Source organism: Anolis sagrei, chromosome 2 (assembly GCF_037176765.1).
Source record: "Anolis sagrei isolate rAnoSag1 chromosome 2, rAnoSag1.mat, whole genome shotgun sequence".
Classification (NCBI taxonomy): Eukaryota; Metazoa; Chordata; class Lepidosauria; order Squamata; family Dactyloidae; genus Anolis; species Anolis sagrei.
Window position 1 is genome coordinate 62,630,947 of NC_090022.1, and position 72,089 is coordinate 62,703,035.

Here is a 72,089-nt window from a genome sequence, read left to right on the forward strand (position 1 = left end):
TCGCCAAACTCCAGCTCTCAGGAATCTAGAGAAGGCCTGGGCCAACTTGGGTCCTCCAGATGTTTGGACTTCAACTCCCACCATTCCTAACAGCCTCAGGTCCTTCTCTTTCCCCCCTCAGCCGCTTAAGCGACTGAAAAGGAAAGGGGAAAAGGAGAGGGGAAAAACACCCAGAAGGCCCAAGTTGGCCCAGGCCAGCTCTAGAATGAATGCCATTTTGACATCCCAGCAATGGGCCACTGCTAGGCCCTGTGGCTGCGGAACCATGGGAGCTGGAGTTGTCTCCCCATGACTCTTTGGCAGAGAAGGCCCAAGACTTTGTAAAACTCCAGCTCCCAGGTCTCCATAGCTGCTCAAGGGTTGCCCAAGGGCATTCATGCCACCGTTTTCTTGCCACCTGGGGCTGCTATTACCCAAGTGGTCGCCTCTATCAGACAGGGAAATCAAAGGGGAGTCCGAAACTCCTGTGTGTGTTTAGGGGGAGAGCTGGCTGGAGGACTCACGACTTGGGAAACTGCAAGTCGCTTCTGGTGTGAGATGATTGGCCATCTGCAAGGATGTTCCTTGCCCAGGGGACGCCCGGATGTTTTACCATCCTGTGGGAGGCTTTTCTCATGTCCCCGCATGAGAAGCTGGGGCTGACAGATGGGAACTCACTCCGCTCCCGGGACCTTTGAGTCAGCAGTCCTGCCGGCACAAGGATTTAACCCATTCAACCCACAGGATTTAACCCACACAGGATATTTTACCATTCTGTGGGAGGCTTCTCTCCTGCCCCCGCATGCGAAGCTGGGGCTGGCAAGTGGGAGCTCACTCTGCTCCCACTTGCCCACAGTCAGCAGTCTTGCCCGCACGAGGGTATAACCCATTGCTCGGGGGGGGGGGGGGGCTCCACAGAGCAAGGGGAAGGAGAGGGAAAACAAGGCCGGAGTCCAAGAGAGAAAGGACTAATGTATTGTCGAAAGCTTTCATGGCCGGAATCACTGGGTTGATAGGTTTCTCGGGCTGTATGGCGATGAAGCATTCTCTCCTGACGTTTCGCCTGCATCTATGGCAGACATCCTCAGAGGTTGTGTGAGAGAGGATTTAGTGTCAGGAGCGACTTGAGAAACTGCAAGTCGCTTCTGGTGGGAGATAATTCGCTCTCAAGGACATTCCTTGCTCAGGGGACGCCCGGATGTTTTATCATCCTATGGGAGGCTTTTCTCATGTCCCGGCATTGGAAGCTGGGGCTGACAGATGGGAGCTCACTCCGCTCACAGGACCTTTGAGTCAGCAGTCCTTCCCGCACGAGGATTTAACCCATTGCTCAGGGGGGAGGGGGGCCTCCACAAGGAAAGGTGAAGGTGACGGAAAACAGAGCCAGAGTCCAAGAGAGAGAGGACGAAGGCTCTGTTTTTGTCGAAGGCTTTCATGGTTGGAATCACTGGGTTGTTGTAGGTTTTTCGGGCTGTATGGCGATGTCCTAGAAGCATTCTCTCCTGACGTTTCGCCTGCATCTATGGCAGGCATCCCCAGAGGTTGTGAGAGAGAGGACTCCTTGCAAAGACGATTCTCCTCCTCCTCCTTGAAGTGGGAATGGATCTGCAATGGATCCCTTGCTCGGGATGGAGTGGCACTCCGGTAGGGGAGGGGGGCGTGGGTGAGGAGTCGGGCGGGCGCGCGCCTCGCCTCCGGGGCTGGGCTGTCCTCCACGCAGGTGACCGGTGCATCCCCCTGTCCCCACTCCAGGTCCCCTCCCTCCTCTGGAGAGAAAACACGCCCAAGAAGGAGCCAGAGAGAGAGAGAGAGAGAGAGAGAGAGAGAGAAGGAAGGAGGGAAGAAGAGACGGAGAGTAACACTGAACCTGAGGAAAGGAGGGAGGGAGGGAGCGTGCGCGCCAGCCAGATTATTGGAGAGGAGACTGAGCCCCAAACATCCCCCCTCAGCAGCGCTTTCTCTCTCTCTTTCTCTCTCTCTCTCTCGCAAGGCTGGCGTGTGACAGGCATACAAATCCGGAATAGAGAGGCAGAGGCAGACTCCTGGGATTGTCTCTCGGGATTTACAAACCCAGCGAGAGGGAGGGAGGGACGGAGAGGTGTCGGGCGCCCGCTCCGGGGCCACGCATCGTCGCCTTTGGTGCTCACCCCCCCCCAAGACCCCCGTGGCACCCCTTGACCGGCGCACAAAGGACCAGGACCAGGAGGAGGAGGAGGAGGACGGGGACACGCTCAGAAATAACCAGCCCTCCTCTATTCCTGGGAGTGGATTTTGCATTGATTTCCCCCCCTTTTAAAACAAAACAAAAAACAAAGACAACCATTTCTCATGTGGATCTGAAACCCCCCAACCAGCGAGGAATATGAACAGGAAAACCAGGCGCTGGATATTCCACATCTTTCTGAGCCTAGGGATTGTCTATATCAAAATTGGGTAAGTCGCCTTCACTCCTCTCTCTCTCTCTCTCTCGTTCTCTCTCTCTCTCTCTCTCTCGCGGCGCCCAACCTGTCCGGACCTGTGCGCGCTCATCAACTTTGGGGGAAAAGTCTGACAGAGGCTTTTTTTAAAAAACCAGCCTGATGCAGGTTAGCCCCCTCCACGGGTCCCTGGCTGCTGGTTTCCCACTAAATCTTAAACGGGGGGGGGGGGGGGGGTGGCGAGGAGGAGAGGGGAAAGCCTTGTCCGGGGTTCCACGGGAGGCCGGACTCGAGTGGCGGCGGGCGAGGCGGGGAATCTCTCTCGCCCTCCAAAGTCTTTCCCAGTCCAGCCGGACAAGCAGCGCTGGGATGGATGGGGTGGCGGGTGGGAGGGGGGCAAGCAGGGGTCAGAAGCAGGCTGTTCTCTTCCTTTCCAAGGGGGGTTTGCAAAGGTGATGGAGTTTAGGAGAAGGCACCGAAGCCCTGGCTGCGGGTTCGGGAGAAGGTGGGAGTGGCAAGCGCGCTCTGCACATGCTCGCAGTCAGGCTGGGCTCCAGACCCTGGCGGAGAGGGGGAAAGAAGGGCAGACACTGACTCGATGGATCCCAGCCCCCGGTGGCGCAATGGGTTAAATCCTTGTGCCGGCAGACCGAAAGGTCTGCGGTTCGAATCCGGGGAGCGGGGTGAGCTCCCTCTGTCAGCTATAGCTCCCCATGCGGGGACATGAGAGGAGCCTCCCACAGGATGATATCAAACATCCAGAAAGGTGTGCGGTTCAATTGGGGGGAGGGGGCAGAGTGACTTCCCTCTGTCAGCTCCAGCTCCCCATGCCGGGACATGAGAGAAGCCTCCCACAGGATCATATCAAACATCCCGGTGTCCCCTGGGCAACGTCCTTGCAGACGGCCAATTCTCTCACACCAGAGAGAATTGTGTCAAGTCGCTCCTGACACACACACACACAAAGCCCCAGAACTCTTCACCGGTCCGGTTGCAATGGAGCCAAGCAGACCCGCACGCCACCTCCCCCGCCCCCACCTTCGACCTTGCCTTGCATTTATTCCTCCCTCCCTCCGCAGCAAAGGAGTCTCCTCTCCGGTTGTTCGCACGCCTTTCCTAGGATGCTCACTCCGATCAGACCTTCAGGTTGTGCGCCTCTCTCTCTCTCTCATTCTTAATGTATGAGGATGTCAACCCAAAAACACTCAGGGAAAGAAATCGACACAGCCCAGGCTTGGTCGCGCCACTCGGTGGGGTGGCTTGATTGTCAGCCTCTTTGGAAACTGGTGTTGTACTCCAGATCCCATTGGGCTTGTGAAGACTCTCTCTCTCTCTTTCTCTTTCTCTAAGTCTCAGCCCCAAACGCATGGCGGGATGGATGCCCGGAGGCATGTGCAAGGTGTGTTTGGATGCTGGCACGGGCGCCTCGTTTGCCAGGGAGGGAGAAGGGCCCAGTGCCTGCCTGCTTCTCTCTCTCTCTCTCTCTCTCTCTCGGGGAAGGTGGGGTCTTACTTCCTCACAATGCTACAGGTGCGATCTGATCCTGTGGACCCTCGACCTCCCCCCCCTTTCCTCCCCGCCCCGAGGCCAAAGCCATTCCGGATCCCCTGGGCGGCCATGCACCCAGGCAGAGGCACCCAGGCCGGGTCTGTTGGGGGCCGGCTGGAGAGAAAGGGAGGAAGAAAGGAAGGAAGGGGCGGGCCTAACCCGGCCCGGGGGGCTCTTCTTTCTCCTCTCCTCCTCCCCACCGGGTTCCCGGAGGAGCTGCCGGCGGGCAGAAGAGGCAGCCTAGCAGGACCGCGTCTCCTGGGTCTCTCTCTCTCTCTGCTGGGGAAACAAAATGATGTGGTTGGTTCTGCTCGAGTATGTGCCGCAACCTGCCGGCTGACATTAGCCAACTGCGCCTCCAGGAGAGGGGGCCAGGAGCGGAATAATGTTGGGGGGTGCGGGGGGGGGGGGGGGAGAGAAAGAGGGGGGGGGGGGAGAAGAGAAGGCAGAGCCAGGGAAGCTGTTCTCGTTGGCTAGCTACACCTCCTTCAGGACCACATTGGGTTGGGGAAATCAGGGAGTCGAAGTCTTCAGAAGGAACTTTCCAAAGTTCTCCTGGGCCCATTCCTTTCAGATTCGACATCTTTTGGCTTTACTCGTGGGAGGATGGAAGCAAGGAGAGGGAGAAGTTTCCAGTTAGACTTCCAGGGAGACCTTTCCCCCTTGATGAAAGGTTAGACTCGAAAATAAGCTTCTGTCCTCCTTGATGGGTAGAACAAAGCCCAGAGGCATCTCTGAAGTCCACAGTCACCTGCCATTTCCGGCTCTCTCCGAAGTAACTCAAAATGTAGAAACTTTTCTCAGGAGATATACTAGATACCCAACTTGCTGGGTGTTGTTTCATGGTTTTTGTCCGATGGGCTGTGAGAGCCTGGTCTCTTTCAAGGGTTATTTGTTGTTGTTCTTGCCCTCCAACGTTCTTCCTTCCTTCTTCCTTCTGGCAGGGGCTTCTCCTCCGTGGTGGCTCTGGGAGCCAGCATCATCTGCAACAAGATCCCAGGCTTGGCTCCTCGGCAGAGGGCGATCTGTCAGAGCAGACCTGATGCCATCATCGTGATCGGAGAAGGCTCCCAAATGGGCCTCAATGAGTGCCAGTTCCAGTTCCGCAATGGGCGCTGGAACTGCTCTGCCTTGGGAGAAAGGACAGTCTTTGGAAAAGAGCTGAAAGTGGGTACGTTACCTCTTGACTCTTCCTTGTTGCTGCTGCTGCTGCTGCCAAGGGTTGGGAGCCTAATCTCCAAGAAGAGAGAGGACTCAAGGAGCAAAGGGATGCCAGGGCATCTAGAAGATACTCCCGAGGAACCATCTATTTGCCCTGTTTTTATAGCCCAAGCTGTGGCACTTGGCCTTCTTTCCCATGTTTATCATTACCACTACCTTCCAAGCAAGGCTGAGAGACAGTGAGGTCACCCAGTGAAGTCATCCAGTGAGCTTTGTGATGGGAGGGGTTTAAGCTGGGCCTATCCAGTTCTGGCACAACTGTCTAATCCAGGAATGGGCAAATTGTGTTCCTGGGTCACCCTGCTCCAACCTTTCTAGACCATTCTTTCTCTGGCCAAGAAGAAGAGTGCATTGCCTCTTCCATAAGCTTTGCACCATTCAATATTTTTAAAAACCATGGTTTTCAAAACCAAAAGTGGACTTGCAAGCATCACTTTCTGCTTTTTTATGACCATTATTGATGTTGGGAGTTGCCATTGGATTCACCACACCTGTCCATCCCAGGCTTCACCACTCTTGCAGGCTTAGTGGAAGTCCAAGGCACTCTTTTATGCTAATATCTATTTCCCTTCAGAATACAGAAAGCTATATGGCTTTGTCTTTAATGTGGCTTTAAAATTGTTGTTATAGTGTGCCTTCATAATGTGACCTTAAAGAAAACCTCTCACAGGATCTTTTTGGCAAGAATTGTTCAGAGCAGGTTTGCCATTGCCTTCTGAGAGAGTGTGACCTGCTCAAGCCCACCCAGTGGATTTCACGGCCAAGTGGGATTCGGACCCTAGTCACAGTCATAATGCTTAAGCCACGATGTACTATGATGGTTGAGCTTTAAATATAAGTAAACTTGAATCCTTGAATCTTTAAATATAGGTGGATTTGAATCTGCTGTAAATATAGTTGTGTCTAGAGCAGGGATGGACAAACCTGGGCCCTCCAGGTGTTTCGGATTTCAACTCCCATGATTCCTACCAGCCTCAGGCCCTTTCCTTTTCCCCCTCAGTGGCTTAAGGGGGAAAAGGAAGGGGCCCGGGGTTGTTAGGAATTGTGGGAGTTGAAGTCCTAAACACCTGGAGGGCCCAAGTTTGCCCATGCCTGCTCTAGAGTTTGCTGTTGCTTTCTATCAGACAAACAAACAAAAAACTCAAGTTCTTGGCACAACTATTTTTCTATAGTAGCGATTCAAGGCAATGCTCAACACACTGCCTGGTAGATGTCTCATTAGACTCTGTGGGATTTCTGATTGGACTTCTGATTGGCTAATAACAAAGCTGCACTCAAAAGTCAAATTGCTAAGAAGTTAGTTTGATTGAACTCCACAAGATTAATATTTGAGTAACTCCACCCATCCCGCTAGTTGAGCATTTTAATAACCCATACATAGGATAGACATCTATTTTCAACAATAAAGACAATATGTTGCAGTGATCTGAAGTGTTGAAGTAGGACTTTGAGAGATGAGACATGGAATCCTTATTCAGCCATGGAAACCCACTGCATGACCTTGAGCAAGTCACACTCTCTCCTCCCCAGAGGAAAACTATGGCAAACTTCTGAATTAATCTTGCTCAGAAAACCCTGAGAGAAGATCATCATAAACTGGAGTTGACTTGGAGGCCCACCACCACTATGACAACAAAATATAACAAGTAGTGAGACACTCTGATAACAAGTGTGGTGTAATTGGTTGACTGTTGGAAGAGGATATGGAATCCTCCTTTGAGCATGGAAAACCTCTTGTCTGACCTTTGGCAAGTTGTAGTCCCTGAGACTAAGAGAAAGGCAAGAACAAACATCTTCTTAGTCAATCTTGACAAGGAAACCCTGGGAGGCACAAAATAACAACAAGAAATCCAGTCAGTAAAGCTTCTATAAGCATATTATGGGCCAGCTTTAGGTTGTGTCCAGTAGAGGTGGGCAAAGTATGGCTCCAGAGTTGCTTGTAACCTTCAAGGTTGTTTTTGTGGCCAACTTTCCCAGATTCCATAGACTTCCCCTTTTTCCCATCCATAAAAGGGTCAATTACCTGTCTTAATGAAATGACTTCCAGCCACTTCCAGATTTTTTAAAAAGTGGAGACAGGATTCTGAGCATTCCCAGGATCCCAGGAACACAAAACTGGTCCTTAGTCCTACAAAAATTCTTCAGTGCGGTACTGCGGACGTGTGATGCCCATAGGAGAACACTGTGGCAATATTTAGTGTTTATTTTAAGTGGATTGCAGTGAGGCTAGTGTAACTTGAGCTTGCAGTAGAAACAGGAGAAATTACTCTGGAAAGTCTTCTCAGGTTAAAAATAAAGACATGCAATTATTATCTCAGGAAATCCATCTTCAGATAATAAAGGAGGTAGAAAAGAGAAATTGAGCTGTCCTTGGTAACAAGAGGCCCTAAAACAGTGGTTGCCAACCTTTTTTTTTTGACAAGGGACCATTTTGACTAGAGGCCACTTGACCAAGGACTACTTTGACCAGGGACCACTCTTCAACATTAGTACCAAAAGGGTTACAAATTATTTTTTGCTCAACTTTAGATTTGGTTTGGTTATATGGGGGTGCTGATTCAGAAAATTGCATTGGATAGACCACATCAGCTCTAGTTTCTGATACCAAACATAGGCCATCTAGTAGTCGCCATCTGCTTGCCCACAGAAAACCATATTTAATTATCTAGAGCTGATGTGGTCTATCCAAGGGGTTTGCATCCTCATGACCCACAGGTGGTTTACAACCCACAGGTTAAGAACCACTGCCCTAAAAGCCGGCTCTCCTGTGTAGATATAGGCTAGTGTTCATTGTTGGGTTTTGAGCCTCATGGATGCTTCTTCTCAGGCAAAGAAAAACAAAGGGACTAAGTCATTTCTTGAGAATAGAGGAAAGTGAAATCTTCAGGTAAGAAGGAAGCAAACAGCTTAAGTAGATAGATTAAAGAAAGATAGGGAAAGCATCTATACTGTAGATTAATACAATTTGAAATTCCTTTAATTGCCTTGACTCAGTGCTGTGGAATCATGGGAATTGTAGTGTTCCAAGGTATCTGGCCTTCTCTGCCAAAGAGTGCAGGGACCTCACCAAACTACAACTCCCAGGATTCCATAGCATTGAGCCAGGGCAATTAAAGTGCAGCCAAAGTGCATTAATTCTACAGTGTAGACGCACCCTAAGACAACTGAAGTGGTTAGTAATGTGATTACTTTGAAGACAATCACAAAATAATGAATTAAATGTAACGAAGTTCCTCAAAGAATAAAATTAACACATCAAGCAATGTGTAAAATACATAAGATTCTACGGAGTGATTGCACAGATGACTATGTTGTCTCCTGACACACCCTGCCCTCCAGCAGCACACTAATTTAAGAGCAAAAACTGTGGAAATATGTGAGTATGTAAAGGACTGCAGACAGGCCCCTCAAAAAAAGTGTAAAATATGAATGTCAGGAGCAGGCAATTTATTATTATTTTCTACTGCCTCCACAAAAGTTCATTAGAAAGTAACAACCAGTCAGTCTGAAAGGTGTTGCCACATTTCTTTTTCCCTTCATCTCCCTTTCTTCTGCCTTTTTTGTCCTTCATGCTATCATCACACATGGAATACTGTATAGAGTTCTGGTCACAGTTCCTAGAAAAAGATATTGTAGATCCAAAAAATGTGCCAGAAATGGTGATGAAAACAATCAAGGGAATGGGGGCTATGAGGACAGGTTGCAGGGTACAGGACTGTTTAACTTAGGGAAAAGAGAGAAGGGTAAAAGAAGAAAATAAGAGAACTATACAAAAGTGTGCCTCTTTCATCGTATTAGAACCAGAGTCATCCACTGAAACTGCATTTTAGGAAGTGCAGGGCAGGCAAAATGAATTCTTCTTCGTTCAGTAATGCTAAACAGCCATACTTGCTGACATACAATGTAGCGATGGCTGTAGTGGAAGTTAGAGTGATCATTGGTTACTAGGATGTCTAATTGTGATTACCAGAATCAAAGCCAGTAAGCCTCTATGTCTCAATTGCTAAGGAATGTGAGATAGATGGTCCAACTCATTTATGTTCTGCTTGAGAGATTCCCATAGACATCTGGTTGGCTACTGTGTTAAGAGAATGCTGTATGAGATGGGAATTTGAACTGATTCAGCTGAGCTGTTCTTAAATCAGTTCACAGATAGAAAAATCAATAAATGTTGTAATGTTTGCCTTAGGGTTGCCATAATTTGGAAATGACTTGAAGGCACAAAGCACCACAGTGATTTCACACTTCTAGAATAATGTGCATGGTTTCATGATCCCTAGATCTCTCAATGAGACAAGATAATAGATATTACAAGAATAGGACATTGGAAGGAAGGAAAAGAGGCCCAATGCTGATGAAATCATGATGCCTTCAGGGTCAGAATCATAAGAAAGAATGTGGGAAAGGATTGCAGACAGTCAAACAGGGCTGTACCAGGTGCAGTAATGCTATCAGGTTACTCCTTAGACTTGCCCTGTGGATACTGGGAAAAAGAAAATAAAGAATGGGTGATCCCCTATTTTTTTTTAAAACAAAAACAAAATTCAGCTGGTACTTGGGATTCTATCTTTAGGCCAGACCTAGTATTTTTGGTAAGTATTTTTGGTAGGTACAAAATGGAAGAAGAAACATAGTGAAGGGGTGAGTTTGCTTGGCAATATTGATTTTGGATTAATTGTCATGTATACCGTAATATGACCTTTTTTGCTTGATATAAGAAAGGATCAATACATCAACTTGTTCAGCATGTTGCTACTGTTTTGGAGATGCTTCGTCCATCCCTGTTCTTTCAGAGGAGGTTTTCTCAATTGACATGGGCATGTTTAAGAGAAGGCTGAGAGGAGACATGATATGCCATGCATAAATATGTGAGGGGAAGTCATAGGGAGGAGGGAGCAAGTTTGGGACTAGGATGCAGAACAATGGCTTCAAACTACAGGAAAGGAGATTCCACCTGAACATTAGAAAGAACTTCCTGACTGTGAGAGCTGTTCAGCAGTGGAACTCTCTGCCCTGAGTGTGGTGGAGGCTCCTTCTTTGGAGGCTTTTAAACAGAGGCTGGATGGCCATCTGTTGAGGGTTTTTTGAATGCGATTTTCCTGCTTCTTGGCAGGGGATTGGACTGGATGGTCTCTTCCAACTCAATGATTCTATGATTCTATGAATATAAAGAAGAAAAGATCATATCTTGCTATGCAATGATATGATCTTTTCTGCTTGATATAAGAAAGGATCAATACATCAACTCATTCAGCATGTTGCTACTGTTTTGGAGATGTTTCGTCTATCCCTGTTCTTCCACAAGAGGTTTTTTTCAAGTGACTTAAGATGATGGCTGTTGCCTTGTACTTAAGAAGCTCTTTGTTCCTAAAGTTCCAAACCAAGGGTTTGTTTACATTATACAGTTATAGCATCCTGAAGCCATTTTAAATTGCCATGGCTCCATTCCACGGAATCTTGGGACCTGTGGTTTGGTGAAGTAGTTTCTCTGCTACAGTGTTCTAGTGACTTGTTTAAAGGAGTAGACTAGAGCTTGGCCACATAACATCCTAACCAGAGTATGCCTCACCAAGCTACAAATCCCAGGATTCCTTAGGATGGAGCCATGGCAGGCATTCAGTTGCTATAACCGTTTCATGTCTGAACATGCTCAAAAGACAGTAGCATGGGTTCACTAAAGGGCTGCAGAAGCTTTGTGTGTAAATACATTGTATGCTTCACGAGCATACAAAAAGAGACTTGAGGTTCCATGCAGCACAAAATATAAAAGTTTAATTTTCTAGTTGGGATTTTGAAATGAGCCCAAAGATCCGGGGGGGGGGGGGGGGGGGATACCACCATTGTCTGGCATTTTAAAAAACCCAGAAAGACTCTATTGTTTTTCACCAATTGATGTTAACATTACATTATTAATTACCATATATACTTGTGAATAAGTTGACCTCATGTACAAAGTTAAGGATAGGTTTTTGGACCAAAATTATGGATTTCAATGAGATGCATGGATAAGTTGAGGGTTATTCCATGGTGAAGGGAAAGGATCAGTGTTGCCTCAGGGAGGCAGTTGCCTTTGGCTGCTGCCACCATTTTCCTGCCAAGGCAGCCAAAGAGGTCAGAAGTGACATTGCAGTGGAGAAAGAGTTAAGGTACAGTGCTCACATTGACCTGTAGATAAGTCAACCTAGGTTTTTTGAGTGGATTTTAAAATTAAAATTTATAGACTTATACATGAAGGTATAGTACAGTGTTTCTCAACCTTCCTAATACTGCAATCCCTTAATACAGTTCCTCATTTTGTGATGACCACCAACCATAAAATTATCTTCATTGCTACCTCATAATTGTAATTTTGCTACTGTTATGAATCATAATGTGAATATCTGATATGCAGGATGTACTGTATCTTCATTCACTGGACCAAATTTGGCACAAATACACAATATGCCCAAATTTGAATACTGGTAGGGTTGGGAGGGGGGGGGGTATTGATTTTGTCATTTGAGAGTTGTAGTTGCTGGATTTATAGTTAACCTACAATCAAAGAGCATTCGGAACACCAACAACAATGGAATTGAACCAAACTTGGCACACAGAACTTCCATGACCAACAGAAAATACTGGAAGGGTTTGGTGGGCATTGACCTTAAGTTTTAGAGTTGTAGTTCACCTACATCCAGAGAGCACTGTGGACTCAAACAATGATGGATCTAGATCAAGCTTGGCGCGAATACTCAATATGCCCAAATTTGAACACTGATGGAGTTTAGAGAAAATAGATCTTGACATTTGGGAATTGTAGTTGCTGTGATTTATAGTTCACCTACAATCAAAGAGCCCCTTGAACCCCACCAATAATAGAATTGGGCCAGACTTCCCACAAAGGACCCCCATGACCAACAGAAAATACTGGAGGAATTTGGGAGGAATTGACAGTGATTTAGGGGAGAGCATGCCTGCTTTCCCCTCCCTTCTTGGAAACAGCCCTCCCTTTGGCTGAGAGGCCAGCTGAGAGGCTGGCCAATCACAGTAGGAGGAGGGCTTTTGGTGGGAGAATTCACTGTTTCCATAAAGAAAGAGAAGGACAGACAGACAGATCTTCAGCCTCCTATTCCAAAGGGGCTCCTAAGACCATCAGAAATATGTGTTTTCTGATGGTCTTTGGCGACCCCTCTTAAACCCCCCTCACGACTCCCCCCCAAGGATCCCTACCCTCAACTTGAGAAACAGTGATATAAGGTATATAGATATGTTGACATTTGTTGTATCTTAATCTATCTTCACCTCCCAGTTTGGTTTGTAAGTAACATGATTTTATAATGCCATTACACTGAGTAATGGCATTATAAAATCTTAATGCCCAGTCATTGCATGGTGTGCACTCTCAAAAGATTTTCTGTAGAGGTATTTGTTGCCATTTCTCAACACAACAAGACATGTTAAGGGCAGTGTTCCAGGTCATATGGTACTTTTTAATCCACTCTCAAAACTGTGGTGTATAATGGCACAAATTCCACTTTCAGAGGTGTGGAATGCATTGCATCTTTAACTCCAGACCTGAGGATTCTTTGGACGGGAGCCAAGCCAAGTTCAAAGCCTCTTCAGGAGAGAAGGGGCCTTGTCAGAGTCCTCTGGTAGCCTCAGGGACTGAATGAGAAAATGACACTGAGAGACAGGTGTGCCCAAGGCACATCTGGGCAGGGCGCCTTGATTTGTTGAAAGTAGTTACCCAGAGAGCCATCTTGTTTTAAACTGTCTGTACTTAAATGTGAATCAAAGTCAGTAGATGGCGGATCTAAAATAATTATGGACTCAGTGCACTTGAGAATAGTTTTGAGCTGTTAAAAAGAAAAGAAAGAAAAAAATATTGGCTGTTTCAGCTTCTTATTTTTTTTTTGAAAGTATAACAAGCAGATAGTATTAATAAAAATAGAACGAGAAAAGCAAAAGTATGGGATCTTCAGAATTTCTGAAAACTCCACATTATCTTTCAAGCAGTTTATTCTACAGTTTACTACCCCATTATACAGGCTCGTTTCCCTGTTGTATTCTGCTTCCTCTTCCCTTTCTCGATGGAACCTATTGATGCATGTGTACTTCTGGCTGGGCTCTGTTGGGAAAGGGAAGAGGAAATGGAAGCAGTGTATGTTGTTGATGTGGCAACATGGGAGGTTTCCTCCATTGCCTTCAGGACAATGGCAGGAAGCCAGAAGGTATCACTTCCCCATGTGATGGGGTCCCAGATTAGTCACACAATGTAGGGCATGGAGTGGTAGGTTCTCCACATCCCCACCAGGACTCCATGTGTGGCGAAGCCATGGACTTTTGCAATGAGATCTTTTTAAAGGATTTGGATTGTCTTGTGAGTTAGTGACTGTGAAGATAGCTTGGCTTTTTCCTAAACAGAACTGTCCACACCTATCTTGAGCTTGAGAAGTACAGCATGGCTATCTCCTCCTCCTGTGTTTGGACTGTCAAAATTGAGATAGGTCTGTCATTCATAATTCACGCACACAAATACTATATGTACATGCTACCTCTAAATTGCTTATTTACAATGAATTTCTTATACCCACATTAAACAATTATAAGACTTTGAAACCACTTCAACTTCCCTGGCCTCATTCTGTGGAAATCTGAGATGTGTTGTTTCATGAAGTGCTTATAATTATTTGCCAGAAAATTCTAATTCTGTAGTTCAAGGAGTATCTTATTAAACTACAACTCCCAGGAGTGCACAGGATGGAGCCATGGGAGTGGTGTGAGATTGCCAGAATTGGATGCACTCTTAATGCCCTTTGTAATTTGCATAGGATCCAGATTTCTTTTATTGTATACAAAAAGTAGAAATAATTGACAATGTTAATTTCCTAGTTGCTCATAGAGATCAGTGGAAGTTCCAGACAGAGCTCGTGTGTTATCCCCACAGTCTGAAAAAGAGGAAAAGGTACCTCCCTTGGGCATGCTCTCCAGGTGAGGACTGGTGCTTGTTTAGGAGCCTGGAAAGAGGGAAGCCAAGGGAAAGTAGAATAAAATGGAGTGATTGGACCCTCAAACAGAAATAATTCACATTATAGCATTTTCTCATTGGTTCTTCTTTCTCTCAGTCTTCCTCTTTTATATTGAAATATCTCTGTAATTTCATTTAAATGGTTTTAGAAGAGGTAAACATTATGAATTAAGATTTCATTCCTCTTGGAGAGCTATTTCTCCTGTACAACTTGTACATCTCCATGTATCAGTGGTTACATAGGGATTATTAGCAAATGTATAGAAGGAGGTTGTAGCTTTATGCAAACAAGGGCATTTACATGGGTGAGTTTCTCTAGTCCCCTTAAGCTTTTTTTAATGCTGGGCTGTGAAATGTGTTTAAAAATTGAATGCTGGAATAACCATTGAAAAAGTAGAAGGCCTGAATTTGTCAATGTTTGAGGAAAATCCCAGTGTGATTTTGAAAATGAATCTAAAATAGATGCGTGGCTGAAAGCTATTGCTCTTTAGGACTCTTCTATATCACTTTGTTTCTGTCTCCAGTTTTAAGTTCTTCAGCAGGATCTTTTGAGATCTTCAATGTGATTAAGTTGAATTTGGGTAAAATGAAAACAATGTAGTGCATGTGGAAGGAGGTGTTTCACAGGGGTTGGGAATGATTTTTTCTTTATCTGATTTGTCATTTCTAGTCTCACAGGTTTGAAACAACACAAAGCATGCAAAATCTTTTGGCCAGAAGCAAAGATGGAATGAGGATGCATAGTGTGTGCAGAGATTTCTTTTCTGAATTTCTTTAAACCAAGGCTGCCCCCTCCCCAGATGGTTTAAGCTACAGCTTCCATAATCTCTTAGTATTGGCTGTGCTGTATGGGACTTTGGTACTTGAACTCCAATCACTTGGATGACCATTTCAATTTTAAACTCTTTAGAACCTTCCTAAATCTCTGTTGTGTTTCCATCTTAATTGTTGATCATAATTTATTTTTGGGCAGGAGGTTAGGTTTTGGGCATCCAGGACCTATAGATGGTGGCATCACAATTTACTGTACCAGTTCAGCTTCTCAAATGTGACATCAATCACAAGCCTTACCCTGAGACTGAATAACTGGATGGACAGTTTTGAAAAGTGTTTGGAAGCAGAACCACTGTAGATAGAGCTCGTTTGGTGAAGTTGATCCTCTGGGCATTCTCTATGGTTGTCTTCATCTCTGTTTTTCTATGAATAGAAAGTGTGAGGAACTCTGCCAAGATACCCAAACTTCAATATTTGTTGTTTATAAACTATCTTCCTTCTGGTAAAAACCATCACATGTGTTATATTGTAATTTACTGCTGCAGATTTATTGCTACGGTAGTTGGCAATCTCTCTTGAGAGTCTCTTTAGGCCTATAACTGAGTGAGATAGAAGCACTGCATCATCTGCATAAAGGATAATTGATGTGAGTTGATTAGGTAATTAAGTGGTTATGAAAGCTGGTGTCCATTAACCTTTTAATCAGTGAACTGATATAAAACTTAACTAGAGTGGGAACTAGAAAGCAGACCAGGTTAGCTCCTTTGCAAGCAGAGACAAGTTGCCCCAAATGATTGCATCTTACCTGAATCTGAGGGTTTTTTTTTAAATATAAGTGACATATAAGCATTAGCAATCATTGGTCAATTGTGGTGCCCTCACAATTTTTGATAGCCTGTCCCTAGGAATTAAATCAAATGTTTCTGACTTACAACCAGTGAAAGCCATTTAGAGAGTATCCCCAAATATGCATTTTTCAACCAAACGCTGAAAGGTATGGCCCTGATCTATAGTTGAACATCCACATCTAATAACAGCTTATTCATCAGCCAACATGCTTTCCTATTTTAGTTAAACCAGAAGGAAATAACTGGGAAATGGAAAATTAGTTAGTTCCTGCCATGACAGAATCAGTGGGCATATATGAATCCATCAGAACTGTTGTAGCAAATTTTGAAAAACGGGTATTAATGACAGCAGTCCTCACATCTATGTCCCCAAAGGAAGGTAAAAAATGTAGGCCACTGTATTGACTCATATCAACCAACCAGTTGTAGGTGTTTTACTTTCCATCAGACACAGGTCTTGTTTGTTTGTTCAAGACCAAGGCAAAATATTTTGCATTATAACAGAGACAGCTCGCAACAAAATGCTGTTGCTGGGAAAACAGTTCCATTAGCTACAGTGAAGATTGCAGCTATACTTAGAGACGACAGGGTCTCCATCTAAAGTGACCACTTAGGTTGGTATAGATCAGCCCCAAGATAGCCTTGCCCCCACATTATGATGAATTAGCCCCATGTGGCATGTAGCCACCTTGGAGCTGATCTATACCAACCTAAGTGGTCACTTTAGATGGGGACCCTGTCCTCTCTAAGTTTAGCTGCAATGCTCACTGTAGCTAATGGAACTGTTTTCCCAGCAACAGCATTTTGTTGTGAGCATTTTGTTGTGAGCATTTTGTTGTGAGCATTTTGTTGTGAGCTGTCTCATGTTATCAAAAGACGAAGGAATGATGGAATCATAGAGACCGTATGGACACAGTAAAAAAATCCAAGCCTGTAAAGACTGTATGGGCACAATAAAAACCCCAAGCTCAACTGAGTTCTTTATAAGACACTCTATCTACCAAGAATTAATGGTAACATAGAAGTGCATTCTTGGTGGTAGTTTCTATTAGAATAGCACATGTTTTGCCTCTCTGCTTGAAAGCAATTAAAATCTAAAAGATCTTGCAATTCTGGATTTCTTCCAGAGGCAAGAGAAACCATGAGGGTGGGAGCTAAGATAATTCTCGAAGTATAATAGTGAGTTTAATAGTGTGGAGGAAGAATATACTTACTGATGTTTATTTTTTGCTCAAATTTTATCTTATTTTAGAGCGTGTAAGAGATATAATCTCCCAGACACTAAATTTTAGGAAAAATAGATTTGGACAACAACCAACCAAATAATATGATAAAAAAACAAGTCTGAGTATTACATAATATTTGTTGGTAAAATTAAGTATTTTGAATTTCTTTCAATTGTAAAATGCAGCAGAATGCAATGATGCAATACAATTTGCATTTCACAAAGATTACTACTAAATAAACAAAGTTCAAGTTTTTCAGTAGGTACATTTCATACATATCAATGTGACAGATTCAGTGCACATAGTTAGGATTAGCCCTTATATCCAAAGACACGCAACACATGGCTCAGGGGCTGCATATACTGCACCATCTAGGGGTACCCATATGCCCAGCTGGAGTATTTGCAATAAATGAAAGCTCTCTAATTTCTTTTCTAGATCAATATGCAGGTATCTCTTTCCCTGCTGTTGCTAGAAGTGAGGGAAAAAAATCCAGTCTATGGGTCCCTTCCCACTTCTCTATTCTAGCACTTTGATACCAACTTTGTCTGCCATCACTCCATTCTATGTCATCCAGGGATTTGCAGTCTAAGCAAGAATATTTAAAATTTGTAGTCATACAGTTCTTTCATGTCACCAAACTGCAAACCCCAGGATTCAATAAGATAGTGCCATGGCAACTGAGATAGAATCAAGATGCTATAAATGTGTGGTGTAAAAGGGCTCCATGTCAGGATTGCTTGGGTGTTATTTTGTATTTGTGGGCCCTTGTATATCTTTCCCTTGTGTTTCTGTAAAACTGCCCATATAATTGCAAGCTGCCAACAAGCAATATGTTGGTGTAAGGATAGAGTTTACTAGAAAGTTATCTCGTTGAACTCTCATTGAAATGGAAGAAAACTGTTGATATAGTCACTTTTGTACATCCATTGATTTCATTAGGACTACGTGAGAAGAACTTCCTACTCGGGAGTTTCTCTCTATCTCTTGAATATTAATAGCAATATCTAACAATATCTCCTTACTTGGATCTTTTCAGAAATAGAAGGAAATCTCTTATCTTGTCCGGGAACAAAGTATTTTCAGAGAAGTTGTTTTTGGGATTTAATTTTTCTCATTCAGAGGGTTCACAAGCTTCTCTGCTACATACAACTGAAAATAGAAACAAAAAGTTTGTAAATACATTTACACAAATCATATTCTAGCATATAAATACATTTAAGACTAAGAGTGAAGATACACTTCAGTGCTTAGCATTTGTCAGTGTAACCTCCAATCTGAATATGTGTCTTAGGACCTCATCATACTAGAGAATGAGTCCAGTTTAAATGTGGTCACAAATATGACTAGCATATGGTTAATAATTTCAGAGAGAGTTTTAGGCCACTTTAATGTACTATCCCACTGAAGCGAGGATATTGTAAAAATATTACTATCCTGAAATGGGTCATTATTATTCTGCAACAATATGATGAAGGTATGCTAATTACATTGAAGGGTATTTTGCTCTTGGTTTGTGAAAATTCACCTACGTAACCTATATGCTAATGGAAGTTATATGTAGAAATTCTCTCATTCTCTCTCTCTTTGTATCTTCAAGGAAGGTCACCTTGAATTCTAATGGTACATGACTCTTAAGCATATTTCCTTGAAGGCAGATCCTATTGGTTTCAACACAATTTATTTTATCATAAATGTAAGAACAGGTACAAGAAAGAAAAGAGAAAAATGTCCCCCCTTTTATAATAACTGAGGTTCTCCCATGCTGCTGCTGGGCAGTAAGTTCAAAACAGATGGAAATAAAGGACAACAAGTGGGATGTAAGATCAGTATTACAGCACTAAGGGTTCTTGCCTCGCACTATCTTTTGGGGTGGTCCTCTGCAATCTCCTCCCATCTATTTTTCCATTAGTTCCCCTTCCCTGCCATTTTGCATTTCACACCTTGAATACTTTGAGTATATTTGGACTAATTTAGAGCAACACCCATTTAGTTTTTTTATTTTCTAATGCTTTTCATATATTTGGAAATATTGGGGTTGCATATTTTTTTAATACATAGACAGTGTGATTTGGGCTACACCTAGAGAAGTTAGAGAATTGCTATAGTCCAAAAAGTGTAGTCCACATTTAACTATTCCCCTACAGTACTTTTAATCTGCAGGCAGTTTTTAAAATACTGCAGCGGGAATAGTTAAATCAAGGAATTAACCAGAAATGTTGGTATCCCGTAACATATAGCAATGTTTTTAACAGGGTCCTTCTGCACTGCCCAACTATAGCACCAGGCATGTAGCCGGGGTGGGGGAGGGGGGGTTGAGGGGCTTCAGCTCCCCCCGAAATTCTCAGGGTGGTCCGCAAGAAGGCCTTACTGGTACATTATTTAAACTGTTATGTTTATTCATATCATGATCTCATCACCATGCTCAATATATCCCATATGCATGGGGGTATTGGGATAATGATACAAAAGGTTTGCTAGGGTAGATCCTCAGCCCCCTTTGAATCAAAATCCTGGCTATGGGCCTGTATAGCACTACATTGTAACTGCCATGTCAACATTCAATGGGATCTTGGGATTTGCAGTTAAGAGGGCGGGATACCTAGACATTTCAGCCAAAGAGCTCTAGTTCACCAAAGTACAAAGGACAGGATCCCACAGGGTGGAGCCGTGATAGGTAAACTGGAATCATTGTACTATGTTTATAGCATATGGAGTGGCTTCATTGGTTGGATTCAGGACAAGAAATCTGACAATGACTACCTATCACAATCACTAAGGAGCTAGTTTATGTTCTTAAAAACTTAGCAACACAATGGGATGGACATAGGTTTTAAGCCCTATCCTGCAAGAGGCATCTGGAAATTGCAACCCCAAAAGGGGAAATAGGTGGAGGTAGGAACTGGTGAGGGAATCTTGCAGTAAGGCTTAAACAGTAGAAAAAGAAGAAGAGAGGAAAGAACAGAATCAACATAACTTGGGTTGGCATTATGGATTTTAATTTACTATATTTATGATTTACAAATACAAATAGGGGGTTGGACTGAATGGCCCATGAGGTCTCTTCCAACTCTATGATTCTATGATTCTATGTTTCTATGTCCTGCTAATGACGGTCAGTGTGTATTACATACAATCAGTGTTTCATATTCATAGCTTTTGCATCCATGGATTCAACTAATTCTGAGTTTAAAATATAAGGAAAAAAAGATCAAAAGGCAAACCTTGATTCTGATGCAGTACTGTGGTTGCCTCCCACCATTTCATTGATCCCCAGGCCCCGTCTAGCACTCATTTCAGTTAGTCATTACTTCATATAAAGAATGTATAAGTAATGGTATTTTACTATTCCCTTATATATAATGGGACTTGAGCATTCATGGTTTTTGGGATCCACTGAGGTGGGTGATGGGGCGGGGGGCTTGGAATCAAACCCCAGCAGATACTGAGGGATCTTGAATCTAACAATTTTATATTAGACTATCTGCCCTCATTAAGGAAGGAATCATAGCTGAGTGATTGAGCACATGGTTTAATATAAGCAATCCCCAAGTTACGAACAAAATAGGTTCTGTAGCTTTGTTCTTAAGTTGAATTTGATTGTAAGTCTAAACAGGCACATTTTAAAAGTGTAACTCCAGCTTTGGACAGCATAGGGAAAGGGTTACACGCCTGTGATGTTTATTTTGCCATCTGTGCCCCTGTTCAGAAGATTTCACCTCACTTTCTGTTCCTGTGAAAATTGGATTTTGAAAAATTTGGCTTGCTGTGGAAACAAGGATTGGTGACAAAACTTGAGTGGAGACACCTTTGCCCCTCGATAACTCTTTCAGGAGTGAATTTCCCTTCTGAGGGGTAAATTTCTCTCATTGCCTGTTGGATCACTCCCATTCTTAACTATGAGTTGTTTGTAAGTTGGATGTTTGTAACTCTCAAGTGCCTGTACTGAGAAGGCCAAATGTCACATTTCAACAACCTCCAGTTTTAAAAAGGAATTGGGTGAAACATAGGCATATGAAACTAGGCATGACAAATACTACTACAAGTCTTGACCTATGTAGCAGGGATTGTTATATATATCTATATATATCTATAGATCTATCTATCTATATTATAATTTTAATGTGCTTGCATATTTGAAACGTTGCAGTATCATCTTCAGTCACTAGGTGGTACACTACATTATGTAGTATACACATTTGCAATCAACAGTTTTAAGCCAGGGGAAGTAGACAGAAGGACAAGTTCTAGGGATGCCCCTTCCCTTGATACTGAAATAGATATGGACATAGCTGTGGAGACTGGTCACTGTTCTGGGTTTTACCCTGAACTTCAAAGGAAGTATTCCATGTGTTTTGCCTATTTGGAGAGATGGTATTTGGTACTTTGGGTAGCAGAATTACCACCCTAATTATGTGAGAGCCTTACTTACTTACTTACTTACTTACTTACTTACTTGGGCGATCCCTTGTTGGACGAGTAGGATAGTCTTCCAGGATCAGTATTCTTGTGGATCCGTAGGTGATTGTGGAGCCCTCTTCTTGACCTGCATCTTCTCCCACAGTGAGGGCATTTGTTTCCAAGTGGAAGGCGGTCTTGGTCAGGGTTGGCTTGACGCGCCTTCCTCTTGGCACGTTTCTCTCTTTCACCCTCCATTCATGCCTCTTCAAATTCTGCAGCAGTGCAGGTCACAGCTGACCTCCAGCTGGAGTGCTCAAGGGCCAGGGCTTCCCAGTTCTCAGTGTCTATGCCAGAGTTTTTAAGGTTGGCTTTGCACCCATATTTAAATCTCTTTTCCTGTCCACCAACATTCTGTTTTCCGTTCTTGAGTTCGGAGTAGAGCAACTGCTTTGAGAGATGGTGATTCTGCAGATATTATCACTGGAAATTAATTTACAGAATGGGATTTTTTCAGCAGAATACTATATGATGATCCCATTACAATTTGCATGGGCATGGGGAACTAATTTTATTAGAAGTGTTGACCAATAATGTGGTTGGATGAGTCATTTATTAAGGGAATTATAACTATCAGTCATCACCCCAGGATTGTACTCTACTTTGGGATGATTCATAAAGTAACTAACTGAAAGAAGATTGGCATGGAAATAATTATCCTGTATCTTATATTACATACACAGTCACTGGCCTCATGGCTCCTAATACAATTAATATGCATTAGGAAAGGAACGAGGAAAGGTGTGAACTGCAAGCATGAATCTAAACTTACACTAAACAAGGTGAAATAGAGTTCTTGGGGCCAAGCCATCCTTATAGCAGGTAAATGCCACCAGAGAAAAGGAGTACAATATTACATTACAAAAATGAGATAGTTTCTGGGAATTAGTGTGATAGCTTCCATGTCAGTGGGCACCCGTAATTTTGCTCTGGGATTTCGACCTTTCTTTAGAGGAGTTGTTGAAGGTTCTGAACTCTACCTCCAAAATAGTTTCAGCACTTTGGATAGCTCAAAGGGCATTTCAATGTCTTCTGTTCCTTGTTTGACAATACAGTAGAAAATAAGCACTGTTTATTTAATGTAACTTTATGTAAACTTGGTTAAGTAACAGAACTGCTGAGAAGCCATGTTATTGAATTATAAAGATGTGTATTGGGACATGTGTAGTGTGTGATATGCATTGGTGCATATTGGTGCATACACAATGGGTATCATGCACTGTGCTGTCTCAGCTACACAGTAACAACAGTTTTCCATTGAATACAGATGTTATAAAACTACCCAGTTCTAATTCCTATATATTTGAGAGATGCAATTACAATATAGGACTCTGGTCAAAAATTTTAATATTCAGTTCCCATGAATTTTGAATACACTTTATATATTTTTTAAATGAAAGAAAAATATTTTAGTCATTTGGGAAAGAAAATGTCACTATCTATAATTTTCAGAATGCACTCTAAAATTACAAACTTTTAAAAAGAACCATATTGCTTTAGGAGACTTCCCCCTGAACCCGATCATACAATAGCATCAGACATGAAATGGGAAGCTGGTTCTTCATTTAAATAAAATGTTATGCACAAGGACATGCACTTTGTCTCTTGGGCCATCTGCTTTGTCTTTCTGTCTTATATCTGCTAAAAGCATGACCACTGAGATGCAATCATGTTCCATCATTAGCTTTTCTTGATCATTGTGACTTTTATACAATTGGTTTTCAAAGAAGATAACACCTCGCTGTGCTTCACTCATACAGAATAAGTTAGAAGCACATGAATTGCCCTGAATTTGTGTTATTTCTGTGTTACATTATGGAGAGGGGGTGAGCTTTTTTCAAAACCCTACTGTTTTCAATAGTTTTAGGAAGGCCTCCCAGCAGGCTGTGCTGTGGATGAATTTTCTGTGAGGCACATACATTTCTGGAGCATGGAGAAATTGCTTTTTAAAGACTACGATTAGAATATTGTAGCTGGGGTATTCTTAGACTTTTTGCTCAAGAAAAGTAAATTATGTGAATTTCACAAAGACCTTGCCCATCTTTCCCCCATACTTTGAGCACTATAGTAATAGCAGAAATATAGAAGAAATGTGATGCAGTGGTTTAAACGTCATACTACAATTCTGGAAACCAGAGTTTGATTCCCTACTCAGCCATGGAAATCTACTTTCAGTATCAGAAAACCTAATGATAGGTTTACCTTAGGCTTCTCATAAGTGGAAACAAATTGAAGTCACACGATAACAAGTAGTAGAAAGTATGATAATTTCCTCCCACCAAAACAGGGTGGGGTGTGAAAAACCAAATGTGTTTCTTATCTATTATTATTATTATTATTATTATTATTATTATTATTAACTTTATTTATATCCTGCCCCATCTCCCTATGGGAACTTATGGTGGCTCACAAGATAAAAAGGCAAACATTCAATGCCATGAAAATACATCAGTAAATTAAATAATACCAATGATGTTTTGACTAGTTTTTTTAAAAAAAGTTACTTTTTCAAGCAACATGTCTCAGAAATCCCTTGTGTATAACCATTTAATTCTAAGAGTTTTCATCTCAAAAGTGGTTTTGACTTCAGTGGAATCAGCATATGTATGAAAATAATTTGTATACATCATCTTTTAGAAATACAAAAATAGAGGTGCAGAAAGCTTGTTGTTTTTCTTTGTAGCTTTAATTCCTTTTTGGGGAATCTAGGAAGCTTTCTTGCAAAACCAGAGACCAGGTTGGAAATCTGGCATCGAATATCTAGAAGCCAACATGATGTTTTACGCCAAAGAGTCAATCTTCCCAGGCAGTGACTGTCATAGTCAGATAAAAACATTGCCCTAAGGTCACTTTTGCTGGAATTCTCATTTCATACCTGCCTTCAAATGTATCTTGTGAGTACATGTTTTAGAGAAACAAAAAGATTACATTACAGTATGTTAGAGGGGTTAGGAGATCTCTTTCATGCCTGCTAAAGTTCTACTTACACGTTTCTTTTAAAGGAAAAGAAAGTACAAATAATAACAACAGCAATGGCGTCATTCTGGCATAATGTGATGGAGACATCAAATAGTTTACTGGAGAAGCCATTTTTCCTGAAGCATGAAATAATAGTTGGCACAAAAAGTTATGCTGTTGTTGTGATCATAATTCAGAAACAAAGAACAGCTGTTTTCTTTAAAAAGCTTAAGTTTGTAGGCCACAGTTCAGCATCTATTAGTTACTCTTATATTATAATGCTGAGAGTGAGGGCAGTGAAGTGGTTTGATTGGTGTATTATGACTCTGAGAGACCAGGGTTTAAATACTCGTTTAGCGATGGAAACCTACTTGTTGACTCTGACCAAGTTACTCTCAGTCTAAAAGGAAGACGTCTATGGCAAACCTCCTTTGAACAAACCATGCCAATAAAAGTCCACAATAGGGTTCCTGTAAGTTGGAATCAACTTGGAGGCAGAGAACAACAAGTATTACAGCCTATTGGGTTGAGCACTAAATCTCATTGTGTTGAATAGAATTTACTCTCTTTAGAATTGCACATTGAAATGAATGGGTATAAACATGCAAAACTGTATGCTGGGATGTGATCATTATCTTTGAAACTGCACCTCATGTTTTCCTTCTGGCATTGCCTTGTTCCCATTTTTCCAGAAAGATAGCAAAAGAGACAAAATTATCATTTGTTCCTTTAGATTCACAAAGCAGGCAACTGCTGCATGACTAACATTTTATTTATTTATTTGTCGTGTCAGGGCAACCAGTCAATTGTATTACATTTCTAACAGAACAAAACAAACAAACAAACAGACAAAATACAAAATTTGCGAGTTTGGTAGTTGATTAAATGCCCTTTGACCAGTATCTGGCCACTTGGAGTGCTTCTGGTGTTGCTGCAAGAAGGTCCTCCATTGTGCATGTGGCAGGGCTCAGGGTGCATTGCAGCAGGTGGTCAGTGGTTTGCTCTTCTCCACACTTGCATGTCGTGGATTCCACTTTGTGGCCCCATTTCTAAAGGTTGGCTCTGCATCTTGTGGTACCGGAGTGCAGTCTGTTCAGCGCCTTCCAAGTCTCCCAGTCTTCTGTGTGCCCAGGAGGGAGTCTCTCATTTGGTATCAGCCATTGGTTGAGGTTCTGGGTTTGAGCCTGCCACTTTTGGACTCTCGCTTGCTGAGGTGTTCCAGCGAGTGTCTCTGTAGATCTTAGAAAACTATTTCTAGATTTAAGTCGTTGATGTGCTGACTGATACCCAAACAAGGGATGAGCTGGAGATGTCTCTGCCTTGGTCCTTTCATTATTGGCTGCTACTTCCCGGCAGATGTCAGGTGGTGCAATACCAGCTAAGCAGTGTAATTTCTCCAGTGGTGTAGGACACAGACACCCCGTGATAATGCGGCATGTCTCATTAAGAGCCACATCTTCTGTTTTAGTGTGGTGAGATGTCACACTGGGCATGTGTACTCAGCAGCAGAGTAGCATAGCGCAAGGGCAGATGTCTTCACTGTGTCTGGTTGTGATCCCCAGGTTGTGCCAGTCAGCTTTCGTATGATATTGTTTCTAGCATCCACTTTTTGCTTGATGTTCAGGCAGTGCTTTTTGTAGGTAAGAGCACGGTCCAGAGTGACTTCCATGAATTTTGGAGACTAACATTTTGAAAAGCAGCATGTCTCACCTAGAGCTGTTCTCCTGTTTGATATTGCAAAATGCAAAGCATTTTCAGTGAAATCTTACAATGAGTTTGCACCTTGTGGGATTTATTTATCAGAGCAATGGGCATTTTGTATAACTTCCGAGGTCACCATTTTTTTTGTTTCACAGTGCTGACTTTGTTTAATGGCCACGTTTGGATTGGATAATGGAAGAGAAGGAAATAGATTCAGATAATGTGGGAAAAGACAGGTTTTCATCTCCAGTGTGCTCCCTATGAATTATGACTTCTGTAGAAATGTGAAATAATGTAGCTTATGGCACATAACTGGCAAGCTCTGCTGGATTTTCCATCTTTCTATTTTCACAATCAATGTATAATTCAGCACATGTCTCTTTAGATAACTCCCTCCCTGACCCTTTGGCTTTAAAGAGCAGAAAATACAACACATGTTTTCCAGGGAGATAATTACAAATTTGTCTCTTTCTTTTTAGAAAATTCCCAGAATACCTCATCTATGACACAGCTGGTTCTGTGATGCAGAACATTTTCAAAGCTCCATGTCTAGTATGATAGAAGTTCTGCTACTTAGCAACAATATTTTCCCCTCCTTTCATTTCTCTTTTCATAACTGAGACTTGTCTGTACAAGGCCCCAGTAAGGCTATTTTCCAGTCATTCCAAGGTATGCCTTTTTTGGATATCTGAAAATCCAGTAGACCTCATTCCTAACTCTCCCTGAAATTGGGGCAAAAGGGAGAGGTGGGGAGCTTATACAAACTACCAGGGCCCAGGAGCTTGGAAAGGGGTCTGGCTAAGTTGCATATATTTCTTGATTTTTCAGTATTTGTGAATTATTTATAACATTCATTGGAAAATCAGTGAAATTCAGATAAAATAAGAGTTATATACAGAATTCTGTGTTTGTAATATTACAAGTCTGCCCTTGTTGCAAGAGAGAAAATGAATGGGGCTTCAGTAAGGGAAAAGAGGCTGTAGTTAGCAAAGGGATGCAGCATAGACAAACAAGGGATGTCGGGAAGAGGGAGGAACATTAGCAGAATCCACAAGTAAAAGAATTCAAAAGTGATGGTGGAAGTTGGAAACATAGATCCAGAGGATATCATCCCGATGTAGTCTCAGATTCCTGGAGGAACAGAAGGAAGAATGGAGAAAGCATCTCAGATCAGGTCCCAGAAGTTCTTTTTCTGCCACCAAGGGATATGTGACATGGCAGGAACAGTCTGAGCTACAGGTCAAGGAGTAATATCAACCAAGTGATTGATGAGGAATGTACTGGCTGTGGCAACATTGACTGTGTTCCCACTTTCCCTGACACAAGTGTGGTGTAAACCTTGTGAGAATGAGCAAACATCTGGGCCACCCATTTTTTTTTCACTGATATCCAAAGCAACCCTTGCTGGCCTGGCTGAAATCAGTAGGACTTGTTTAAAATAGATATGGATCAAATTGGCCTGCAGATCTCTATTTCAACTTGTAATTAGATTTTAACTAGCAGTTTCGAATTTTCTGTAAAAATTCATTTAAAAAGCTAAAATTATTTGAAAATAATTGAGGAAAGTGGTGCAATGTTAAACTATGAGACTAGGTGCAATGCTGAACTTCAAGTCCCCATTTGGCAATGAAGCTCATGAAGTGACTCATTAGCCTAACCCATCTGTCAAGTTGTGAGGACAAAAATGGAGAATAAAATTCTGTGGGCTGGTGTGCTGCCTCTTCTTAGATGAATGGTAGGATCTATATGTAGTGGCAGAAGTAGCAGCTGTAGTAATCATAATCATCTACCTGCTTTCCCTTGTTTTGCCTCTCTTTTGAATATCTAGTTTATACTGGTAAAGTTTTACCAGCTTTTCCAAGAAGTTGCACTGTTATTTTAAGGAATGTCTCACACAGCTTGACCCATTTAGAATCTCTGTGTAGCCCTGGGATGATGGACAAATAAGAGCTTAGGTTGGTTCAGATGAGTAAAAAAATCAAATTGGATAGAGGAAGTAAAATTGGAAAGCAAGGACCAGTCAGTCAAGACAACACAAAGATGAAGTTGGCCAGCAGACAGATTACCTGATCTTGGTAGGGCACAATCAGTTTGCATCATTCACCATTAATCAAGTTACCTATCTTCCATTAAGTTACCCAGAAAGCAAAAGAGATGGTTTTGAGGAATGATCAAGTGCCCGAAAGAGGACTAAAGTTCCATCAGTTCTAAGAGATTTGCAGAAATAACTATTGGCTTTCATGTCAGAGGGATTGTGAATCCACATTGAGTTTTAGTATGTATTCCCAGTATACATAGATGTATGCCATTCATCTTTGACAATGTAGTTTTTTTCAGACACCAGATCATCATCTTGATATGATACTTGAAGTGTTAAATGGTCCCAGACACCGAGGCAGGATATAGCAACCCTCTTCCTCCACCATTTTTCTTATTTTCCCCTCCCCTTTGGCTACATCCAGTCTTTGGGCCTTGGAATATTTTAATATTTTAATATTTTAATCCTCAAAATTCCCAACAAGAAATATAGAAAAAAACTAATGATTTCAAACTCTGGGTGAATTTGATTTTTTAAAATTAATGAAAGTTTTATTTCAAAAAGCCAGGTTTATAGCTAAGTGCTGGGCTCATTCCTGAATATTGTTGTGGATATTCTTTTTGTAGAAGTGTCCTGGGGAAAAGGAGATTGATTGTGGATAATATACAAAATAGGAATTTATTGCAGTCCTTACCCTTTCCACCTCTTGGAAACTTCTTTTAGATCATAGCCTTGGGGCTCTTGCTGTTTTTAATTTTGGGGGGGGGGGGGGGTGGGTTCTCTGACATCTTTATGACATTTAAACATTTTATCTGCTTGCTGCCTTGAGCACTCAGATAAAGCGGGATGTGAAACCTTTAATAACAGGAGACCCAACCACTGTGGTGAAACTGACCACCTGTCTAAGGAAAGGCAGGCAATTAGTGAACAACTTCTTAAGAAAAGAATGCTTGTCTGGAATGTACAAGAATGCAAAATATTAACTCTTGTGCTATTGACTTTGTTATACAACTATGAGTCAGTGTGAGATAGTACTTTTGAGCTCTGGATCAAGGCTTCAGAAGATCATAACTCAAATTCATACTTGACTGGGAAAACCCACTGGTTGATTCTGGGCGAGTTGCACTCTTTCAATCTCAGAGGAAGACCCTGGCAAATCCCCTCTGAACAAATCTTGCCAAGAAAACCCCATGATAGATTTGCCTTAGGGTTACAAAGGTCATAAACAACTTGAAAACACAGAATAACAAAAATCAATAACACAACTGTACATACATATGTCAACATCTTTAACTAATCATGCAATCTAATACTTTTCTACCTGGAAGTAAGCATCAGTGAGTTCAGTTGGACTTTCAATCAGCTGTATGGTTATAGGAATGGAGTATGGCACTATAATCAGCAAATTTGGGGAACTTTTACCGCTGAATCAGGTGGGGGCTGGTACTTTTGTGGTCACTCTTCTTGCAGTTGCCCAGTGTTGTGTGGGAGCCATTCAGGTGCTGGACACTGTTCCTGACAGATATTCAGTCCTGAGTGCTCTTGTATTGCCAAGAGCAGTTACAGGAGGAGCAACCATAATACTGAGAGTGAGTTCTCAGTCTTTGCTGCAGTTATATAACCAGTATAACACAGTAGCCATCTGAAGCATTTTAGTCCATCTCTTATTGGACTAAGAGGTGAAAGATCCAGCTTTTATTGTGTTATGAAATTCAAATACCAATTAGAAATGAGGCTAATGTTGAGATTAGAGCAGCATGCCCATGAGAGGAAAGATGGGATATAAATGTGACGAACAAATAAGTAATGCACACATTAATTAGATGTAAAATGATGACCCATTTTCTTCTGCCCATCCTGAATCTTCTGCAGACTGATATTCCTAAGTCTTTCCCCCTGAAAATGTATAGTTTTTAATTTTTAAAATTAATATTTTAATTCATTGATTATTTAATGATTTTTAAAACTTCTGTGCTCATAATATTTAACCATTATGCTTTAACATGGGACTGCATCACATACACATACTCTGTCTCTGACACTCTTTGCCGACTGGTGCGCATGGGTTCTATCACATTACACAAGGTCCATTTCACTAGTAACTTGTAGGCAGTGTTGGGCAAATAATGTGTTGTGAGTACTTTTTGAAAAACAGGAAACAATCAACTTCAATTGTCCTTAATTTGCTGCGCACCACAGAAGTGAAGTTGTTTTTTTGTGTGTGATGGGTAGATCCATCTGCAGCTTGTCCTCTGTGCCAGTGATGTGTCTTTTGTGGCATGTTTTAGTGGCAGTCTTTTTATTCTACTCAATTCCCCTTTACCCAAACCACCAGCACTATATTTCCAATGACAGTCGGAGAATGACTGTGATTAAAGCCATAAATGTTTCCCACTTTCCCATTTTTGTATTTTTTAAATGGAATTGTGCAGCTCATTAGGAACAAACTTGCATGGTTGTGCAAGCTCCACTAAAAAGAAGACAGTGATGCAGAAGAACATGTGACAGATTGGAAAGAATCATCTCTCAGCTGTGTGATAAGTCAGATGTGCTTTATTTAATATGGAAATATGGGGTCAATAGGTATCCAGTTGCCTACTGAGGTGTGTGCAATAAGGTCCCTACACTGCAAATGTCTTTGGATCCCTTATTGCAAGAAAGATAGGATATCGATCAATCAAATAATAGTGAAATTGGAACCACTTGACTTGGCAGCCTAACATCACTTCAGATGGATGCACCTTAAAATAATCTTTATGAACATGTTTGGAAGGAATGTGGCAGCCATAGTTTAAACAAGAAATCCCTCACTTGTATTTTAAAACATACAAGCCTAAATACAATTGCACATCTCAGCTATAGTAATAGAATCTTTCAATCCCATCTTCTCAGTGATGGAATGGGTCACAATAGCCATCTAGTCCAAACCACTGCCATGCAGGAAAATTTCAAAAAATATTACTGAAAAATGGCTATCCAGCCTCTGTTTAAAGTTTTCTAAAGAAGGAGACTCCCCCATTCCCAAGGTAATCTGAGGTAGAGTAGACTCATTCAATTACATGATAAAGCAACATTAATATAATTGTTATTGATTTAATTGATCTGATGTAGTTTGACTAGCAATTGGATTTGGGCCATAGTAAAATCAAAATTTGAAATCAGATTACGTTTGCTGTGATAGCAACAATGAATAAATATATAATATTATTAACAATGATGAATAACAATAGACAATAACAACTGTTGTTGTTATTGCTGTTGTTATTGTTGCTGTTGTTATTGTTGCTGTTGTTGGGTGCATTAACCCATTTCCAACTTATGGAGACCTTAAGGCTACCCTATCATGGGTTTTTCTGGGCTGAGAGTGTGTGATGCACTCAAGGTCACCTAGTGGGTTTTCATGACCAAGCAGGGATTCAAAGTATGGCATAAAGAATCATAGTCCAGTGCTGAAACCACCACACCATGCTGGCTCTAAATAATAACAGTGAATAGGATGAATAAAATAACAAGACTTGCAGTTGCTTTCCATAATTTCTTTCACACAGTTGTATTTTTCCCCTCACGCCTCTCTTATTCTATCAGCTACAACTGACAGTAGATGTTGTACCTACACAATGCTCTGGTTCACAGTTTATATTTCAGGATAAATAATGTTTTTAAGGATAAAACTAATCTGTTAGAAGAGAAATGTAATGAGAAAGCCAAATTAAAAGTCTCAATACCTGAGAATTTTCTACTTCATTTACATTCTAAAGAACAAATGTGATTGTGCTCTAGATCATGAGTCATCATGTTTTTAAATTTAATGAAGCAAGAGTGTGATGTTTGATCAATAGGGTATCAAGCTTTTTATAACTCTGGGGTAGTAAATCGCCTTGGATTCTTGTCTTTTCACTGTCCTTTCCTTTGTCCTTTAATACTGGAGAGTTTTCACAAAAGCTTTTCACTAAAGAAGAAGCCATATGGCTCTTTCTGTGTTCATGGATGCAGAAAAGTGTAAAGGCACCCTCAATTGGTAATCAGAAAGGTAACTTTTTAAACATGGAACTCCTGTATTGAGAGCTTCTGTAAATTATACAATATTCCATTTCCCCCCAATATCTGGTCAACAATGAGATCACTGATACTCCTTTGGAAATATGGTATGGAGCAGTCTGTTATGGAGCTCTGCTGGTTGGCGTCACATTATACTCTTTTGTGGGATTAATAAATGTGAAAACTTTAAATGGAAACCTATGCTAGAATATCCCTACTCTATCTTCAACTTCTTTCCTTCCTTTTGGATGAAAGCATGTTCAGTAAACTAAAGGTACCTAAAATGAAGCTAAAGTTCAGAAAGTTAAAGTGAATAATACTTCACTTAGGAAGAAATAATGAAATGCACAGATACAGGATTGTAGTACATGTGAAAAAGATCTAGGAGTCTTAGTAGACAACAAGTTCAACATGATCCAACTATGATCCAGCAGCTAAAAAGTCAATGGAATTTGGGGCTACCTCAAAAGGGAAGTCATAGTGCCTCCTTATTCTGCTTTAGTTCAACCACACCTGGAACACTGTGTCCAGTTTTGGACACCACAATTTAAAAGAGATAATGACAAGCTGGAACATGCCCAAAGGAGTGCAACTAAAATAATCAGATGTCTGGAGACCATGCCCTATGAGAAGTGTCTTAAAGAGCAGGGTATATTTAGTCTGCAGAAGAGATCATCATCATAGACTATCACTCATGGCCAAGTATGATAGCTTTCCAAGTGTAGGGTCTTGGCAGTGGGTCCGAAGATTACTGTAGAGGCCTATTCTTGATCAGCATGTTCTTTCACAGTGAGGACATCAATTTCCAGATGGAAAGCAGTCTGGGCAAGAGTTCTCTTGACACATTTCTCTCTTTTGCTCTCCATTCGTGCCTCTTTGAATTCCACAGCACTGCTGGTAACAGCTGGAATCCAGTTAGAGTGCTCAAGGGCCAGGGCAAGTCTTGGCGTCTATGCCACAGATTAAAGGTTAGCTTTAAGCTCATCTTTACATCTCTTTTGCTGTCCACCAACATTTCATTTTCCATTCTTGAATTGAGAGTGCAGTAACTGCTTTGGGAGACCGTGATTGGGCATTTGGACAATGTGAAGTTGATGATGGAGGATCATCACCTCAGTGCTGGTGGTCTTTGCTTCTTCCAGAATGCTGACATTTGTCTGCCTGTCTTTCCAAGAGATTTGCTGGATTGTTTTGGAGGTAATGCTGATGGAATCATTCCAGAAGTTGAGAGTGACGTCTGTAGATGGTCCACATTCCACAGGCATATAACAGGATTGGGAGGACAATAGCTTTAAAAGCTGCAGTAGAAAAGGTTGAGAGGAGACATGATCACCTGTTTCAATATTTGAAAGTATGTCATAAGGAAGAGGGAGCAGAGTTATTTTCTGCTGCCCTGGAAACTAGGAACAATGGGTTCAAATTACAGAAAAGGAGTTTCCACCTGAAAATTAAGAAGAACTTCCTGACTATGAGAGCTGTTCAGCAGTGGATCTCTGAGGTAGAGTGTGGTGGAAGCTCCTTCTTTGGAGAATTTTAAACAGAGGGTAGATGGTTATCTGTTGGGGGTGCTTTGAATGTACTTTTCCTGCAAGGCAGGGGGTTGGACTAGATGGTCTATGTGGTCTCTTCCTATAATATTATTCTCTGATTCTATGAAATCATAATCTCTACACTTTTAATGCTGACATTCTTCATCCCCCCCCCATCCTTTAGGAATCATCTGGAAGATAATTGGGTCACCCTTAGTGTGGTAGAGGTAACTTTTGAAGTGTAGGTGGTCATCATAACTGTTCCATTGCCACGCCATGAAGGAAGGTACAAAAGTATAGGATAGCTGTGCCAAGATACATTTCAATAAATGAGTTCTATATGTTTTCATCTCTTTTACTGGAGAAGCTTTTTTTTTTTGGTTAAACTAATGGTTTTTTAATTGGTCATTTACAACCAAGCTACCTCAAAATAATTTGAAATTAGAACAAAAGAAAGAAGGTCAGAGGAAACAGTGAAGTCTTATAGAGTGGTGGCAGACAACTCTAAATCATTTCTTTATCTTGGTGTTTTGATCTTGCGAGCTTAATAAGTCCTCCTGGGCTATTGACTATTCTGATTGAATCTTTCAGATCCTCATTAAAAACTTTGGACATCTGAAATCTTCCTTTGTCTTTGAGTGGTTGGTAAAGAGGCAATACTGAACTAAGTAGTGATAAATATTGACAGATAAAGGCAGAGCATTTTCTCCTTTCATGCTAGTATAACCTGCATTGCCCTTGAGCTAAAATTCCAGATAACCCAACTCAAAGTAGTGGAATTAGAATTGTGAGATTGGAGGTTACAGAAAACACATGGAAGGACTTGTGGAGGCTAGTAAAATGGTTCATCTCATCAAGAAATACTGATCGGAAGACTTTATGGCTCAAGTCTATTCACATGTGTTCAAAAGCATGTTCCATTCTGCTCAGTGAGGCTTCTCTCAAGGCAGAGTCAAACTTTCAAAACATTATCCATACTATTGGAACTACAGAGAAGTTCAGTGTCTACAAGAGATTAATTTGAAAATGCCAGCAACAATAGTTATTAAGCAGAGTGCGACATTAAAGGAGCTTTCCAGGGTACTGTACCTTATTCACAGAATCAAATTAGCAATCTGAATAACTCCTTCAAAATTCAGAATAAAATCTGTGGCAGATTTACTGGTTTGTAGACCCTGGATCTACAAGCCACTGCTGCAAGTCACTTGCCTGCATACAAAACAAATTTTCTTCCTGTCTACTTCATTGGGACGTCAACATCTTCATCAAAGTGGTCCCATCCCCATAGCTATAAAAGTAGATTAAAAACTGCAGTTACACCTCAAAAGGAATTGAATTATCTTAAGTGAAGTTAAATCATAATATAATTTAATTATAGTTTAGAAATTGGGAAAAGGTTGCAATTACAGAAACAATTAATGTGCTACTAATTACGTACAAATTTCATGCAATTAATCCATCAGGGCTGGGAATCCCCCTCCAATTCATTGTCATTGTTATTTTATATTATTTATTGTTTGACATCTGATAGGTTTGAGAACATTATTGCTTTTAAGAACTTCTCAGTTCCTAGTTTGATGGGTGGTTTTGTGGTTGTTGTTATGTGTATTCAAGCTGACTTCCACCAATGGCAACCCTATTATATGGCTTTCTGGCAAGGTTTATTCAGAGGAGGTTTGCAATTGCATTTATCTGAAAGAATGCATGTTTCCCAAGGTCACCCAGTGAGTTTCTGGGGCTGAGTGGGGATTCGTGGAGTCCTCAGTTGTCACCATTGCAGCGATTAGAATCAGACTATCCAAATATGTCAAGCAGCCTTTGCCCTCTGTGTCTTTTCTAGGCCACCTTGAGTGGGGATGATGAGACAGTCCAACATACCTGGAGGGCACTAGATTGGTGAAGACTGATAGGCGATTGGGGTAATAATCAGCCTGCTTATCTCTGAAGTACAGTACCTAAAATTCCAGGTTTCTTGAGCGAACTTCCCTATTCTGTAGGGTGGAAAGGTTGTTCAGAGTACCTGATAGGAGTTCAACATTTTTCTGGGTAGCTAGCAATAAAACAGAAATGTGGTCTCATATCATGTGGTGGGAAGAAGAATAAACAGGATATAATAAACAGGATATTAAATAACATAGACTCTTGTTAGTGTTTAAAGCTATGAATGTGTTACAGTCAATGCCAATGTCAATGGCAAAACTGTCACTCTCTTCTAAATCATAGCCTGCAAAGTCTGTGAGGCATCCTGATGAGATGAAATATGGCAATTAAACATTCATACATTTAGAGCTTTTTCATTTACTGTAGTTTAAATTGCACTTAAATCAAATTTATATATAAAAAAACCCTCTTGGAAACTTTAATACTACTGAAGTTCCTATAAATTTCAAAAAGCCAAGATTCTTTTATTTATAAACAGTTATATAAATGATAAAACACTAAACATTAAGAAGAGTATACAATTCTATTAATACATATCCTGCAGCTAAGTGGTCATGAAGGTACCTATTAGCTGATTTTGTTGATGTCATCCTTGAATCCATTATGCTACAGGCTATTTGTGGCATTTGATAAGGAAGTAAACATTTTCAGTAAAATAACCACTAAGAGGTAAGCATTGAAATATAGATCACTTGTGGGGAGTGATTCTGCTGAAGATACAATGTTTGAAACTTGAAAGCCAAATAAACTTGCCTGGGGCCAGATTCTGTGGAGCTCAGTGTATATATCTAAAGAGAATTATTAGCACATGCGAACTGTATCCAATTTATGTCCTTTTTGTCCTCTTTTTTGGTACTGCTTAAGTGGCCACCCTGTGTTGAACTAAAGCTTGCAGTATGGTAAGAGCAGTCTTGTTTGCATCATTAAGAGCTGACTAATTCACTTGTAATTTGCTAAATTTCAGGTTTGTGGACATAGCAAAATGCGCCACTGCCGCATGTGTATTGATTCTTTGGGGAGTGCCTGAGTATCAAGAAACGATTTGTGCTTCAAAATGTAATGAAATGCTAATGCCTACCTAACAATAGCATGTGTATGAATAACCTTGCAGCATTGCCATTGAACAGACATGCACAGGTTTTCGGTCCCCCTTGCCATCCCCACCCTTTTCCTCCAAATATCCTATCCTTGACTGAGCAATGTGTCCTAATTTCAGGGAGCAGAGAAGCAGCATTCACCTATGCCATTATTGCTGCTGGAGTAGCACATGCGATCACTGCTGCCTGCACCCAGGGGAACCTGAGCGACTGTGGCTGTGACAAGGAAAAACAGGGACAGTACCACAAAGACGAAGGATGGAAATGGGGAGGCTGCTCTGCAGATATCCGGTATGGAATAGGATTCGCCAAAGTGTTTGTGGATGCAAGGGAGATTAAACAGAACGCCAGGACGCTCATGAACTTGCACAACAATGAGGCGGGGCGAAAGGTAGGCACTCGTGCTCACCTCTTCAGGTGGTCATCCCATATCTTACTTTGATGGTAACAGAACTTCTCAGCTCATGAACATGAACATTTGGACAGTTCGGGACCATCTTTCTGAAAAATAACTTATCCTGAGTCAGCACTTCACAATTCTTAAACAAAAATCAAAAAGGGCACAATCAAAGCCTTTTATAGTTAAATATTTGGGACTGGGGATCCTGTTGTTTGGATCAATGCATCTTAATCTAGTTGATATCAAGGACTGACAGGGTTTCCCTCCACCAATATTGCAAATACTGGCACCATATGTGTTCCCATTGTTTCTTTCCTGGAAACCCACCATGGACTGCAGCCAATAGCTCACTGAATGATGCCAATTTAGCAGCCACCACTTTGGACTAGCACTTATCTAGGTTACAAAGTGCATGCTAATTCACACCTTGAATTAGTTTTTATATGTACAATATGGCAGATATTGGCTTTCTTATTCTTCTGCCTTGCAAAAAAAGTGTAAACCCTCAGAAGATCATTTATAAATAATTATAGTTATTTTCTATCCCAATATTGTCCCTGCCCCCATCCCCGGCACTCTTTTGCAGAAATTTAAGCATCATGAATTCTTCCAGTTATCTCATCAGCATTAATAGAAAATGGGGGGCAATGTGTCTTCTCAAGCTTCCTTTATAACTCAGAAATCTTAGTTAGGCAACATTTTTTAAAATAAAGAATAAATGACCCAAATTGTTAGCTATTGCAATGTCATTTTCTTATAAGAATGCCTTTTCTGACTATGTGAAAATAGAAAGGTCACTTTATTGTCGAAGGCTTTCATGGCTGGAATCACTGGGTTGATGTAGGTTTTAAGGGACACCATATTACAATACGATTGAACATCCTGCAGTCAACCCCCAGTGCATACCAAGGCCCCACTGTATCCGCAAGTTTAACCTTTTCACCATCTTACCCACCAACCATGTCTGGTCATGTGTAACCTGGTTCCCATTTTTTATCTCTCAGGGTAGGAACAGACAAAATTGTATTTGGGATAAGATGGAGATTCAAGAGGACAAAGCAATACCTGTGTATCTTGTCTTACTTAGCCTCCCCTTTTGAATTTTACATTGCATGTATTTCATATGTCTTGTATATAATTTATATTCCATTGTGCCTTCATAACAAGTAAAAGCTTGTCTGGTAAGAGTTTCAGATCATGCTGAACAATTGGGAATAAGGGTGTAAAAGAAGAACTTATATCTGCCTTCATATACTTAGAAGCCAACTGTGGCTTAATTCCAATTTAATGCCAGCAAGGTGAAATCCTTGCTAGTGGAATTGCCCCAGGTTATATCTTTGCACAAGTGATTGTGCAAAACATATGTACAATTGGCAATCAGTTGTAAAATACATTGAGTAAATACATTGTAAAATACATTTAGTTGCACAAGCCATTGTGCATCTGGTTGTAAACAGTGGTTGTATAATTCTGGCAGAATCCGTTATGCAGCCTTTTGTGCAAACAAACAGCTGTATTGGATCGCACCTATCTACAGTTATGAAACTGTGCAACTGAGGCACAATAGATGTAATGACAGGCACATGTAAATCCTGCCAGGAGCTATTTCTCCCTTACATCTTGTTATTCATTTTGAAGAAAGGGATCCTGTTTCAATAATGGTTATGGTAATGATGGTGGTTTCAATGATTGTATGAGAACTCTATTGTGCATATACTGTATACTGTGCACATAAACATTTTTATGAGTTGAGAAATATGGCAGAAGTGTGATGAGAAATGGATTGCTTTACTTGATAAAGATATAAAGTGCTTTCCTTTATGGAAGTGAATGAGAAGGCCCTGCATATAATTGATTGTGCCCCAGTGCCACTGGTCTTGATGCATAAGAAGTTCAAGTGTGTTATGATTCTCAAGTTGTTTCCAACGTATAGTGACTCTAAGGCAAACCTATCACAGGGGTTTTCTTTGGTGAGATTACTTCAAAGGATCTTTGCTTTTGTCTTTCTCTGAGACTGAGAGGGTGGATTTGCATGGCTGAGAGGAGATTTGAACCCTGGTCTCCAAAATCATATCAAGTGCTGAAATCAGCGTAACACACTGGCTCTCAATTCTTTATAGCAGTCATATAAAATATATGCCCTTTCCTCGAATTCCTGGAGACTGAATATGTAAAGTGGTAGCAGGATTTCACCAGCTGGCTTTGCTCCTGCTGTTTGTAGCCACTCTTTCCCCATTATTAATGACATTTATAGCTCTCTTTTCTTCTGAAGAGCTCAAGACAGTGTACATTTTTATCTTTGCACAGGCCTACTTGACTGAGAGTGAGGTTTTTTTTTTCTGTGTCAGGAGCAACTTGAGAAATTGCAAGTCACTTCTGGTCTGAGAGAATTGGCCGCTTCCAAGGATGTTTCCCAGGGGATGCCTGGATGTTTTGATGTTTTACCATCCTTGTGGGAAGCTTCTCTCATGTCCCCGCATGGGGAGCTGGAGCTGACAGAGGGAGCTCGTCCATGCTTTCCCTAGATTCGAACCTGCAATCTGTCAGTCTTCAGTCCTGCCAGCACAAGGGTTTAACCCATTGCGCCACCGGGGGCTCCTTGTGAGTGAGTGACTGGGCCAAGATCTTTCAGGTCTCCCGAATCATCATCCAACAGTTTTCACTACTACAGTATACTGATTCTTCTTAATGTGAAACTAGTATGGAACTACCTGTGTGAAATGCACAATTAGGAACGCCTAGGATAAATACTGACATGCAACAGCTAGTAAGCAGCAGGTACATTGAGAAAGGGGGTCATAGTCAAGAAATGCTGTCTCACTATCTTGTCATTTGTTTGCTGGATGAACATGTGTATGTGTGTACAAGAGAGAGAAAGAAAGAAATCAGCAGTGAAGACATGTCTACTGTTCTATTTATTAGTCGTTGCAAGTCTTAACATAATATTTTGAACTCCTAATGTAGTTGATGCAATCATTCAGATGGTTTCTGATGTATCTTGAGGTTGGAGTGGAATATTTGTATAACATGCTAAGAGATTAAGTGGATTTTGGGAGATAGAAAAAAAATCAGCTCCAGGTCACAATGTAACCTCTGAGCATATTGCAGAGTCACCCCATTCTTCTGGAAAAGTGTTCATGTTGGCATTCACTCCAAAGACATTGTGCAGATGCACAACATGATGACAGAACTTGCTCTAAGGCCCACAGTATGCACTCAACACTAATAATCTAGCCATGAAAGCTTTCACTTTATTGGGGGTATTAGCGGGACGGAGTGTGAGTGCTGTCTTTGGACACCTGCCATTTCCCTAACAGGCATAGATGCTATTTTGATGCAGAGATCTTTACGTGTCTGCCCAATGTAAATCTGGTGAACTGTTTTTGGGGTTGCTGTCAGTCTATTGACTCTATAGTTTAACACAGGGCCAGGCGATATTACCGAAGGTATGCAGATAGGCAGAGGAATGAATGAAGGGGTTGAATAGGGATGCTATTTCTGATATATCCTGGCCCAATTAGACATTTGACAGGAGGCACCATATATGCATTTCCTTATATAGCATAAAACTTCAGGATAAGAATTCTCACGAGTTTTGTTACAAGACCAATATCCCATAACATTGTCTAGCTAATTCTTTTACAAAGCATTTGATCTAGCATTTGCAGAAACTGCTGGGTTCTGTATTAGTGTAAATATTATGGGAGTTTATAGAATCATAAAGTTGAAGAGACCTCATGGGCCATGCAGTCCAACCCCTGCCAAGAAGCAGGACACTATATGTGTAACACATTGGAAAACTATTCTCACAGCCCAGCTATTTTTCTATCTTCTTAACGTCTTTTGGTGGCTATATTTACATATTTTTCTAGCAATGAAAGAGGACCTCTTCACAGTCCCATGTGGGACCTCATTTGTGAATTGGCACACTGGTTCCCATGGTGACTGTTGCATGATAAGGTATCCCATTCTTTGTTGCTATTTGCTTAGTGTCTGACCTTTCCTCCACAAGAATGTAATTCTGGTATTTCTCAGAGAATCTTTTTTTGGGGCTCGGGATGCCCTCTTTTTCACCGTTTTCTTTCTCCTCTTTCCCCTGCCCCTATCAGCTCCTATCTAGGACAAATCATTGGAAACACACACTCATAGTTAAGAGGACATAACACAGTGCAATCCTCTGCCACAAGGTGGCTGCTTGAAAGTCACTTTGTGGTTGAGAAATGCTTCTGTGTTGGTCCTTAGCAAAGCCAGCTTCTTTCTTTTCTCCCCACCCCCCTCAAAGCCCTACAACTATAGCAGGGGAAGCCTGTTGTTTATGACTTACATGAAAAAAAAACAGCAGTGCACTTTCAGGGAGTGAATAAGAAGCGGTGTGTAAAAGAGAGCTGAAACCTTTCAAGGAACAACCTATTTATTGTGAGTGGAAAGAAATTATTGAATTGTACTTTCTCCTGCTTTCTCTTTAGTGACATTGAAATTCACTGAATGGCATTTTGCATCAGCATTACATCATATTAAGTATAACACCACATTATGAGTCATTCTTATAAATCATGACACAGCCTGCATTAGAAGGCTCCCGCAACCAAGGGCATCTCAAGGTGGCTTTTTATTTGATGTGTCTCTTCACAGAGGAACATAGGTGTGCTGACTTAGTAATCCTATCATGTCCTGCATAAGGGAGCACTTTACTTTTCCTTCAGCACTTGAGTTGAAATCTGAGGTATGAAGCAGAGCAGAACAAATACAACAAAGAATGTCTTGTGTAGCTATCAGAGATGAGGTCATAACTTAGAAAATGAATACACTGAAACTGATTGTAAAGGAGATGGAAAAACCAAGATCAGTAGAAGTATCTGTACTTTCCAAACTATTGTGCAGTGATGTCTGCATATTGTGTTAGGGGCCCATCTATCTCAATGTTGTCTATACTGATTGGCAGAAGATTTCTAGTATTTCTGATAGGATCATTTCTGATCCCTATGAAGAACTTGCTCAAGTAAAGCTCTGTCCCTAAGCTACAGTCTTTCCTCTCGTCTCTTTTCATGCTTTGTTTGTTTATTTTTTGTTCAAAAAGAATTGAATCTGAAATGTCTGTCATTAGGATCTAGAAACTGAAAACTATAGAATGACCCTGAAGCTTTAATGTTTGTTTAGGTGAGGGAATTTCAGAAGACGGTGCTTGTCATGCAACCAGTGAACAAGCAACACCTGCTGAAATTCCCTTTTCTACACAGCTATTAAATGCACAACAGCCCTCTCTAGCTTTAACTTTGGCAACCCTGTTCCCCGATATCTACCTACCATACTTGTAGGAAGAATTTCTAGTATCTAGTTTGGACCTGTTTGGTCTCAACTTGTTTTATAAAGCAGATTACAAATCCATATTTCATTTATAAATCTATTATAAATCTATAAATTACCTAAGGGAGCTTCAGTTGTCCCAACCCAGCCATCTGGAGTTCCCAAAGCAGCACACACTCTCTCTATGACACCATTATTTGATGGCTTACCTATTCCCATACAGAGTGAGTTGAGCCAGTGTGGTACAGTGAGGACTAGGATACCAGGAGTGTAGGATATGAATCCTCACTGATCCATGGAAAACCATTGGGTGACTATGAGCAAGTCACACTCTCTCAGCCTCAGAGGAAGGCAGTGCAACCACCTTCAGAACAAATCATGCCTTAGGGATGCCATGAATTGGAAACAACTGAGACATACTACAAAAGACTGAAATGCATATTCCATGGCTTGGTTACTGGCAGTGACACCTCTAAGGCATTATGGTACAGCTTCTGAGAACTTTCCTGACATTGAATTTGACTGCCAGGCTGAAAGAGATTCCTTATTCCTGATACAATATTATGTGCCCAGGGCTTGTTTGCAACTCAGTTGTACCACTCTTCTAAGAAGCAGCAGAACAAGTCAGTGAAAAGAATACAAGTTGGCTGAAGGTAAACCAAAAAGTAATGTACATGGTTAGCCTTTCGAAGGATCCCCAAAGGGCTCTTGCCATGGTTCCTCCTGCATTTTTAAATTTTGCTCCTGGATTAATAATAAAAATTGTTAAGTAGATCTGTTACCATGGCCTTCACATTGATTGTTTTTTTTACAAACCTTGTACATACAAGTTACCTCCTCCAGAAATGAGACTATGAATATTTTTCCCTCTCACTTTTCTTTTTAGAGTCATGCAAATTGATTGCAGGTGAGGTGGGGGTCTGCAATTTTAATACTTGGAAATAATTCATTCTTGGAATCCTTGGAAGTGAATGGGCAAAAAATAAATGTTAATACTGTGCAGTCACTATTCTGGAATATATATGTGGAGATGGTGCAGCAAGGGGGAAAATTCATTTTGTACATGAGTAAGCCCCAGTATAGCCTTGAAGTCAGGAAACTTAGAACAGAGAAAATCTGATGTACAAGTTGGAAACCAAAAATATGTGCTACAGCGTGTAGCTACTGCAAGTTATGCCAGAAAGAGAAAAAGAAAACAAACAAAAACTTTAAATGCCCTCACGTGTCTGAAATTTTTGAAAATTGCCATAGACTCCAGGAAGTCTAGAAGAACATCCTCCTGTTGAATAATTAAAAACTGACTGAGGCTGCTCTGATACCCCAGGAATCAAGTCCTATTATGGTATCAGCAGCAAAGCCATCTAGGCCTTGAAGCTCAGGTGTTAATTGTGCCATTTAAAATGCTTTCTGGCTTGGCTGTTGTTTGATTAACATTGCTGATCTTTGCTTGAAAGCCTTCAGGTTTTTGGCCACTGTCCAATGAAGAAGCACATTTGTGTGGGGAGAACTGCCAGAGGTTTATTCCAGAGTCTCCCATACAGCCACTGTTCTTACTGAAGAGACCAAGGCCAAATGGCAGACTCTGAGGATACATCTACATGGACAAGAAACCCTGGGGTCGATGTGGAGCATGGTAATCTGCATCAGTCCCAGGTTGGGTAAGGAGTGGAGTGGACTTTGGGCCCAGCTGAATGACCACCCTAACCTCAGCAGTCCTGCCATTGTTCAGCGCTGTTGGATGGCCACTCTTACAGTGGTGGTCTAGTCATGTTACATGTTACATTATATTTTGGGAGACAGTATTGTGTGAGTGATTTGATCATTGGGGCAGGACTCTGAGAGACTTGGGTTCAAAGCCCTGGGCAGCCATGGAAGCATTACCATCCGGCTTCCCTCGTAGTTTCCTATGTAACATGGGAAGCCTTCCATTTTTCTGGTGCTGCCTCTTACAACAACAACACTTCAACTTCACTTGAGGCATGGAGCCCTGTTGGAAGTAGATCAATGTTGCATGATGGAAACCTGTGAGCTCCGTGCTTCAAGTGAAGCCCAAGTGTTGCAGGACAGGCAGTTTTGTCCATCTGATGATGTTATGAATCTTACCAAGATAGAATCAGCATGAATCAGAGTCTGACTCAAAGACATACAACAACGACATATGTATTACTTCCCTACAAAAACCTAGAAAACAGACGTTCTGACTATTTCTGGGACAGAGAGATATCAATACTCTCACTTAGAAATCATTTGAGGGTGGGGTGGAGGGATAAAAATGGAGTCACTTCTACAAGTGGAAGAACTGATTTTTTTATTGGGAGAGGAATGGGCCCAGTGGGAAGAAAGGAAGGGAAATAAGAAGTATTTTGGGCTATTTTCATTTCTTTCAACCATAAAGAATCCTATGCTATGTCCCATATTCTTTTCAAAGATCACCTCAGCTCTTGGGGATGCATTTTCAGAGAGTTGCTTTAAGAAGAAGTTGCTTTAAGTTGCTTTAAGGTAGAAATTACATCTCACCTCCATTTCCCTCTGGAATGTCCTATGAGTTGAATTCCACTCACTGGAACTCTGGATCCAAGCCAATATGTCTGCAATATGTGTTGATGATAAGAATCCCAATTTAACTTAACAAGTTAACAGCAACCTGATATAAGTTAATGTTTTGTTGGTACTTGCTGTAAGAAATGACAGCTCCTAAAAATATTTTGAAAACATTTTTTCCTTAGGGGATGTGTAATAGGGGATGTGTAATACTGTAGAATGTCACTGAAAGTAAAGAAAACAAGGAGTTCATAAGCATATGAAAAGCTGTTTATTTTATAGAACAGCATGTGTTGAATGGTGATCAGAAGTGGATAGAATTGCTGTGCATTAAACATTTGTATAAGGTTGTTTGGATAGATTAAAATGACTTGAACAAATCTTCTTCAAACTTTATTTTAAAATGGAATTTTTAAAAAGTAGTGCATCTTGAACTGATTTACAGGGTTCAATGTATTGTTGAAGGCTGTCATGGTTAGAATCACTGGGTTGCTGTGAGTTTTCCGGGCTGTATGGCCATTTCCCCAAAGCATTCTCTCCTGATGTTTCACCTGCATCTATGGCAGGCATCCTCAGACGTTGTGAGGTCTGTTGGAAACTAGGAAAATTGGGTTTATATATCTGTGGAATGTCTAGGGTGGGAGAAAGAACTCTTGTCTGTTTGAGCTAGTTGTGAATGTTGCAATTGACCACCTTGATTAACATTTAATGGTCTAGCGGTTTGAAAGTCTGGCTTCTTACTGCCCGGGAAAACCTTTGTTGGGAGGTGATTAACTGGCCCTGATCGTCTCTTGTCTGGAATTACCCTGTTTTTGAGTGTTGAGATATACAGTCTGGTTTTCCTTGACACTAATGTGTCTACAATATTCTTAATAGCCAATGGGATGTCAAGACCAATGCCACAGTATAGTTTGCTGGTATGTTAATGAGCCCCCAACAAACTATAGCTTTATTTATTTATTTACAGTATTTATATTCCGCCCTTCTCACCCCGCAAGGGACTCAGGGCAGATCATAATGTACATACACATGGCAAACATTCAATGCCATAGACACACAACACACACACACACAAGCATATACACACACATACACACACACACAGACAAACAGAGGCTATTTTACATTCCAGCTTTTTCATGAGGGTATTCTGGCCACTAGGAGAGCTGTTGCTTCACCGTCCATTTGTGAAACTCTGACCTGGGCTGGCTTCGAACTCATGACCTTTTGGTCAGTAGTGATCTTAATGCAGCTGACTCCCAGCCAGCTGCGCCACAGTCCCAGTGCTTCGTATGCTCCTGATATCCCATCCCATTTCTACCCTCTTAATACATATATTCCTCTTTTCCTTCCCCACCTTCCTCCTTCCTAGATTGCACCAAGCTGTCACATGTCATTTCTTCTGAACCATTGAACAATGGCTTGAGGCTCTTTCACATGATACCATTACAGCATTATGATTCCACTTCAACTCCCATTGCAGCATCTTATGGGATCCTGAGGTTTGTAGTTTGGTCAGAGGCACAATTGGAGCTCTCTTGCTGAGAATTCTAAATGTGCTTCCCTAAACTGCAAGTTCCAGGATTCCATGACATGCTTTTACAGTAGAAAAATAGTGCCATAAATGGGCCAGGTCAAAAGGCTTCAATCTAAACACCATGATTAGAAACCAGCATGCTTCTACACTGTGGCAATTCAGATTTTAGGGAAAAACTATTGAATAGTGCTAGGGAATGTATAGCCCTCCAAAAGTTCTTGAACTACAAGTTTAATCAGCCTTAGCCAGAATAGCAACTGTTGTGATGATCAACTTGCTGTCAGACTTGTTCTCTATCCCTACCATCTATGCTGACAAAATATGGCAATTATAGCTTGCCTTAAACAAGGAGTTCTTCCAGATGAAAAATTCACTCCACAGTTTGGTCAACCATTTTTCCTGAGAATAATGATTCCCTGCCATTTTAAAAAAAGGTTTTATTCAGAATAATAAAATGGGTGGAAGGCTAGTGCCTCCTTCTGAAAAGAGGTGGTGGTGGTGGTAGTGGTGTCAGATGCAGATGTTTCACGTAACACAGAAAATCAGAGTCTCTCAGACTTTATATTGTTACGAATGAGTGGCAGAGTGTTACATGTTGGCATTAGAATTGACTTTGGCACTTGGAAAAGTTACATAGCCCAAGGGAAGTACAGGTTGTAGCTCTTTCTCAATTTGGCAACCATAAACAGGTAAGATGCAAGCCTACATAAAAATAGAGGGATTCAAGTGCCACATCAGAGCATGTAGCCTGTATAGACCGGATATTGTGAGTTAGTATAGATAAGCATGGAATTATCATTCTTTCCTTGGCTTTTCTCTTCTCAGCTTCCTTTTGGAGAACAGTGGAAATCCTCACCCAAGTATTCTACCGTGTTATGCAATGGCTATGTTTGTGGCTCAGACTTTGAATAAGTTACTTGTTGGGATTGTAGCTTCCTGAATTCCCTCACTAACATGATCACTAACTCAGTTAAAAATAGTCCAAGTTCTGGTTGGCACGACTTATTTATTATTTATTTATTTGCGGTATTTATATAACACCCTTTTTAACCCCGAAGGGGACTCAGGGCGGTTCACAGTTTTTTTTTGGAAATAATTTTTATTAATGTATCACCATTACTACATTTGTTATACATTTGTTATTGCTGTTACATATTGTTCAACCATTCTTTAACATTTTATTTTCTTATTTTGCTTAGACATTTTCCCCCCATTTATTCCCCCACCACTGTGCTCACCTCCCCCCGTCTCAAGCCCCAGTTTTTACATATCATCTGTCCAAAATCTCCTTTCTTCTTGTGACGGTAACTTCCCTTCCTTATTTTTTAAACCATGCACAACAAATTTTCCCCATACAGCATCAAAGTTGCTTTGTTTCCAAGTACCTTTTTTAACCCTTAATATACATGTCAATTTATCATTTATTGCTAATTTCCATGCTTCCTTATACCACTCCTCTATTTGTATATTCATTTTTTTTCCAATTCCTTGCTATAAGCAGTCTTGCTATTGTTAATAAATTTGTTATCGCTTCTTTATCTTCCTTTTCCAATTGCTTATTATTATATATTGATAATAAGGCTATACTAGGACTTTTATCAATTTTCATATTCATTATATCTTCTATTTCTCTAAATACTTTCTCCCAAAAATTATTTACATATTTACATTGCCACACATATGTATATATGTTCCTGGTTCATTACACCCTCTCCAACAATTTTTTGATTTATCTTTATTCATATATGCTATTCTTACTGGTGTCAAATACCACTTCCATACTAACTTGTAATAATTTTCTTTAACCCTTATTGATAAGTTTTTAAAATGTCTTTGTCCCCATAATTGTTGCCACTCTTTTTCACTTATTTTAATCCCTAAGTCTTCTTCCCAGACCTCCTTGAGGATGTTATTTTTTTGTTTTTTCCTCCTTCATTTCAATTAGTATCTTATAAATTTTACTAATTGTTCCTCTCAGGTTTTCATGCTCTTCTACATCCCTTCCCCGAAGGGGACTCAGGGCGGTTCACAGTTTTGACAACAATTCAATGCCATCGATGGAAAACAGTATAAAACATAAACATTGACCCTCTCCTGATAAAACATTAAACATTATTAAACATATCATATAAAATAACATCACACATCACACAAATACATAGCCATTGTCTGTAAACTGTCCTTCCTATTTATCCATCCATCCTTTTCTTTATATCTGTTTCCTTCTCTCCAAGTATGGAACTTAAAGCAGCTTATTATAGAAGAGACAAAACCACGTATAGCTAAAAACATATTAAGCATAGTCACACATTGATATTTGGCATGTTGTAGATCAGTGACACTTGCTTGGGCTTTGCCAATTAGAACATGACAGTAATATATTTTCACACTTTTCTTGGATATTTTTTAAAATATGAAAGAAAGGTCCTGGAGAGTTATCCCTATGTGTGCAGTCTGTCTTCACAAAAGCTAGGATAAAAATAATGGCTTCTTCTGATTTTTTGATTGCAGTCATTATTGTGATTATTGACTGAACCAGTTGTGAAAACCCTTTAATTATTGCAAGATCTCGATCTGTAGTCATGATTTTCATTCATTCAAAAAATTAGTAAAGATGTGGAGTGTGGTATAACTCAGATCTTCTATGCATGGTAGTATGCAGAGACAAAGAACCTCATCATATGGAAGTTTTCCTCTGTTTCTACCTGTTTCTACACACTTCAAAGACAGAAACCCATCAAATGATGCAGAACCGCTTCTACTTCCAGAGGTTGGTTGTGGGGCTTCATTTCCACAGTGTTTAGAAACAGGAGGATTTCAAAGATTGACAGAAACTCATATTCTCCCCTACAAACCATCAAGATTACTAAGATCATCTGGAGAGGCCCTGCTCTCGGTCCCACCGGCCTCGCAAGCGCGCCTGGTGGGGACGAGGGACAGGGCCTTCTCGGTGGTGGCCCCGCGACTCTGGAACTCTCTCCCTCTGGAGGCCAGAACCGCCCCATCCATCCTAACATTTAGGAAACGGGTGAAGACGTGGCTGTGGAGTCAGGCCTTCGAGGAATGAGAGAACACCATAGGACCCTGGATGGAAGTTGATGTAGATCCATCTTAATAGGACGACTGACCACAGTAGTTTTAGACATAGTGTTATTTTAAAGTTTTTGTAATTGTGATATATGATATTTTAATGAATGTATATGTTTTTATGGCTGTAAACCGGGCTGAGTCCCTCAACGAGGTTGAGAAGCTCGGTATACAAAACTGTGAAATAAATAATAAATAAATAAACTGACTCCACTCCTCTCCCTGTGCATAGAAACACTTAAAATGGGTATTTTTCCTTGTGATGGGAAGTGGTAGATTTGTCCGATTACTTTGTGATGTTTAACTGTGTCATGTGGATGGCCTGCTAATGCTCCTTCTGTTTCCATTAGTAGTTTAAAGATAGTGTGGCTCCCATTGAAAGAAGTGATTTAAAAAGTATGCATGTCTCCTTTAGTGTAGGGGTTTAAGAGAAATGCTCCAGTTGAAAGTGGTGCTTCAAAAAGGATGCCTATTTTAAAAAGTGTATTGGTATCCTTCCAATGATTCAGCTAGAAAAGGGAGGAGGTGATCCTGTGTGATGAAGTGAGTAAGACAAAGCCCATGAAATGTCATACAAACAATATATGTATATAGGCATGGATAAAAGACAGCATTTTATCATCATTTTGAATATTAGAGACCATTTCTTTTCCAGTCCCAGTTTTGATGTTGCTATGTGCACAGTGAGGATGGGGAATGCCACATTTCACTGTGATTGTTATATGCTGGTATGCTTTGAACTTTGGGACTATTATACCTGTGGCAAAGGAGTCAGGTCATTCAGGCTCGGATGGGACCCGGCAGGCAGGAACTGTACTGTGCTGGCTGTGCATTTGGATCAAAATATAGTTTGATATTCCAGCTTAGTCAGTTTGTAGTCCTAAACCCATACATCTGTGAAACTAATCCCTGTTGGGGACAGGACAACATACCTTCATGTAAATATGTCTATGATGGTGCTGTTGTCACCAGTATATTCCAAACTAGCATATGGGTGGTCAAATCTGGTCCTGGAGCCAATCAAAATGTGGCTCATTGCCTCCTCTGGAGGCCTCTTAAAATATTTATAATAGAAAACTTAAACAATATAAACTTTATATGTATGGTCTCTTTTTTTTCAAAATTAGAAGCAGACTTCTGCCCACTCCAAATGTCCTCCCTGTCTGATTGTTGGTTGTTTTGAAAATGTTACTTTTTGGGACTACTACTCCAGTAATCCTCCGGTCAGCACTGTAGTCTTAAAAAGTCATTACATTCTTGGTCACATAATTATTTTTAAAAAACACTGGAAAATAGTACTCAACTGTTAAAAATTATACCGAGAAGGAGAAAAGGCAACTTTTCAGAAGTCTAGAGTGATAAGTTTTCCCATTGTGAAATCCGAAGACAGCATGCCCGGAAGGCAGAAATATTATTAGTTATTTTCCTTCTAAACTTCTTCATATTAGAAAGACATAAGAAAAGAGGAATGTTTTGTCAAGGAGCAGACAAAAAGAGGAAGAAGTGTACTGGGATATGGAAGAATGTATTCTGAAGCAATGTCAATGGTCATAGATCTCCAGGATTTCAGCAAAGACTTCATTGCTCAGGTGGGATCCTTTAACTGGAAATCCTAGATACAAAACAAGCATCTAGTAATCTACAATTTGCCCACATGAAAGTCAGAATAATTGACCAACATGACCCCCCCCCCCCAATAGGTTCTGCCCTGATGTAGACAAGACAGGACTCAGAGCTAGTTCCAACTGGCATCCCAGATACATCATAGAGAACTGCAAGCTCAACACAAGTCACAAATCCTTTCAGCTGTTGATCCATTGCAATAGCTTACTCAGCTCTTTCCAATGAAGCTGTTTATTCCCTTCTTGCTTACTGTCTGTCCATATTCTGAACTGGAGCTTGGAGGCTCTCAAAATGTAGACTGCTTTGAATAAAGCCACAAGGCTAGCTAGAGTACAAAACTGCTGGATAAGGCTGGCATTTACTTCTCAGGCTAATTTATATCATCCTAGATTCTATTTTCTGGCTGACTACCAGATTATTTCAAAGTGCTGGTTATCACATATAAAGGCATTTACAGCTTGGAGCCAGGTTATCTGAAAAGCTGACAGCCTTTCCAGACAGGCCTTTAATGTGAGACCTTTCTCGCTTTTACCGGAGGCTTCCAAACGATGCATCCATTAAAAGCAAATTAATGTGAGGTAAACTGGGTTTTACCAGTTTACTCTGCATTCATTAAACACCTGGTAAGATTCAGACCTTAAGCTAAGGTTAAGCTGTTAGCCCTGTGTGGATTGACTCTCGGGACCATGTCATGCGATCTTGGGGGTCAATCTTCACAGCCATCTCAGATTTTTGGGCTTCTAGAGCCCAAAGGTGCAAGAGAATGCCCACCCTCTTCCCTCTAGCCCACAATTTCACCCATAAAAATTGCAAGAGATAGCCTGGCAGCCACAGAGCCTCTCCAAAGTGTCCTCCTAATGGAGGAAATGGCATGTAGGGAATTGGGGGGGGGGGGGGGGAGAGGGTGGAGAGGGGAGCTGGGTAGTCAACTTATATTTGAATCAGAATGCCATGTAGCCACACCCCAAGGGAAAGCCCGGGGTGTGGGTTGGTGGGGATACTAAACTGAGTGGAAGTGGGTTATTTTAACCCATTTCTGCTCGGGTTTTCCACATGTTTGGAAGCGCCCTGAGCCTTCCAGAACTGTTCTCTTTGAGGGAGGCCTTTCTCCCAGGTCTACCATCTTTCACAGGCATGTCTGGAGAGAGGGTCTTCTTAGTAGCCATTCCCAGGCCTTAGAACTCCTTTCCTAGAGAGGTGAGATTGTCTCCTTCCACTTGCTATCCTTTTTCCGGCAAGTGGAAACTTGGATATTCTGACAGAGTTTGGGAAAGTGTTTTTTTTTTTTTAAAAAAATAGTGTCTCTGGTGTTTATCTTTCACTGTTTTAACAGATTAGATTAAGATGTTTTCATGCCATTGATCATTAAATTCATATTTTTACAATTACTTTTTTGTATGTTTTTTCCCTTTATGTCTGTGTTTTTCTTTCTATTTGTGTTAATTTTTGTAAGTCACCATGAATATTAGTTTTTGGGACAAGGTGAGATATAAATAAAATGATACAGGAATTAAGAATAAGAATGTGTTACACTATCCAATCATATTTCATTGATTCCTAGATTTTTGGATAGATCCACTGATGAACCAAAATTCTCGTCAGTAACACCTGGTTGACTGTGAAACTCATTATGACAACGGCTACGAACCTATATTGCCTAGTTCATCATTACTATATAGCTAAGGGTGCATCTGTGCTCTAGAATTAATGTAGTTTGTCACTTCTTTAACTGCCATGGCTCAATGTGATGGAATCATGAGAGTTGCTATTTTATAGGGGCTTTAGCCTTCTCTGCTAAGGAGTGATGGTGCCCCAGGATTCCAATGCATTAAGCCATGGTAGTTATAGTTGTGTCCAACTGCATTAATTCTACTGTGTACATGCCCAACTCCAGGTCTGAGACCCTAAATCTACATTAACAGTCAGAAGTTGCGACTGAGGTCTGTTCTGCTGCTGTTTTTGGTACAGCAAGGTAACATTTCCAATCCTCTTCTCCCAGTAAGCAAGGATGTAACAATCAAAAGCATAATTCCTCATCATGCCATAGATTGCTTATAGGAATGGGCTGGAAATGTCAAGCAATAGCAGAACAGATCTCCAATGTTTGGTTATGGCTAGTAAAGTAGGTTTTTCGGGTGGCCTTTACAATACAATACTGCCAAAGCTGCAAATGCATAGTATTAGTGAATATAGAACAGTTTCAGATGGGTGACTCTGGGTTACAACCTGTGACTGCAATATAGGCGGCCAGATGATGATGATGATGATGATGATGATGATTAAGAATGGTAAATTCTTAAAAGTGTTCCTATTATTTCTGCTTCATCTCTTGCTTTACATGTAAAATCCTCTCTTCCTTTCCCTGTAGATTCTTGAAGACAACATGAAGTTGGAATGCAAGTGCCATGGCGTGTCAGGATCTTGTACCACTAAAACCTGCTGGACAACTCTTCCAAAATTTAGGGAGCTGGGCTATATCCTTAAGGACAAATATAATGAAGCTGTTCAAGTGGAACCAGTGAGGGCGAGTCGTAATAAGCGCCCAACATTTCTGAAGATAAAGAAGCCACTCTCCTACCGTAAACCTATGGATACAGATTTAGTGTATATAGAGAAATCGCCTAACTACTGTGAAGAGGATCCTGTGACTGGCAGTGTTGGAACACAGGGTCGAATGTGCAACAAAACAGCCCAACAGACCAATGGCTGTGACCTAATGTGTTGTGGACGAGGTTATAATACTCACCAATATTCACGAGTGTGGCAGTGCAACTGTAAATTTCACTGGTGCTGTTATGTTAAGTGTAATACATGCAGTGAACGAACAGAAGTGTACACCTGTAAATGAAAGTGTGGCTTGGGAGGGGGAGCCAACAACCCTGGAATAAACACATTTTTGTTTTGCACATAACCTCATTGTACTTACACAAGACTGTAGTAAAGATCCACACTTCTTCCCAAAAGAAAAGCCAGCAAATGGACCCCATCTGTCCCTCTAACCTTTCATCATTTTTGTGGATATCCATCAAAGACTTAGAGGAATGGTCCAAAACTTACAGCAGACTCCTCAAGGAAAAAAAGGAAACATCATCTCATTCAAAATATAAATGGGGGAAATGTTCTCAAATAATTTCGGCTTTCAAAACATAATTTATTGACTTCCTTATGTGACTGGAGGAGGGGAGTACACATCAAGACATTGGTCAATGGGGTCTTTGGCACTGGATGAAAGAGACTGAAATACACAGGCCATCGTGCATAACAAGAGGGCTGGGGGAAAACAAACAATACTTTAACACAATCTTTGCACAGGAAAGGGTGACAATGGCCAGTGTGAATTTCAATTTAAAGAGTGTGGATTATGCAGATTTAGGGATTCCTACACTTTTGCTGGTTGTTTCTTGTCTTTCCATTTTCCCCTCAGTCAGTGTGCTACTGTGAGTAGAATTGTTGTGTTTTCCATATAAACACTGGTTTATTTGCCTTTTTGTCGTGCTGCAGATTTTAGCACAGGGATTTGGGTTATCTGGGCATAATAATAATAGCAATATTTAACAATTTATCCAGATAAAGCTAATATTAATTTATTTAATAAAAAAACAACTCTACCAACATTTTTGGAAACCACTCTGCAAGTAAAGGTATACCTGCTTTTTGTGGAATAATTTTGTAGATATGGAAACTGTGGAAAGGGTAAAGAAACCCATTAGTTGTATATATTGTCGTTTACTCAGATATTTCTACTAGTTATAATTGCAGGATATTTTTCTGCAGTAATAGACGTTAAGTACAAAAGCAGGCATCTTTTTATATATTTTTTTGGCTCTTTGCTGCTAGTTGTCTGGAATCTCAAACTGATATTCATCTCTGCATAGTTATCAGTACATAATCTCCACCTCTTTTTAAAATAAATAAATAAAAGGAATATTAGAGAAATCCAGCTGGGAATAATGCATCATGACATATAAATGCAAAACTCCAGACAAGTTTCCCTCTTTGGAAAAATGAACCATAGGATAAAAGAATATATTTTCTAAGAGACTATTTTTATATGAATATTTTATTTATACTATAACTGCTTGTATAATTCTATAACTTGTACTTTTTCTCAAAAGAGGCACATGGTTTGTAATTCTTAGGCTATTTAACAGGAAAAGGCTGATTGCTTTGTTGAAATGAAAGTAGCAAGTTACTGGTGGATGTACAAAATACAGAGTGAATTTTCTCCCCGGATGTATGTACAAAGTGACTTTTTCCCCCTGCAGTTCAATTTGCAGAATATGCAGAACAAGAACAGGGTATGCAGCATCAGTTTTGTCACATGGCTTGAATTCATGGTTGGAATTAACTGGATGCTCCTTTATCCCATTCAGAAAAAAATCTGAATTAGCTTCCCATATGCGTCAGTCATTAAACTGTGGCATTATGACTAGCAAATGTGCTGTGTGTGCTGTCAGTTAAACCTCTATATTGTGCTACTGTCAAATTTGATTTTATCACTGCAAGACTGTAGACTATGACTGTAAAAACTAGCATGACATGCAGAGTTTGATTCTCATAGATAAGACACAATGCTTATGGGTTTTGTCCAACTAGTTTTTGTCATTTGCTTTCCTCTTTCCCTTGCCAAAAACTCTTTAGCTGAAAAGATCAACTCATATTTAGACAAGCTTTCAATAATCCATTTTTCCTTCCTTCTTTTGTACCATTCAGTTTCTACACTTTGGCATTTCCTTTCTTATCCCTACGAATTTATCCTGCAATTATGTTCAATTAAATAGTTTGCTTTTGTGGAATCACTGTGATCATTCTGCCAGGATTGTTAGGTTTTGATCCCCACATTTACCATTACAATTTCTGCCCAGGCTATGCCACACCCTGAAACCAAGTTTCCAACTATATGCATAATAGTGCAGGAAACTTGTATCCAATGGACAACATTTGCATTGCTTTACCAGCTGCTTGAAGAAATCTCTTAAGCTATATTATCTCTTTGGGTGTGAACTCTTTTATTTAGATGAAGACATGAATGTCCATACATTTTTATGTGGGAAAATAAGAAATCTTTTTTGGTCTTGTACATGTACCCTCTTGCAGTGATCCAGACACCTAGGATAAATTGATTGTGCTTTTCCTGCATGGCAGGGGGTTGGACTAAATTGGCCATGTAGTCTCTTCCAACTCTATGATTCTAAATCTACCCTGTAGAGTTAATGCAGTTTAACATCACTTTAACTTATATGGCTCAATGCTATAGAATCTGGGAGTTGCAGTTTAAAAAGATCTTTAGCCTTCTCTTGACCCCCATCCCATTGTTCGTAAAGCAACATGGGAAGCCTCCCGTGTTGCCACCATGGCAATGTGCACCACATCCTCTTCTCTTTTATCATGGAGGCTGGAAGTTGATGTGCATCATGGGAAGGTCTCAGTGGTGAAAGAGGAGAAGAAGTGGCATACAATGGGCAAATCAGCCCATCTCATGAGGTCAAAAGGGTATGACTTCTGTAGATGTATCCCTAGATCCAACAATGAGTTCCAGCTAGAGGACACTTCCTGAATCATTGATGTTTATCTAGGTACTGACTCCAGCAATTGATTCCATATAGCTATTCTATTTGGGACTAAGAACTGGATTTAGCTTGTTGAATCCCAACTCTAAGACACTTATCTGTGCATGTAAAAAGCTGTCCTGGTAATGTCCTTTTCTGACAATAGCTTCTCAAGCCACATTGAATCCTGCTCTACTGTGTCCCTAGCTTTCAAGAGTATTTTTGTGGGGAAATGGAGGAACAGTGTTGTTCCACATGCTGCATTTCAAAACTTGGATTGTCTGTTTGGATTTCTGTCAGGACCTGACAGTTGGTGATAGAGATGTGAACTGTTATGATACATCTCAAAGATATAAGAAGGGTTAGGTTGCGATAGTTCAATCAATAGATAATATCTATATAAAATCAACAATAAATAGGTAATCATATGATGAACTCCATTATATGTTTCATACATCCTCCAAATGCTTTGTTTTGAAAGGGACTGTCCCAAGTGATTTTCTGTTGCCCCATTTTTTCCAGCTGGTTTTTAAATGTCCCAATTTCTCTCTCTTCTTCTCCCTTTGACTTCTATTGTTGCAAACTGAGTACTGTTTTTGAAAGTGATTTGCACTCAAATCAGAAGAGAAGAGAAAACTGGAGAGGAGAGGCAGGATCTTTCCCTGTCCAGATGTATCAGGCAAAAGCAGGGTGTTGAAGCCTGTCCTAGCTGACTTGTTACTCCTCATTCAGAACTTTTGCTATCTTAACTGCACTGAGATGTTGCCAGCCACACATGTGAAATAATTCAGTCTTCAGATGTGATAACTAGTCTGGTGCATTTGTATAGAATTGCTATCCATTTCAGCTTGTTTTATTTGCAAAGCCCCATTTTTGTTTTCAAGCACCTCTCCTGAAAACTGTAGCCTTTCTGAACGAGACTTTTTTGTTCAGGATCTGAAAGAACAATTTTTTTTAGACCATTAGCGAACATGGTCGGCCCTCTCAGGCTCCCCTTTCCCTCAGTTTTAGGACTAGAGGGGTGAAAATCACCACACATGGAGGGCATATCAACCACTCTTAGTCCACCAAGTTTTATAACATTTGGGTCATCCCCCCAATTTTTAGGGATGATTTTATTTCTATAAATAAAATCTCCTTTAACACATTCCCTCTTTCTCTTTGTCTCTATCTGCAGAGGAGACCTGAAGTTAAAGACAAGGCTTAAGATACCACTGATTCTGAGAGGTTTTCCTCTCAATCTGCAGAGAAGACCTATGGTTAAAGGCAGGGCTTAAGATACCACTGGTTCTGAGACGTTTTCCTCTCAATCTGCAGAGGAGACAAAAATAAGACCGAATAGATGGTAACTGTTCATGCAGTCTTTCACTTTTGGGCCTATTTCCATAACATAGGGGGCATTACTGTTTTGTGCAAAATGAATGAAATAAAAGGAACAAACAAAAAATGAAACAAAAGAACAAATACCGTGCACATTACTAGTGATAATTGATATCCCAATGACACAAAGTAAGTTCCATCAGTGTAAATAGGAGGAAGGGAAGGGAAGAAAAAAGGAAAGTGGCAGCACCTGTGATAGAACCGTTTTAAAATATTACCATGAGTTTTCATATATAACAATATATTTTCAGATGTTAAGCTCTTAATATATGTGTATGCAGAGTCTTATCCCTGTATTATCATCTATGATATGTATCATGTTGTGAGCATTTGTGCAAGAAGATAAATGGACAGGAACCTCACTTTAGAAACTTTAGTTTTCCAGGCCATACAATACAAGATTTGCCAGTCACAGTTCTTAAACAAGGAAATTACAAAAGAAGACTAGAAAAAGAAACAACTGAACTGAATTATATCAACCAGTCCAAGTCCATTAGCAGAGGTGTGAACAAAGATAATGGGTTCACGGCTCACTATACATATTAATACAGGAGTCCTTATTGCTACATGTACATAACATGAGACTTTGCATTGCATATGAAGAAGTGGGCTTATAATTACAAAAGTACATGCTAAAATAAAATCCAGCTAGCCTTAAAAGTGATGCCACATTCCTTTCCCCCCTCCCTTCCCATGATTTTTCGCCTTTATGCTAGAAGTGAATTATATGGTCACTTCTCTGAAAACTATTAATCAATGGCATGTCTACAGTGGAGAAACAAGGTATGAAATCATTCTGTCTCATTTGTGGAATTTATCCTTTCAAACTTTATGCATTCCCAAAACATTTTTTAGGCCTCTCTTTCACTCTGAGATTCTCTCTCCTTGACTGTGGACTGGGGAAGAAAGGCTAGGATCAGAACTTGAGATCTGAAGACCCTAATCAATACGGGATTCATGTCATGATTGCCATGGTGCAAAAGGAGTCAAGAGACATAGAGTCATTCAAAACTATCTAAAGACAAGGGAGATAAATTAGAAAAGACAGAACAGCAACATCATCAAAGGGGCAGAGCTTTTTGCACAACTGAGGGATATCTGTTGAACTTTCTGTGACAAAGAAAGAATCAAGGAAGTTGACCAAAGAAAGACAGCCAACAGCAAATCAAAATCCAAGGGAATTTTAACACATCAGGTTAAACGTTTTTAAGAGAGAGAAGATTTCCTTATCATTGGAAGATGTGGCTTAAATACTGTAGCAGACATGGAACGGAATCAATTTCTTCTGTACCAAGATACCGGAGTGGATTGGGTCAATAGTGTCACATGTTATAAAATTATTTACTACATCCTCTTCAGTTTCCAATGTGTGGTCCCAGAAGCACAGAGAAGGACCACATTCTGGATTACTAAATATCCAGGGAATTGACAGGTTTATAGCTCTTGAACAAACGATAATTTGAGGAATATATAGGCCGCATACTTCTATACTTGCTGTGTTAATAGCAATTAATAATCTATTTTTTTAAAAAAACTGAACATATGCTATATTCCATGAATTGCTATTAGTGAAACATGTACTAAGCAGTGGACAACATAAGGTTTAATAACATGGGCAATTGATTAACTGTGGATTGATTGTTGTGTAAAGTATGCCATGGACTTGATAAAATGAATCCATCACATTCAAGAGTTTTGCTGTTATTCATGGACTTCAGAGAATTCTGAGTGTTATATTTGCTGTATGTTTTAGTCAACAAAAACATCCTGTAAAATAGCCGCCCTATTTCTTGACATATTGCTGATAAACAGGGTACAACTAGCACACTAACACATAAAGATCTGCTATTTTAGACAGATTTATTTGCAATAATAAAGAAATTGATATACAAACAAAAGAAATTTTGAGAAAATTCATAGTGGATTAGGAAAACTGAGTAGGTTGCTACATACATTTTGCATTAATTTCCACTTTGAAAATATGTTTGAATTTGATTAACTCTTTGAAAAGTATGCTCTTAAACTGTGCCTACATCTCTCCTATATCTGACTATTGCCTCGCTTGCTTTTTGTATTTCAACTGGTTTACAATAAGTACTCCTTTTAATTTATGCAGTAAGGAGAATGCACTACATTTCTTATGAAGGCCAATCCAATCCCTGAATGAGGAATTCTGAATGGGATGAAGAATAATCAGGAAGAAGAGGTACTGGCTATGGTTTTGTTGACTCTTCTTTTGCTCCCGCTTAGTCCTCATGTCTCTGAGCACAAAATGATAAATAAGTGACCTTTCAAGATTACAATTCCCAGCATCAGTTATGGGAGTATGAATGGTAAGAATTGAGAGGAGTTGTAGTTCCACAATGTCAGAAGGTCTACACATTCTTTAAACATACTTTACAGTTCCTTAATCAAGATCAACAAAGTACACATTAATGCTGCAATTCTAAAAACATTTGCCCAGGATTCATTTGTGAATATATCTAGGAATTCAGTACCAAAGGGAAATGCAGTACCATAGGGATTCACCACCACTGCTACCACACACAAAATAAACAATATGGCGCGTTATTGTACCGTTGATATTCTTTTTCAAAGACAAACTAGGAAAAGGTACCTGACAAGTACTTGATAGAAAAATGCTTTTTAAAAACATACAAAATACAACCTGTGTTTCAGTTGTAACCCTGAACAGAAAAAATAAGAGTAAATAGAATCTGGGGAGAAATTTAGTCCTAAAGATATACACTGGCTGACAATGCCCACAGATAAGCTTCTAACAGTGTGTATTCAGTTATGTTTTGTATGGTGGGATTTGCCCTACTACCAGGATGTCTGTTATCTGCAATGACTTCAAGAACCATGATTCAGATGCTCCCGTGACAACTTGGACCTCATTCCTGAAATTCACAAGAGCACCTGCTGTTGTCCTCTTGGGCTTTCCTCCCACTAATTCATACTGTTATTGCTAACAATGTGGCAAGTATGTAGGTATCCATGTCTACACTCATTCTATTTCTGAGTCCAACTGAGGAAGAGAGTATAGGACATGTGCTGGATCCCAACATGTGATTAATGTTGCCAGATCTCACCATGCTGATCAGATTTTTGACGATCTCTGCCTATAGATACATATAAGGTGAAACTTATTGCTGAGTGAGAACATTTTGCAATGTTCATTCTATTAGTGAAGACCATTGAAGAAGCACAAATTGCCTTCTTGGAATAAGAGTAGTAACTATTCATATGATCCGGACTATCTGACTTCATATGAGGCTGCTATATCTGCAGGAGTTTGGTTCCAGTTTCCTGAATGGATATGAAGGTGGATGATCAAGCCCCATATTATTAAATTGTGGTGATGTGAACACACACACTTCTGTGTGTCCTCATTAACATTGCTATTATTTAATAATATGGGGCATGACAATCCATGGTCAGTTGACTTAATAGATCTGAAGCCCGTCAATCTATGGGCTCACTGTATTAAATCTACTAGGATGTTTTCTTTTGAAAAATAATTGTTCTTTTATCATTCAAAAATCATATTAAAAGGAAGTTTTTTAAAAAGTGGAAACAGAACTGATGAAAAAGAATAAATTGGCAAACCAAACATTTTCAATGCAGCAATGCATAAACTTCTGCAAAGGTTGTCCACATAAACAAGTGGTTGTTCATGCAGTGTTGATTATGTACTCCAGGGGTCCTCAAAATAAGGCCCGGGGGCCGGATATGGCCCTCCAAGGTCATTTACCTGGCCCTCGCTCAGGGTCAACCTAAGTCTGGAATGACTTGAAAGCACATAACAACAACAACAACAACAATCCTATCTCATCAGCCAAAAGCAGGTCCACACTCCCCATAGAAATACTAATAAGTTTATATTTATTAAAAACAATACAATAATTAAAATGAAGAACAATTTTAAGTGTTTTTTGGACTACAAATAAAATGTGTACAATGTGCATAGGAATTCATTCATGGTTTTTTCAAATTATAATCTGGCCCTCCAACAGTTTGAGGGACTGTTACCTGGCCCTCTGTTTAAAAAGTTTGAGGACCCCTGATGTATACAATGCATTCAAAATATTGAAAAAGGAATGAGGGCTTCCTATTCTCTTAAATAATAAGAAAAGGGATTTATTTTTTCAGTGCTGGAATAACAATTCCTTTATTCACTGCAAGGGTATGAATAAATATCTTGGCTAGAAATTCATTTCCAAGATGGGGGCAAACAGGTCATAAGCATAAGTCTGAAAACTCAAAAGATTTCAAGCAAAACAAAATTAATTCAACTGATGAATCATAGAATCATAGAGTTGGAAGAAACTTTATGGGCTATCCAGTCCACCCCCCTGCCAAGCAGCAGGAAAATCACATTCAAAGCACTCCGGACAGATGGCTATCCATCCTCTGGGTTGTTATAGGTTTTTTCGGGCTCTATGGCCATGTTCTAGAGGCATTCTCTCCTCATTCTACTGATATATAAACCCATTTTCCTAGTTCCAACAGACCTCACTACCTCTGAGGATGCTTGTCATAGATGCAGGCAAAATGTCAGGAGAGAATGCCTCTAGAACATGGTCATATAGCCCAAAAAAACCTACAACAACCCAGTGATTCCGGCCATGAAAGCCTTCGACAATACATTATCCAGCCTCTGTTTAAAAGCCTTCAAAGAAGGAGCCTCCACCACACTGATTGTGTCTTAGAAAGCTTAGGTAAGCATTTCCCCAAAGGAAACTATCCCAAAGACTTATATGATGTCAATCTTTCCAAATCTGATCCAACACTTCTATTTGCGCAGAATTTGCTCTTTGGATCATTTTGTCCTTTCTCCTGCCATCGTTTGTGCCTTTGTCTGACCCACTTTGACCAAGACTTTTAATGACCTGGTAGCAGAACAGCTCGGAGCCCTTGGGTAAAAAAAAATCTGGAATACAGAAACATGTAAGAAGCCCTGAAAAACATTTCTGGGTCCAGAGTATGGGTTTAACAAGATATTGCAAATTACATTTCATAGGCCTGCTTGAACTGAGGATGACCACAGAAAATGCTTTTGCAACATTTCATATACCAGAAAAAAGTGACTTCCAGTCAGAGGAACCTTGTCACGGGCATTGATCCTACCTCGTGCTTGGTAGGATTGACAGTAGGGAGATTTCAAGGAAATATTTCAGTTTGTAAATGCAATTTGATGTTGTCTTGTGTGTGCATTTTAAAAAGACAAGTGCAATATGACCTCAGATTTTGATTTTTAACTACAAACTCTTATTTGAGATCAGCTATAAAGCATGTAGAAGGAACATAATGTAATTTACATGCAATTTGTCATTCAATCAACAGGAATAATAGCCAACCTAGGTTTTTGACATTTGGAGTACTCCCTTCAGGGCAGTAAAAATGCAATTAGAATAAATGAACTGTTTCATGACACCCTCAAAAGGCACTTTCACATTATGCCTAATATTAGTATTTATTACTTATTTACGACATTTATATCCTACCCTTCTCATCCTGAAGGGGACTAAGAGCGGCTTACAAGTTATATGTACATACAATATATTATTAGCATAGCACAATATTAGTATTATATATTACTATATTGTACTATACCAGTATACTGTAAGATTATTAGTAATATTACATGTAATATAATATATATAATTATTATATTGTATTATTATCATTATTATTCTTATTATTATATTGTATTACACTATAATATTATTATCAGTATAGTAAGCAGAAGAGAGAGTGAGATCTACTCTACATCCCAAAGATGTTTGTTTTGGAGCAAGAGTTTTAATATTTTATGAATGGCCATACTGGTAAGAAGACTGTAACTGGAGCAATGTGTCCAGGCTGATGTCTTAAACAGCTGCTCCAGAAAATTACTGGGGTGGGTTGTATTGAAATCTTCCAAAAATTTAAAATAATCCATAATGTTCTTGTTGCTCCCCATGCTTTTTTTTGGTAGATGTCAAATCAGGAAGAAAAAGGTATTTTGGTACCAGAACCATGCCAGTTTTGAAACAGATGAATTGCATTCATGTGGCCTTGTTCTTTTGTTGTTGCCATAATAGGTCGCACCAGTTCACTGTATGATTCTTTCAAATGGAATGGCAAAGACTCTTGCCAATACAACCTAGTCCTAGTAGTGGCAAATGTGGATCATTTCATGCAAGTAGAATAATGAGGCCTCAGTTTGTCTGGATGAGAAAAGCAACACAATGCAAGCGAGAACAGGTACACAAAACCCCATTTTGTTTCCATTCTTTGCTTAGTGATGATGTGCATTTCATCATACAGAACTGTACATTTATGCCTGTTGAAATTCATTTTGTTAATTTTGGTCAAATTCTTTGCTCCTCACAAGTTTAGAATCTGAATACAAATATGATAATTCCTCTGAAAAATGAGACATTCTCAAAAATCTATCAAATGCAACAGATTAAAAATGATATCATCACCCTAATGAAACTCAAGTCTTATTCTTAACGCAATGACTCCTAGCCCTTCTGTTTAATAAACAGTACCATTCAGCATAATTCATTTATAGTCCAGTTAAGATAGTCTGTATGCACAACAACACTGTGAACAACACACCAGTGTGAATTTGAAGGACCAGTTACTTGGGTGAATGTGGTCTTTGGATTTTGTAGTTTGTGAACCTTAAAAAGCAGCAGCTTTCAACACCAGCTATGAATATTCATTTAAGGGTATTCAAAGCTTACTGCTTTAAAAAGCAGAGCTAATCTTAGAGACGTATTCGCATAATCTACCATAGTCTGAATAAGGAAGGCAGATTCTACATGCTATTTGTGCTGGCCCCCGGTTTACCAGCCAGCATTTATATGCAACACATGCGAATGGGTAGCTTACATTATTTATCCCTGTACTTGGGATTTATCAAACATTATGACCCTCTTGGCACAGAGTTAGCTAAAGAGCTCTCTCTGTGTGTGCCTCTCTCTCCATTTTCACAACACAGAGAGCCTTAATTGGCTACTGAGGAATGTTTACTTCAAGGCAAAGTATGGTGTTCCCTCACATTCCATGCATATAATATCAAAGCAGAAATAAAGCAGAACATTTTAGAAACAAAAGTGAATGGCTTGCAGCAAATTAGGTTCAGTGTAACCATGCATGTTTTTGTTTGTTGCAAGCTGATGGGGGTTGTGTTGTCTAGAAAAGTTGCCAAAGCCTTTACGCCTGCCAATTCTCTCACCCTTATCATTCCAGAAAAGATTCTTTCTGACCAGCAACTTTATGGCTGGTGAGGAAACCTCCAGCTTTGAAAAAACAGGAGTTTCTGTACACTGTGTACTCCTGAAAATGGCCTAACTGGAATGCTGTGAATAATTTTAGTTTAATTAGCTGTGTGTTAGTAAGATGTATGTTATGGCCCTGATCTATTGTAACTGTTGTCTTTATGTTCTATGTTCTGTACACCGCCACGAGTCGCCTTCGGGCTGAGAGTGGCGGTTAACAAGTGCAAAAAATAAATAAATAAATAATAATAATAATAATAATAATAATAATAAGCAGCAGCAGCTATCCACTGCAATGTATCAATGACAAACTATTCAGTGATATCTCACTGAGGATCCCCATTCATAGTTTTGTCAAGTATTAATACACTTATGGCCAACCACTGATATTCTCTCCCCAGAAGAGAAGAACTCTATATCTCACTCATGCTCAAAATATGTTGTACCCAATGGGGTACAACAAATAACATGCATATGAGAAATATTACTTTCTGTATTATATAATACACATTTAGATAATATATATATTGTGGAATCATATATAAAATACAACCCCCATTATTCATGGGAAATATGTTCCTCACCAGACTGCAGTCATGTAAAATCACAGACAGGAATCAGCACCATTAAATTGTCTCACTTTTGATTCTAGCATGCTGTAGAGTTGGGTTGGTGGATTAAGAGTTTCCTTTGACCTCCAATGCAACTTTATCATAACTTTGCATTTCTATGGTAAAATATACCATATCAGGGGAAATATACCATATAATCATCTGGAGGGCATAGCCAACTCCTAGAGAGATCATTTCCATCCAGGCAAATGAAACCGTGGATATAAATTCCACAATTACAGGAGCCTTCCTGTACAAGGCATGCATTATATATATGCGTGTTCCCTATGAAATTCATGAAATTACAATAACAGGTGATTTGAAGGAACATGTACATACACGTGTATATGTATGTGTGTGTACACACACATTCCACTAGTTCTCTAAAACCCACAACTCTACTTGAGATATTTTTGCAGTTTGCTCTAAAATGTGCAGGAATTTAAAGTTTCTTATATTCTAATTAAATCCATTGGACATGAACACGTCACTGAATATCTCTTGCCCTCTGATTTTAGTGGGGGTTGACTGCACCTAATAATTAATTCTTTGCTTCTAGCTGGTTTAATTTTAGCATCAAGGGTTTTTGCTACATAGATGAAGAATGGAACTGAAAGTCAAAATAAGTGGTCTGCCAGGTGTATCTCAAAATTAGAAATCATGACCTAAGGCTGCGTCTTGTTTTTTTTTTTTATCAGTATACCACTTCCACCTGCCTCTAACTAGGAAATTGTCATACAACATCAACATAATAACCCCATAAGTTTTTCTGAATTAATCTTCATGCAGGGAGTGTATCCTGCACCTGGATAGGTGGGGCCTTGTAGCAAGATTTGCAGTCCAAGATAAAACACCTCTAAAGACCTGCAACAAAACTAGAAGAAGCCAGTAAGAATTGGGAAGCAGAATCAGAGGAAAGGGCCAAGGTAAAAATGAAACCCCAAACTCAGAGTACTGCCAGTACTGCCTGACTCTAAGTAAAGAGGACCCAAAACCTAAGTCAAGTAACACTGACAGGATTGAGCCAGTCTAATACATAAAAACACTCAAGTGAAGAAGTCAAGGGCAAGCTGTCATCCAGGCACTGTCATCACTTGATCCAAGAAATAATAGATAGCATTTGGTGATTAGAATCCCCATTAGCTAGAATCTTCTATCCCCGTGTATGTTAAATAACTACCTTTACATATACTTAGGCTGTAGCAGAGGCACTAAGAAACTCTGTTAATCAGTTCTGTAGATGTGTAACAGGACATTGGAAAGAGTTTCTTGATTTGCATCAGCCCTCAATGAGTATCATTTCTAATGCGCACTAACCATTTTGTACATTGGTCATTTTGCTGGATCTTCTGTGTAACTGCAGCCCTTAAATAGATACAGGTTTTACAGAACTCCCCAACTATAATTCTGCCAACTCTGGTCTTCATTTCCAACAACCTTAGAACCCTACAACTGAAATATATTTGGTTGAACTTTCAGGGCGAAACAGCATATTGAGCTCCTATTTGGCAGCCATTTTGGCAGCTGGTCTTCATGGGAGGAGGAACTTTTTCTCCATTCTTCACAAGGAAGCCCCTTCCAGTGAGAAGTCTTTCTTCCTTAACAGGAGGAGCCCAACCCTTCACCTAGGAGCCTTCAGCCAAATCCATATCTTCTTTGTTCCTGGAAACTGAAAAGGGATCAAGCTTTTACTTCTGAGTCCAGTGCTAAACTGCCTCCACCTGTTTATAGTTTACTATACTCCTGAGGATTTGGGATGATTGGTCTTTTCCATCGTTATGTTTTGGGGCTCATTCGCCATGGAAAGTCCTCCAGTGAAGCAATGACAGATTGTTCTCAGGAAGTATTTAAGTATTTTTCAGCGTGGCACGGCCGCAGTACAAAATAGAGAAACACAATGGGGTAATTCATTCAGGGTAACTATGCCTGATCTAAGGACAAGCAGTGAGAGTCTCAGAGCAAAAGAATTGCCAAATAAATTGAACTTTCTTAGTAGTAGTGGGGGCACAGGGAGAGTTAGAAAGGCATTTTATCTCACTATTCTCATTCCTTTTGTACAAACTATGGGCACCAGTCAGATTATTTCAATGCTTGTCCATGTCTAATTGCATGTTTAATGAACTGAATTCAGATTTAAGGCTGGAGAGGAAAACTTCTTAGAATATATATTGTGTTTATTTAGGCCAAAGCCATTTGAATGAAAGTACAAAATCAATCAAAGCCTAAAGGAAGCTGGCAAAAAGTCAGTGCCTTAGCAAGTCGGTTGCCTCCTCCATGGGAAAAGCTACTGGCAGCCGGCTGATGCATTCTTCAGATTAGTCGCATAACACCAATTTATTTCATAACGAGAAGAGTAAAGGTGATGCACAGCCCCTAATTGATGACTGTGGCACCAACGTTGTCATTTTGATGACTTGTTTGGGCAGGAGGTGTGGCAGTATCTGGGTGATAGATTGTTCTCTCTTTATCCGGCCACAATGACATCTGCTTTATTCACAGATCAGCCACCAGTTGCTACAACAACGCCAGTGTGCTTTAGAAAATGTTGTTGAGCTGCTGAGAGAATCTTGGCTTCCCATTAGCAAAATGTTAACTATGCATAACCAAAGAGTGTTTGGTTTTTGTTGTCAAAGGAGGGGGGGGGGTCAATGCTGGGCAATAAGTAAGAATGTTGAAGGGGAGAAAAAAAGAAAAAGGATTTACATTCAAAAAGTAAAGGGAGCAGCATTAACCATGATATTGCCATGATTCTAAGCAATCCCCTAGAATTCATTAGAAAGGTCAGGGAAGGAGAGAAAAGATATAAGGTGATTAAAACAGAAATAACAAGAAAATCTTCCATGGAGGAGCTTCTTGTCTACAGCAGGAGAGACCAAGGACTCTGCCCTCAATTTTTATTGGGATCTTGTTTTTGCAGCTCTTTGCTAATTAGTTTTCCCTTGCTTTCTTGACAATTTTCAGATTTGTAACTTGACAAAAAGCCATGTGGATGAAGTTATGTGGCTGCCATAGAACTATTCTTGTCATTTGCTCATAGCATCTTTTCAGGCTGTTGTCTTACAAACCACGATCAATTACAATGAAAAACCAAGTCTGGGAGAACTGGTACAAAGAGGAGGTAGTATGGGAGCAGGACTCATATTAGGAAGTGGATGAAACATAAGGGTGCCTGAGGGACGATCCCTAGGCACTGATTCCTCCACCCGCCCTTTCTCCTCCTTTATCAAAGACAAAGAGAGACATAAAATCATGAGATACTGAAACCTACAAATTGAGACCCTCTGAGAACAGTGAGCAATTCTGTTTCCAGGAATGATAGAAAATTGGGAGCAATATCAACCAGACCAACAGAACCTGTAAATCACATAGATATGTCACAATATCAAAAGCTAGAACACACCACTGTTTCCAATAGTACTTCACTGGCTCCTGGATTCTTAGGTAGAATCAATATAGCTGATGATTCAAAATTTCCATAGACAATACCTGATAATCATTATCATGAACATATGCCACATGTAAATTAAATGAGATATGCATGTGCCCTGAGAATAATAAACAGTTTAGTTTGATGGTCAGATCTGATACCCTCTTCTCTGCCAACTGGCTTTTTTACCACCTTGCATGCAGCTTTCCCCCATGAGCACATTTGTTGCCTTCCTAAATATATGTTTGGAAAACTTAATTAAAAATTGCAGTGATTACCTACAGCCAAAGCTCACAAATATATGAAGACACATTAACAATTTTAGAAACCAATTTCAAAGTCAAAGACCAAATGTCTTTGGTTTTGAAATGTAAATATAATGTCTGTGTTTTCTTTAGTTTGCTTAATTTGGGTGGCAACATTTAGTTATTGTTTATATAAGGGTTTAATGTGTTTTTAATCCATATTCTGTTTCTCTGTTTGTATTATACGGCCTTGTATATTGCTGTTATATGTTGTTAGCCACCCTGAGTCCCCATTGGAAAGACAGGGTGGGTTACAAATAAAGTTGTTGTTGTTGTTGATATTTATTTATTATGATTTTACTGACACAAAACCACAGTATGTCACAGCAAACGAGATCTATATGCTGGATTTTGTATCACAAAATCACAAGTCGAACACTTCCCAAGCATCTAGGACTCTGAGATGGATTTTCGAATGATGTGTGCAGATCCAAGTAAGGTGGCCTTTTGCAGTTGACAGATCACGATTTTGTCAATGTTTATTGTTTCCAAATGCTGGCTGAGATCTTTTGGCACAGCACCCAATGTGCCGATGACCACTGGGACCACCTGTACTGGTTTATGCCAGAGCCTTTGCAGTTCGATTTTGAAGTCCTGATAATGGCTGAGATTTTCCTGTTGTTTTTCCTCAATGCAACTGTCACCCGGTATGGCGACATCAATAATACAAACTTTTTTCTTTTCCACAATTGTGATGTTTGGTGTATTGTGTTTCAAAACTTTGTCAGTCTGGATTCAAAAGTCCTAGAGTATTTTTGCGGGTTCATTTTCCACTACCTTTACAGGTTTATGATCCCACCAGTTCTTTACTACTGTCAGGTGGTACTTGTGACATAAGTTCTAGTTAATAAATTGGGCCACAGAGTTGTGCCTCTGGTTGTAGTCTGTTTGTGCGATTTTCTTGCAGCAGCTGAAGATATGATCAATGGTTTCATCAGCTTCCTGGCAGTCTGCATTTTTCATTCCTGACCTTAATGGCATTTGTTCTGATGGCTTGCTCCTGGGCTGCAAGAATCAGGCCTTCTGTTTCCTTCTTTAGGGTTCCATTTGTGAGTCATAACCAGGTCTAGTGTTCTCCAGAATAAGGTATTCTCCTTATTAAGTTTTCCTTCAATTTTGTCAAGGAATTGCCCGTGCAATGCTTTGTTGTGCCAGCTGTCAGCTCTGGTTTGTAGTGCAGTTTTCTTGTACTGATTCTTTGTCTGTTGTGCTTTGAGAAGTTTCTGATTATTGACTTCAATTAAAGTAGATTCTTGGCTTTCCTTTGCATATTCTGCCAGGGCATGTTTTTTCTTCTTCAACTGCTTGTTTTACTTGTAAAAGTCATCTGCCACCAGACTTTCTAGGCAGATAGAGCTGGTCAACATCACTGCGATGATGTAGTGAATTATGAATGGTCATGAGTTTTCTTGTTTTTCTGTCCAAATTGCCCAGTTCTGCCTGCGTCCAGTTTATGATGCCAGCAGTATATCTTATGACAGGTATGGCCCAGGTGTTTATGGCATTGATGGTATTGCCTCCATTGAGCTTGCTTTTGAGAATTTTTCTGACCCTTTGAATGTATTCTTTGCTGACCACAGTTTTCACATGTTCATGTTTGATGTTGTCCAGCTGTAGTATGCCCAGATATTATATTTATAGGCCTCTGGCTGGTGACACTTTATTATTATTATTATTATTATTATTATTATTATTATTATTATTATTATTATATAGAATCATATATCATATTGCCTGCAAAAGCAGCAAAGTTGGTTAGGAGTTGGGCATAGTTGATGCCAGTCTGTCTATGTTGTCCAGCCCTACTTTAGATAAATATAATAGATAATTTAACATTGAAATATTTCAACAAAACAAATTGTCTAATACTCTTATTTAACCAATATGAAAATACTATCATTACTTCTCATAATGACTCTTATTTTATATACATGTGAGCCTTCCTTTGCATTCTAATTACTCAGAATTATCTTCTCAGTTACAAGGAGAATAACAGAAAAAGGTCTATTACTAGAGGTCTAGAATCCTACTGCTGAAAGATAATGCTGCATTGTTAGAATATTCACATCTTTCCGGTGCCCTATTTGGCTTCTGTCACCAGGGTGGAAAGGAAGGATGAATTATATTTGTCAATCTTTTCCTTCTGTTTTTTTTAAAAAAGTATATTTTTCCAGAACAGGTCTAGTGTTCTCCAGAATCTTCAGAACATAGTGGAGATAAGGGCCTTTGATGTCAGTGGGATGGTGATTTTTCCCCAGGCTTTAGTTTGAA

The 72,089-nt window shown here is 40.1% G+C and overlaps 1 protein-coding gene across 2 annotated transcripts; it reads left to right on the forward strand.

Moving 5' to 3' along the window:
- The first annotated feature begins 1,696 nt into the window (after positions 1 to 1,696).
- On the forward strand, positions 1,697 to 59,886 carry WNT7A (Wnt family member 7A). 2 transcript variants are annotated; one of them, XM_060765995.2, is made up of 5 exons: positions 1,697 to 2,412; positions 4,889 to 5,115; positions 36,900 to 37,171; positions 51,098 to 51,238; positions 53,641 to 59,886. In XM_060765995.2, the coding sequence occupies exons 1-5, from the start codon at positions 2,342 to 2,344 to the stop codon at positions 54,118 to 54,120; spliced, it is 1,191 nt and encodes a 396-aa protein (XP_060621978.1). In that variant the 5' UTR covers positions 1,697 to 2,341; the 3' UTR covers positions 54,121 to 59,886. The 2 variants fall into 2 exon arrangements, with proteins under 2 accessions (XP_060621978.1, XP_060621979.1); XM_060765996.2 differs by lacking the exon at positions 51,098 to 51,238 and having other exon boundaries at positions 1,703 to 2,412.
- Positions 59,887 to 72,089: the final 12,203 nt, after the last annotated feature.

Bases quoted from the DNA above. Each gene is read 5' to 3' on its own strand.
- WNT7A (XM_060765995.2), top strand. From the start codon at position 2,342: ATGAACAGGAAAACCAGGCGCTGGATATTCCACATCTTTCTGAGCCTA. The intron at 37,172-51,097 runs GTAGGCACTCGT...TCTTCATATTAG, and splicing joins ACAATGAGGCGGGGCGAAAG to AAAGACATAAGAAAAGAGGA. The intron at 51,239-53,640 runs GTGGGATCCTTT...CTTTCCCTGTAG, and splicing joins GCAAAGACTTCATTGCTCAG to ATTCTTGAAGACAACATGAA.